Raw genomic sequence first — 72,089 nt, forward strand, 5'->3', positions numbered from 1 at the left:
ATTTTTTCTATAAACTTGGTCAAAGTTTATGAAGTTTGACTCCAGACAAACCTAATATGCAGAGTAAATAAAAATATAGGGACTACCTAGTTAGGGGTCAAAGTCTCTTCATTCAGTGGGCTAGGCCTTTTCAAAAAGAGGGGTCAAACTCTTCTGCTCCTTTAGTTGGCGGTTGCAGCTTTTATGTGCTTGCTCTGCTTTTGTGCAGTAAGACTAATAATCGCAGGGGTCATTAGAAGTATCATAGTTTACATTACTCCTATTTAGTTTGGTGGTACAAGGATATGTAGTTTCATGCATTTACCACAATATATACAAGATGTAAAATTGAGTAGTTGATTCCTCCTCTTACGGAAGCACACATTTAAACTAGGTCAAATACAGTCAGAAAAATGCAAGTTAATTATACCTCTGCAAGTAAAATGGGGCAGATCTTATAATAACTCTAGCTTAAGGCAAGGCTGTAGCCTGGAGAAGATGGAAAGCGAACATAGAGGTTGTCATGTACAAAGCGTAGATTGTGCTTCTAGTGTGAACTCTTCGGTGGGCCTTGTGAAAGACACAAAACTCCAGTAGATCAATTTGGAGACGATGGGCTTAAACTTCCCGACAATGTACTTGTTTTGTGCCTCCTACTTCTTGATAAACGCCATAAGACAAGTAAGTAGTCCTGGATGCCTCCTACTCCTAAGTGTGTTTCGTCTCCAGTTCCAGCCAATTAGATATTGTCTCCGACCATTTGGAATCCTAGCCAGATCAAACCAAATCATACCGTACTTTTCGGAGTCTTTGGGTGCTATGTTTGTGTGAGTGCTGTGAACAGAGAGGCTCTGGATCAAGGCACCTTTAAAGGCGGGGAGAGTGAAGGTTGTGTTCGTCCTCATGCACCTTTCATTTTCCACGCAACACACTGTCAGGTTTTTGTTATAGTAACGTGTCCCTACATCACCCAGTCGACATAAATACCACCTTAACACCAGTAGCCTATAAGGCTGATAAGATGACCGCGAACCAACTTTTTGGTACCCTAAAATTGATTTTGAGTTCCCTATTTTACTCCTATTGTTGGAGATTCTCTAACACTCACCCTAAAATGGACACGCTATTTATCCGTAGACTAGTCCGGACCAGTTCCTGAACACAGATGCAGGATGTCCGGATGTCCGATTTGTGGCTTCTGGTTGGCAAGACGGATTACCGGACTCATCAAAGTGCACCGGGTTTGCCGGAATTTGGTCGTCCGAACCAGTCCATCAGGGATAGCATTGGGTGGCAAAAGGTGTCCGAACTCCCGGAAGGGACAGAAGATATGGATCTGATGGTTCTAATGTTAGGTATAATCTTGAACTAGATCATTGATGGCACGCGTTACCGTGCCCGTCCATTATGATGATAGAATGCTAGAAATTTAGTGAATATATCATAGCATGAAAATGGAAATAGATGTTAGTATCAAAAGTAATCATAAATCTAGGGTTGTGTACATATTTTTCGTACCGATGAATAAATGGAGGGTTGTGCTTATGAACAATCAATGGAGTATCATGCTGGAGAATTACTGGTGCTACTGTCCTCCAATTAATTTGATTGCAAGAGTATCTAATTTAATGGAGCTACGAAAGTACACAATCAAAACAATCATATCTATCCAATTCATATCATCATTTTCTCATTCAGGTTGCACATCTTGGGATGCATTGGAAAGTTGGTGTTTTGCCCCAAAAAAGAAACAGAATTTGCTCCACTTCCTAAATTTATGAGCATCCAGACAAGTTGTAGCCTTTTTTAAACCAGTCTGAGTGTATCTTATTTCAAACTGCAGCATGCTTATAGGAGTGTATCTTATTTCATACTACAGTTTTCTTATTAGAGTGTATTCAGTAGGATATACTTGCACGCAGAAATGCTTGGCAAAACATTGCGCTATCTTAACAATAATCTCCTATATATGTCGCTCAGCGTCAAGCAAAGTGGAGTGTCGGCAGCCCTACGACATCCACCTGGGAGGGTGAGCAATGCAAGATGCTGCCATCGACGATCGCCTCTAAGAAGGAGCCGGGGTAGTTTATTTGCTGGAATGAATGACAATCCAACCACTTTGCAAGCTGGTCCACCAGTGGGTGAATCCTAGGCTAGTCCACCCTCGCCACCCTGTGTATACGCCAACCATGAGTGCTTGCAGAGGCAGGCATTGTGACACTGTCTACATGAGCTCTCCAGCGGCCAGAATTTTACTAGTTTTCCCATGCGGATGGTAGAGAGCCAGCCGATGCCATGGACACTTTTGTGACAGAGATTTTCCCAGTCCCTCCCAGTCCGAATGCATTTAGTTGGACATTGTCGTCACACGTCATCGCATTGCACAGCCACACTGAAATCCTTTACACTTCAAATGAGAAAAATGGATCATCCTAAAATGAGTCTAGCCGTTGTTTTGAGAAAGATTCTACTCCTGAGACGTGAGTGCTTTAACGTAGTTGTGTTAGTGTGTGATCTGAGTGGGAGGGACGTGGTGCGAGTGGGGTCACATTTTATAGCCTCACTCATACGGGGAATCTGCTGTTGAACAATGACATGTCATATATACACTTTAAAGCACTGACATTATAGTCCTTTTTTCAAGTATTTTTGGTTCTCTATTCGTTTTTTTTATTTTTTGTTTTGGCTCTTTCTGTGTGTTTTTACTAGCTTGTGTCAGTTTTTATTTTTATTTTTCATTTCGTTTTTTAGGTTTAGTTTTCCGCTTTTTAGAGAAATCGTAAACATATTTTCAAGCTCTTGAACATTTTCTAAATTCACAAACAAATCCTGAACAATTTTGGAAATTATTAAACAATGATTTCAAATATTTTAAAAATATGTTAGTGTCTTTATGAATCATTGAACAGTTTCTCAAAGTTGGCGATTAAAATTGCAAAAACCATTTAAATTCATTATTTTTTTCAAATCTGTTAAAATTCTTCAAATGTGTAAATATTCTACAAATTCCCGAGCATTCTTTTTATTTTCGTGAACATTTTTGTAAACACTCTTTAATTCCGGAATATTTGAATACCAAAAACGGAGGTAGCCAATTTTTTCTAAGCCAATAGTAGAGCAAGCAAGGAGGAGCGACGTGCACGACACCACGCACGGTGGCCGCACATACCCTGCATCGAGTGCGCTAGGGTTTCTCCTGTCTCCCACCGGTGTCGCCGCCGATCTACCTCATCTCCTATGGTTTTAGGACCATGCAGGCGCGGTGGATCCCGATCCTTGCCAGCGGGAGGGCTCCATTTTTAATGTTTTTTCAATTTCTGTTAGGGTTTGCGTCCTGAGATGAGAGGAGGTGGCATTTCTCTATAGTTGGAATAAGGCTCCCAGCCTAGCACCCATTCCGATGGTGTTTCTAGCATCATTAGAGGGCGTGTGGATGTTTATCTCTGGCGGGTCTCGTATGGATCTACGGGGATCCGGTGTTCGTTCCTCAGTGTATGTGTGTTTACAGGTTGGATCCTTCTGATCTACGCTTCTCTTCATCGACGGCGGTTGCTGTTCTGGTGCACTGGTAATATGGGGCCTTAGCATGACTATTTCCCAGTTGTCTACTATACTAAATGGTTTGCACGGCTTTTCCTTTTGAAAGCCGTTTCCAAGAGGCACGGGCATTCCTCTTGCGAAAGCAAATCCGTGCCTCTCGCGGAAGTAAACGGTGTCCCTTACGAAAGAAAAAAAGAAAGAGAAAACACATTTTTTTCGATTCCAAGTGACACAGCCATGCCTCTCGCAGAAGCAAAACCGTGCCTCTCACGAAACAAAAAAAACCTAGTGGAACGGTCGTGCCTCTTGCGAAAGAAAAAAAAACAAAAAATTGTTTTTTTTCGTTTCCAAGAAGCACGGCTGTGCCTCCCACGAAAGCAAAATCGTACCTCTTGTGGAGGCAAAACTGCGCCTCCAACGAAAAAAAATAGAGAACATGTTTTTTTCGTTTTCGAGAGGTACGACCGTGCCTCTCACGGAAGGAAAACCACGCCTCTCACGGGAAAAACATTTTTTTCGCGCGAAAAGAAAAATATCAAAAAAAAATGTCAAAAACTAAGAAAGACCGGTGAAAACCAAAAAGTCAAAAACCCCGAAAAAAACCATATAAAAAGCAGAAATCGTGTGCGGAAAAATAATAATAATGAACAAAATCAGGAGGGAGCGTTTAGAGCGCGGAGGTTCCTGAAAAAGCACTCCTTAACTTGTTGCTCTCTTGAAGAGCCGAACAGGACAGTCTCTCCGATCGAATGGATACATGCAACCATGCCGCCCCTCACAAAAAAGAAGAACAAAAAACCGCAACAACGCCGATGTTTCATTGGCCAGCCGCCAGCGGACACCTTCGCGCCGGCATGCGTCCTCACTGCCACACTACCGTAGAACCGAAGCACTGGCCGCCCGGCACAATGTACCTTGTGGAGGCCCTCTCGTCTGAACTCCAGGCTGGCCATAGACGTCTATGCCTCGTAACGCTTTTGTTTTGTCCAGGACAACATCCGCCACGCATCCACTCACCCGCCATGAAACAACGCAGTGGTGCATCCATCAATGGGCGGCCGGCCGGCTATTATGCTGATTTTTGAAATTTTCTTGATCTGACCCTCCCACGTCGCTCCCGTGGGAGACGAGAAGGGCGCTCCCGGTGCCGCCGCCAACACCCTCCTCTCCCTCCCTTGCTGGGCAAAGCATGGCCGGCATCAGCGGTGGCAGGACGTTTCTCCTTATCCCGCAAGGCCTCCGCCATGGGGCGGAGCAGCTGGGCAGGCACACCGCCATCACGAGGGCCACGGTGGTGCGGCGGCGTATCACCATGGAGGCGATGCACGGGACCTGCGGCGTATGGCTGGCTTTGAGGTGGCAGATCGTGCAGGTGAGGGGCTGGCGGCGGATATGGATCCGCACCCATCTAGCGTCCATCTTCAACCTGCGGCGTGGGCTGTGGTTAGCGTGGGCCGGTGTCCTCCACCGTTGCGCTGATGGCATCGGTGTGGTGGACGCAGCGGTGTGGTGGCGGTCCTAGTCCTCTTCTCTCGTCACAGCAATAATCTCTGCTTGGTCGGTCCTCTTCGATCTGGCTGTCGACTTGTTCCAAACCTGCTGCTGGACATCTTGCCCAAGGATATTTGGATTGGATAAAATCCGGTCGTGCGTGTCCATATCAGCCTACGCGGCTTCATGAGGGCACGACGTGAAGCTATATTGTTTGTTGACACCATGAGACATGTCGGTATCTTGATTTCCATGGGTAGACAGCGGTGGAGATAGTCATGGTGGCAGAGATCGGAGGATCAATAAGGCGGAGGGGGCCTTGGAGGCGATGGAGTCAGCTAGATGTTTGATAACTTTCAGAAGCAGTAGTGACAAGCAGGGACGACAACTTTGATGGATTTTATTTTTACTGGTGTCCGGTTGTCGAGTCATGACTTTCAGGAAAAAAACTTAAGGTCTGACATTCATTGATTGTGCCTGGCAATTGCCTTGATGAAGGCCACGACAGTGACGGGTCAGGGTGAAAACCAAAAATCTTGTATCGGATGGCGACGGCACTTGTGCACTGTTACTTCTTTAAGCAGTCGCTTTTGGATATCTTTTATGTCTCATGGGTATTGTATCTGGTGGTGGTTTATGTGTTGTTGCTAAGAGGAGTTGATCACTGTGGCGAGGCCTTTGTTTTTCTTTCTTATCTGTTTTCTTTTCGGGTTATGTGCATTCTGAATGTTTTTGAAACGTCTTATTGATGCAGAGGTTAGATGTAATTGGTATGTTCACGATATTAATATATTTCTTTCTTTAAAAAATGAGGGGCCGGCCGCTAGGAGATTTGGCACTAGATGACGTGAGCAGTCACTCAACGGTTGTCTCTCTCTCTACCCTTTGTCTGAACTACTTTTTTGGTTGTTCGCACGGTCCTATCAACACACTCCTTTCTCCACTGTCTAATATGTGTGCTCGTCATACACATGAACTGTTGTACATGCACTTCGGTTAGAACAAAAGAACAGAAACAGATTTTTTTTTTGTTCTTATAGATAATTGAGTTTTCAGCTTTCCAAGGAACTGGTCAGGCAGCATTTTTGTTTTCAAAGCCTAAGTTATTGGAACAAATGCATCTTATTATTTTTAAATGGGCAACTTCATTTTTCACCTGTTGTTAGGGATGCAGGGCGGAGCTCGATCCGCCCCGCTTCAAAGTCAAAAAGACTCAAGTTAGTTGTAATTCTTCGTTCAGGTTTAGCTTAATTTGTACTAACGTCATGCTTTTGCGGGTTTATGTGGGATGCCCGCTTGCATCCCTACCTGGAGTCCACTGGTTTCAGAGGGCCTTTAGTCCTGGTTCTGGAACCGGGATTAAAGGGTCGATATTAAAGCCCCCCTCCCTTTAGTCCCAGTTCTGTTATGAACCGGGACTAAAGGCCCTCCACATGGCCGATGTCTGGAACTCCACCTTTAGTTCCAGTTGGTAACATCAATCGGGACATGTTACGAAATTCTTTTTTTAATTTTTTTTTGATTTTTAAATTTTGAATTATTTTACAATTTAATCTCTAATCACTGCTCAATTTAATCTCTAATCTCTAATCACCTCTCATCATTCCAAATCATCTAACTTCCCGGCCGGTCACCCATCCTCTCACTACTCCAGCCTTAGCACGCTTAACTTCTGGGTACTATTCCCGCTCGTTTCCAAGTCTGCACTTATTGTTTTCCTAACAATAGTAAGATGTCAATCCTATTAACCATCAGGAGTTTAGCTTGAGCATGAAGTCACACATTTCACTGTTTGAATTTAAAACTATTAATCCAAAAAACAATAATTATTTAGTAACACTAATATTTCTTGAATAAGTAGTTTGACCACAGTTTGACCAAATTTAACCAAAATTCAAAAAATGAAATAATTATTTAGTAACACTAATATTATTGAATAATTATTTAGTAACACTAATACTTCTTGAATAAGTAGTTTGACCTTATTTAACCAAAATTCAGAAAAACTGAAATTTGAGCATATCTTTTTTCCTTTAAGAATTTGAGAAGTCTAAAAATTTGCAAACAGGCCGTAGGCAGTCAAAATCGGATGTGGATTTTCGTGCTGAACATTTTGATATATTATATATTTTTTTCCGACATCGTATGCAAAAGTTATAGCCGTTTTACTTTTTCATAACACTTTTTTTGAAAACATGTCCAATTTAAGTTTTTTAATTTTCCTAGCTAGTAGATGTAGTAATATAACTACATCTTGAAGGATTTTATTTTTGAAGTTTTTATCATTTTCTTTTGTTTTTTCCAAAACTAAAATGTCGATACACGGGAGAGAGGGGGGGGGGGGGGGGGCAGAGTTTGAGAAATGGGCCCTTTAGTCCCGGTTCGTGCCTCAAACCGGGACTAAAGGGCCCATTTGAACCGGGACTAATGCTTTTAGCCGCTCGAGCCAGGACTAATGCTCACATTAGTCTCGGTTCGTAATGCAACCGTTGCGCTGTGACCAAAGCCATGTTTTCTACTGGTGGACCACCTAGCAAATTGGTTTTGAACTACAACGTTTCTTTTGGTGGAGCTGGATAGCAAGCCTACGTAGGTAGCTGTTCCTTCTGCTGCCACCGGACAGGCAACTAGTGAGGTCTCACACAGGTAAATCTCACAAGCTCGGTGTTTCAGCTGGTGAGCATCCTGCAGTCCTTGCTACTTGGAGTTCCGACCCGGTAGGTCTGTAACAGGTTTGAATCACAACGTAGACGAGGATTGCTGTTTCTTCTGCTACTACCTGACTGCCATGGAAAAAGATTGCATCCGAGATTTTCCGATGCCGCTCATTCATATGTTTTTCACGCTAATAGCATATAGTGGCCGTTATGACGCGTTATCATCTTTGCGAGCCTTCATCACCACCAAAGAATAAGTAAATCGTATCAAAATGAGGTCTAGATTACGAGCCTACTCGCTAACTAGCCAGTGACATGTGAGTAACTCAACGTGGGTGTGTGACTGCAAGTGGCGAGTGGAGTGTGGAATGAATGCGGGTGACACTGATATGTGTTTTTATATGTCGCGACCAGTGCCTGTGCATACGACCTTCAATTTCTTTCTTTCTGTCAATCATTAATGGCTATCTGCAATGCGGCAGCTCAATTTTTCTTTATGAACGCTGGCATGCATGTACGTATGAAATACTTCACGTTTTGAACCAGGGGTAACTTAGTCATTACTCGTACCAAAACCTTTTACTAAATTAGTTTTTTTTTATGATAGATTAATTTACTTTGGACAAAGTACATTTGTTTGGTGACACATTCCTCTTGCCAGTTACTCAGCAGATTTGTATACACAACCTATTGGCTGGTTGTTTCCAGTTCAAGAGCGTGATACACATTACAGTGTAGGCAAGCAATAGTACACCATCAAGAAGATTCAAGTACCCACAGAAAAAATAGAACATTGTAAATAATACACAGTTTTACCAGTATATATAATCCTCCTTCATATATACTTTCTCTTTGTTTTTCCAGGTTAGTATCTGTTTTAAGAGAGAGTAAACAAAGTTTTATACCAACTTTCACACGATAAGGGCGTTTTGGAGCTCAACCACCATGGCGGCCCAAAATTTTGAAAAAAAAATCAAAATTTAAACTTTCCAGTTTCAAAAAAATCTGAAAGCAATTCTACAAGTATACAAAGAGTGATGTGTATGTGTTTAAAATTTCAGGAGGAAATACCTTGAAACGTGAGCTGTTAAAAAAACAAATTCATGGGCTTTGAGGATGAATAGCGCATGTACTAAAAAGCCGAGGATTTGTTTTTTTCTGTGGCGTCTTTCGTTCTGAAAACTTATACATTTGTGCATTATGTCCCTAAGTATATGTTTAACTTTTTCAATTTTTTTAAAGCGTACAAATATGAATTTTGATCATTTCAAATTTGGCCTCAATGGAGGCCGATGTTCTTTAAGCATTTTCGCTTTTATACCTAGTAGGTAGCTAATTAGCGCTAACCTGTAAAAAACTAGTATTTATTAGGGGAAACATGCTTCACTTTACTGATCGATGATTAAGTTGGCAGGGATTACAGAAGTGTCATTTCGATTCAGGAGCCACATGTAGTGACCCCAGGTAAGTTCAAAGCATGTTTCGCTAGGTGGTGTACCTCCATATTAGAGGAACACCCTACATGAACAATTGAGCAGGCCTCTCTTTTCGTTGATCTCCTTGATGAGGGTGTTAATAGGTCCAAGTTTGCATATATCCTATGATGACTGATGTGCAGTGATGCAATCCTCAACCGCTGAATCATCAGGTCTTCCGCAAGGGCCAAAGCTTTAAGAGGAGATAGGGCCTCCCAAGTCATCGGGTCACTCAATCCAGGGGGAACCAGAGCCGAGGAGCCCAAGTAAAACCCTGGGTCATCTTGCATATTGCGCTGATCACCCCCGTCTGCTCATTTATACTCAGCACACCACCCACCTTTATTTTAACTATGCCGTTGGGAGGTGGTATTCAAGATTGAGCCTAGGCTCTTTGACCATTCGTTGGTCCGGCTATGTTTTCAGTGGGTTGGATAACTCAATGTCTGACAGGAATCTTTTGATGAACATGTGGGTATACATAGGGCTTTGGTGCTTACCTTCATTGAAAAGATCAAGCTTTGTAAACTCCACATGAGATAATGAATCCATCATTGAAAAGATCAAGCTTCTAGTGTTGGGCTCAGCTATAGCTAGCATATTTTCAACGAGCTTCACGTCCATGAGGGTCCATACACATCATGCAATCGTGCAAAGGGATAAAAGAATACATCCACGAATCTCACAACAAGATGGTACAGACATATTTCGGTGATGCATCACGTGACACGTTGGATGTGGGCAAAGAACATTGTGCTAATCTCCAAAAAAAGACAATGGTTTTGGATGACACTTCTACTTTCCACACGCTGCTCCACACCATTTTATTTAAACAAAACCAGTATTTTGGTTTTCCAAAAATACTAATGAGCAATACTAATTAAATGTGATTACACGTACTTGGGTCTCCCCTGGCTCAAATTAAATAGAACTTTGAAAGAAGTAAAAGGCCCATTAGATAGCATAGAGTTAGAACCGAACCGGATTTTTTGTTCTTAGTCAATTCAGTTTTCTTCTTTCCAAGTAAGTAGTCAGGCAACTTTTGTTTTTTAAAACCAAAGTTTTTTTGAAACAATTGCATCCTGATTATTTTTAAACGGGCAACTTCTTTATTGACCTGTAGTGAGTCTACTGCAGGGTCTAGGGTCACCTAGCAAATTGGTTTTGAACTACAACGTCCTATTGTGGTGAAGCTGGATAGCAAGCCCACGTAGGTAGTTGTTTCTTCGTCTGCCACTGGACAGGCAACTGATGACAACTGTCACACACGCAAAGTTCACAAGCTCAGTGATTGAGCTTTTGAACATGGCGTCGTAATCATTGCTCCTTGGTGTCCCGAGCCGGGAGGTCTGTAACAGGTTTGAATCAGAATGTTCCATGTGCGTGTAGACTCTAGATAGCAGACCCAGACCAGGATTACGAGCCCTTCCTGCTACCTGTCCGCCATGGAGGAAGTTTGCATCCAAGAATTTCCTGATACCGCTCATTGCCATCCTTATCTCGATAATGCTCATATGTTGGTTGTTTATTGTGATTGTCATCTTCGCGACCTTTCATCACCACAAAAAGAATAAATAAGTTGTATGAAAATGAGGTTTTGATTGTGAGCCTAGCTACTCACTGACTAGCCAGTGACATATGAGTAGTTCCACTTAGGCGTGTGATGTGGTGCAAGTGGCGAGGGTAGTGGGATGAATGCGGGCGACTTATAGGTCACGGGCAGTAACTATGCACATGACCATAATTTTTTTCTGTCAATGATTCAAGGCAACCTGCAATATGATAATTTTTGTAAGAAGGCAAACATGCATGTACGTATGAAATACTTCACGTTTGGAATCATGGATAACACAGTCATTAATCATAGCAAAAATATAACAAAATTAGTTACTTATGAAAAATAATAATTTACTTTGAACGAAGTACATTTTTTTGGTGACACATTTCCTCTTGCCAGTTAGTCAGCAGACTTTATACGCAATCTACTAGTTTTTTTCAGAAAAAGAAGGAATCACCCCCGGCCTCTGCATCTGGGAGATACATGCGGCTATATTATTTATTATTCATAAAGACCTTACAAAGTAATACAACAGTAAGCCCGAGGCCACCATCTAGATGACACATGTCGCTACTCCTATCCTCTTGATGAAGGGGTGCCGAATGTCCGGGCCAAATACCAAACAGACATCGCACAAAAGCCTAACATCTAATGCCGGATGCCCCATCCAAGCCACATAGGCAGGACTGGGTAACACTCCGGTCCGGCGCACTCTCAGTGAGTACCACACGCACACGCTGCAAAGGGCCGTCACCTCCATCTTCCCTCGATCCATCCTCAAAGCATATACTGACGCATCAACCTTGTTAGACCTCTCTGCCATCGACGTCATCACGATGCCAGACAACGTCGACCTCCTACGCGTGTCCATCTCCACTCATCTGACGCCAAGCTTCCACTGCTCCATGCCGCCGAGAACCGCCGCCATGAATATGTAGAAATAAACACCGCTCCACCGAAGAAGCCATCCGTTGGTCCCTCGAGCCCGAGTGCATATCCGAGAATGCCACCCCCAAGGGGGTAACGACACATGAATGCTGCCATCATCCGATCAGCTGATCTAGGGTTTCCCCCAGAGATATTGGATGAGGTTGGGAGCTTTACCTCAATGATGCCTTCATGAAGGAAACGATGATAAGGGCATCGTCATCACCGGCTCCAGCCAACGACCGAAGATCAAGTTTTCACCTGGATCCGTCCCAAAAAATCCACCCAACAACCTGTGCATTGTCTCGACCGCCTTCAAAGCCCCAGATCTAGTCACCTAGATCTGGCAACCAACCGCAACAGCAGTGCCACTGTAGGAGCCCTGGCGCATCGGCCACTACCTGGATGCGCCACCACTGGAGCCTGGGAGGAGGGCTTCGACCCCACCTTGTCAAACTGGAAGAGCCGCCGAGATGGATCCCACACGCTCATCACCGTCTCTGATCTGAACCAATCCGTGGCAAACCATGAGATCGGCGATGCAGATCCGCCCTGGATACGGACAACACCATGCCATGACGCTGCGGTAAGCCTGAGCTTCACCCGCCGCCACCTTCCAGGGCCGCCGCGACCAAGGCCGCCACGACCCCGCGAGCCCATCGAACGGCCAGCGCCACCAGATCTTCCTCGAAGCCTAGCAGCTCTGCCGCCCCCGCCCAACACCACGCCACCACCTTGCGCCGTCGCCCAAGACGAACAGCCGCGCTGCCGCGACGCAGATCAGGGGAGAAAATCGCCCCGGCGCCATGGGTGACCCGCCTCACCTGATCTGGCGCGGGAGGGAAGAGAGCCTCCATCGCCGTCATCAGCCGCATGAGGCTTCGCCCGGCGACCTCCTCTAGCGGCAGCGAAGGGGAGGGGGAGGATGGATGTGCCCGACGGCGGGGGCTAGGGTTTCCACCTGAGCCGCCCTAGCGGGAGGGCGACGCGGGGGGCTTCATGCTATAAAGCACTCATACGCAACCTACTATAACATGATACAGATGGTTGTCTCCACTCGAAGAGGGTGATGCACATTTACAGAGTAGGTCTGCAGTAGTAACTAGTAACAGATCATCAAGAAGATTCATGTTCCCATAAAATTAAAATTGTTAATAACACACATTTTTTCCCAATATGTATAATCCTAATATTATTTTCTTAGTTTCTTCTTTCTAGTATAGTCTCGCAAAAGAAACGTTGTGTACCATACCAGGTCTAATAAGTGTTGTTATGTTTTGAATTATAGGTGGCCTCCTCTATTATGTTCGACCAGGGAATTTGGTATTGTGTGGAGTTTATGACGCACACAGTTGCATGATTGGAATGAGAGTGAGGAAGGAAGAACCTATTGGATCTCTTTGCAATATGCACTTGGTGTTTCCAAGGTTGCAACCACAATGTCAGAGGAACTCGAAAGACCGGCCGACAGTTCGTCTCATCATGTCTACCACCAGCAAGCACCCACAATTAGTGCAAGAGAAAGAACGCAATATTTCATGGATGCCTTTCTTGGGAAAATTCAAATGTATCAAAAGAAATTTTCTGGATTAATCAAAAGTATTATTTACTTGTGGATCTTATTAAGGATGACCTGGAGACAAAATGCCACAAAGACCAGGCACTCAAATTTATGAATAGTACACTTAAGAGTGAAAGAGTCTGGTGGCGAAGTGCCAACATCAACAGGGGGCTATTCGAGATTCTAGTGAACAATTATATGGCAAAAGATTTCTCGAACCATTAGCCAACCAAGTTGAACTCATGGGTGTGCACGGGCAAGCATCACTTAGAATGTTCAGGTAAAAGCACCAAGCCGGATATCAGTGTATCATTCTCGCTGCGTTTGTGGAAAATGCAATACCCAAGGGATTGAGTAGCCAACTGTGCGAGCAATGGTTGGGGCCAATGCTAACAAATTTGTGTTGGCTTCAAATGTGTTCGAAAGGGCTACATGTGAGAGGATAGTATGGGGTTAGCCCCCGTCTCACACGAATGATTCTAGAGGACGGCACAGAAGTGCCTTCAATGTATGGTGGATAAGATCACTTGTTAATTAGACCATCAGGAGATCAAGGTGCGCCAGTAGAGTTCTTCCCATTGTGTGCGCTTGTAGTCAGCAACCGAATACTATGCTTTTCTTTTCTTTTTGCGGGTGAACCGAATAGTATGCTACAGATTAACAAGTAGAGCTTAGCTTCGTTCCCTTTTGCCGAAGCTTGGAAGGGACATGGCGATCATTCAGTACAAATAAAGGTATGCTTTCCGCTGTAAAAAAAAAAAATCAGTTTTTTTGTAGAGTATCGCCGACACAAACATGCCCCCGCCAGGCACAAACCCTTTCAATCGTGGAAAGGCAGCTCATCACCTTGGGCCGCCGCCGCCGGTGAGCATAATACCTCCTCCTGTTTCTCTTCTTGGAATGTTCCCTCGCTTTGGATTGTATAATATCTCCTCCCATTAACTGTTCGTTTTCTGTTTTCAATCAGTTTATGCAATATGACATTAAGAAACCTCAAGTTGCAAATACCGACGCGAGCCAACAGCAGCCTACTGCTGGCGACATTGCGTCTCAGAGAGCCATGTGGAATCTCAATCTCAAGGCACAAGATCTGAGCAAGAGACTGCTGAATGAGCACCTTCGTACAATGCATAGAAACTTAAGAGATCTCAAGAATGCGGCCATGGAAAGTCCTACTGATGTTGGCTCTGGATACGCCGATTTCAGGTTTCTCCACCGCTCCTACCATCCGAATTATCTTGACTAAGCAACACGAGATCTGCCATATAGATATATCTGAATGATGGGCTAATAGATATAGAACTCTATGTAATAAGAGGTTGCATATTTATGATTGCAGTCCCAGTTGTTAGAGAGTGGTTCTTCTACACCCAATCTCAGTGCACTCACGGTGCACCCACGCAAGAAAACATATCAAAATTTCAAAAAAATCTAAAACTTCATGGAAATGATCATCAACAAATGTTATGGGGGCTTGCAAAATTTGGTGGTCAAATAACATCCGAGGAGCTCTCTACAAAAAAGACAAAATCACTGAAAATTAGTCAAAATGTACGTGCACTGTTTGAGCAGATTTTACAATTTTGTCTTTTTTGTAGAGCGCTTCTCGAATGTTATTTGACCACCAAACTTTGCAAGCCGTCATGACATTTGTTGATGATCATTTCCACGAAGTTTCAGATTTTTTTCGAAATGTTTTGATATGTTTTCCTGCGTGGGTGCACCGAGAGTGGGTGCAGCCACTACTTTCTCGTCCCAGTTATCCCTTTGGTTACTGTGCCTATATTCTCTTAAATCTGAGTTAATTGCACAGAAGTATCACAACTGGGGCATCACATGCAGATTGGTACCATGATTGCTAATTTTTGCGTGTCAATACCAACATTGGTTCAAATTTTTGCAAAAAAGGCTAAATGGCTAATTTATACGTATTGACAGTGTATCTGACCATACGGGCCCCAACGGTCAGATACACTGTCAATACGTATAAATCAGCCTTTTAGCCTTTTTTGCAAAAATTTGAACCAATGTTGATACTGACACGCAAAAATTAGCAATCGTGGTACCAATCTGCATGTGATGCCTAAATTATGGTACTTCTGTGCAATTAACTCCTTAAATCTTCAATAGCATGTGCTCTTCAGGCAGTAGCTTGTGATATTAGCTGTAGAATCATGTTTACAACTTTTCTGTAAAAGAAAAGATAATGGCAACTCGCCGCTTGGTGGTTTGGTGAAAAATAATGACAACTAATTTATTATCCAACTGTTTGTATGTGTATCTGTGAAGGCGTCCTTTAGTTGCGGTCCCTTTTACGTTGCCCCAAATGCTCCTACTGAAGTTGGCTTTGAGCATTTTGAAGCCAGGGTGTGTGGTAGAATTCAGTTTTAGTAATAATATAACCTCATCGGGTGAGGACAATGATCATCAAACCAGAGAGCAAGGAGCAACATATTTGGTCGAAGAAGGTGTCACGACCAGTTTACATGTCTTTCCGGGAGTATGGATAGAAAGTTTCCATTCCAATGGTTGGACATGGCACTATGGAACTATTTTCTAGCACATTCAGCAGCACACTATGGACTAATTTGAAGACTGGTTTGCCTAATGATGTTAAGTGCCGGAGTACATTGCTTGAAGAGCTTATGTTGTTTTTGCTGCACTGGCCTTCTGAATGGAAGTGTGCGAAAGCGGGGACGTTTAGAGCATCTTCAGTCGTGCCCCCAACAGGCCCTCTCCAAACATTTTTGTCACATCGACGCCTAAAAATCGGTCCAATCGTGCCATTAGGAGTCCGTTTTTGTCGGCTTGGGACGAAATTGGCGCCGACGGACCGAGCCAAACCCGGCGCACAGGGGCGCTTGGGGATGCCGGGGCGAGGGTTTTGGCGCGAAAGCGCGGCGGGCCCGCCGAGTTAGCGGCACATGCCTCGTCTTCCCTAGAACGCCTCGGTTTCCCGCCGGCAGCCTTGCCATTGATTCCTCACGGGCAGCGCGTCACGGGCTGGCTGGCGCGGCGACGCCTCCCCTTCCGCCACGCGTTCACATGTCCTGGGCTATAAAACCAGAGGCTTCCCCTCGCCGCTGGCCACACCAGCCCGAGGCCGCCGAGCCCAAACCAGCCACCGTCCCTCTCGTCTGCCGTCGAGCTCTGGTGCTCTCCCCTTCCCCTTCCCCTCTCCATGGCCGAACGCTTCCCCGGCGACTCCGCGGCGGCCAACGGCTTCGGCCACCGCTCGCACCAGGAGGGCGAGGCATGGCTTCTCTTCGAGGCCAACATCCCGGCGCCGCCGGACATGCGCGCCGAACCGACAGGGTGGAGGCTCAGCAACGGCGGCGGCCCCGTCCCCCCGGTGCCCGACGTCGACGCGCGCCCCGGCCTCTTTGCCGCCGAGGTCGACCGCGTGCGGTCGTCCCTGACGGAGGAGCAGCGCGCCCTCCCCCAGTACGCCACCGACAACCACGCGGCATGGGCGGACTATTTCCAGCGGCGGCAGGCACAGCGGCTGGCGTCCACGAACGGGGCACCGGTGGTCAGCGGCCTCAAGAACAGCGACGGCCGCCGCGTCTGGTGGGGCGTCCCCGGCCGCATGCTCCACGAGGTACTGTCGTACCTTGAGGGCGGCAATGACCCGCCGCTGGCATAACCTGCCGCGGCGGCCGCCCCGACCCCCCGCCGAAGCGCCGGGCCGTGGGTGCCCAGGAGGTTCGCCGCTTCCTCCTCCTCCCGCCTCTCCTCCCACTCTTCCGGCTCGTCGGCGCTCCTCGGCGTCAAGGCCGAGCCCGCCGCGGAGACGCCGCTCGGCCGGCGCACCCGCAGCGCCGACATCTTCATCAATGAGGGCCGCCGGCGCGCCTCCTCCTCGGCTCCTCCGCGCTTCGTCAAGCCAAAGACGGAGTCGGGGCTCGCCGCCGTCATGCCGGAGTTAGGGCTCCCCGTCGTGAAGACAGAGCCCGGGCTCGCCGGCGGCGTCAAGGAGGAGGAGCTCGACGACGAAGTGGCCCTCAAATGGACGCGCGACGACTAGCCGCACACGGAGATGGAGCGCCAGTGCGCCGCCTTCGCGCGGTTTGAAGCTCGTCGTCGTGGCCGGGACGAGGGAGGCATCGTCGTCCTCGACGACAGCGACGACGACGACGCGCTGCCGCCGCCGGTCCGCCATGCAGACATCGGGCAGGGGTCCAGCAGGGGCGGCCACGCCATCAAGAGGGAGAAGGCCGCCGCCGCCGACGAGGACGGTGGCAACGTCGGCGACTTCTGTGCTCATCGACTTCTTCGCCCCATAGATGTTTTTCTTAAATAATTTATGTAAACGCCGAACATGTTGAATATCAATGTTAAGTTTGTTGAATTTTAGTCGAACTTTGCCGAATTCAGATTTTTTAAACTAAAAAAAGCGCGTCTGGGCGACCCTGGGGCGAGCGGCCCCCGCGCCGATTTTAGCGCCAGCTGGCCCCCAGGGGCGCGTAAAATCGCCGCCTTAGGGGCCAACGGCTGGAGATGCTCTTACCTCCCAGGGAACCATTTGAAGTAAAAGGTAACTACGATCTTTATTGCTATTGTCTTCTCTTGATTTTATTTTGAAAAGTTCCATCCAAAAAGTTTTTTTGTCAATTATTGTATACTCGTTGTTAATCTTAAACAGTGTTTTCGATGCAGGCAAAAGCTTCTAGCTTGTGCCAGCAACTGCTGGATGATGATGGTAAATAATTTCCTTTTTTTGTAAAAGAAAAATGGTGTTGATTAATCTTTGACTCTTTGATTTTGTGTAAAGAGCACCTGATAGCGAATGAGTTAGTGCTGATGCAGAGCAAGTGTGTGCTAGAGTTGCTAGTCTGCAAGGCAGTGTTAGTAAGTGTTGAACTTATATTTGTGTCCTTTGATGTCAGCCTGTCACAGGGTTATCCGTGCGTAGTTGTCCAATAGGCTTGTAAGACTATGTCTGCAAGGAGTATTTTTTAATTTTTAACTTATAATCATGATGTTTCAGTGCTTTATCATGATGTCTACATACTAGTTGTGAACTGTCATGATGTTCTATTTTTGTGGGTGGTAGCTGATGTGTAAACCGCAACTACATCGCGTACCTGTGGAATGAAAGGGAAAGTGGTTTCCAGAAAAAATTTCTTCTCCTCTCTCCTGACCTTTCTCTTGAAACAGGCTTTCATCCTGCTTTATATATAAGGCAACATTTAAAGAAGAACACGATCGAATGATACAAGATGATGAGGTAGCCCTCTTAGGCCCTGTTTGTTTGGACTTCGGCTTCAACCGAATCCGCTGTAGATTCACTGTGGCGGCAGAAGACAGAGGGGAGGCGGTAGACGACCAAAGTTGGGGTGAGATGACAGGCGACTGGGGTTGGGGCGAGGCAGCAAGCGACCAGAGTTGGGGTGAGGCGGCGAGGGGTGGATCCGGTGAGGCGACCCGTGTTGGGACGGTGGCGGCAAGGGGTGGCGGCGATAAGTTGCGCGGCGGTGGCGCTTGATGTAGCTAACCCTAGCCTTGGTCATTTTCAGGAATTGGTGATCAAACGGGATGGGTTATGTCGATGGCTGGCTGTAGTGGCATTCTTGTCGTAGTTCACCATGAAGTGCCTGCGGTAGGTGGGCGCGGGAACCAGCTCCACTGGTGAAGTACACCGATGGATGCTTCAGCCAATTGTACTGCGAATCGCCCAAAATTGGCTCTTCGCTCCGATTCCACAGCTGGTATAATTTAGCCATTTGCTTTAGCTTCATATTAATCATACCAGAATCAGCCTTATAAATCTGAAACAAACAGGGCCTTACAAAACCGATCCTGAGATAACCAACACATGTAGAACGCACGCGACTCCGCTACCAACAACAAGCACAGGAAGACGTAAAGACCCCCACACTATGACCTAGCACACCTAAGCTCCACGATAATGCCCCCAAGAGGTGGAATGACACATAGCGTCGCCGTTGTCGTGTCCACACCGAACAAAGGTCTTCACTTGGAGCCCTGACACGGAGAGAAGAACTCACAACGATGTCTTCAAGAAGAATGCGGCAGCCACATGTGTCACTCTCATTGGCGCCAAGGCACAGAGCTTTCGCTCGGCAACTCAACCATGCCACCACGAGGCATCCAGGAGGAGCGCCACCCCTTCAAGATAGAGAACACGCCCGAGCTACCCGCTACACCACCTCCCGATGCCCATGCAACCCAGGAGGAGCGCCACCACCACAAAATGATGCCTGCCGAAGAGCAACCATGCGTACCTCCATCCGGGGCCGCCGCCACGGCATCCCTATTGCAAGACATCGTACGCTGCTCACATCACAACGCACTCAACCACAGTAGGAAGAGCGGGACACTCGATCTACTCTTAGCCCAGCATCAGTCCCCAAGCTTGGTAGGCACCCACACCTGTGTCCCGAACCAATGGCCGGTGAACTTGGGGGAGGGGGGCACCACTCCGAAACTGTCAACCGCCGTCGACGAGCCAGCCCCAAGCCCTTGGCCAGGCGGGCTCACACGACGCCATGTTCGTGGTCACCGGCACCAATTCGCGCATCGAAGCAACGCTAACATGACCACCACCACCTAATACCATACCTGCGAGGGGGGCATGAGAACCACTCGCGAGCACGTCCCAACCGAGTCCTGACCTCTCCTACCCGGAGCACAAGCTTCGATCCGCCCCGGGCACCCAATTGACCTGCCCAAGCACGAACCCTAGATCTAAACCCATTGGTCCAAATCCCGGAGAAGGAGGCCACCACCACCACGCCGAACCACATGCAACAGACATTGTGAGATGCACAACACACACCGTCGCAGACCACCCACTAGGGAGCCCAGATGGACCCACTCCACCACCCTGTGCCACTAGAAAGCCTCCTAGTGACAGATCTGGCCGAACCCTAGCCAGCAACCACGTCGTTCGCTCCACCAGCAAAAGGCCATGGTGGAGCCTGCCGGCTGTAGCACCTCAACCCGCAGCCCACACACCACAGGACACCCACGGGCACAAGATCTGGTCGGATGTGGCCTGGCCATCTTGCATGCAACCACCGGACGAAGGGGAGGCCTTTAGATCCGCCGCACCACTGCAGGTCACCAGGACGCTGCTACACCGCCGCCAAGCGAAGCCGTTGTTGTCCTGCATGCCTACGGTTGCACCGCCGAGCCCCATGGCAGCCCGACACACCTGCCCGCATGGCCATCCCATGCCAGCCACCACATCGAGCGAGGAAGGAGCAGGGCCCCGCCGCCACCTACGCCAGCCGGGCTTTGCTCGGCGACGCCTGGCGACGGTGGGGAGGAGAGCCGGGAGGGAAGGGAGAGGAGGCGACGGCTCTAGGGATACCCCTGGTTGCTCGCGGATGCAGCTCGTGGGTCGGGGGTGTTTTTTTCCCTTCTACCTTCTCCCTTCTGACCTTGCTCTCACCTGACCACCACCCAAATTGACTATAGTAGTTCAACGTGAAAGCTTGGTATTAATGTTTTCCTAATCCGTCTCTCAAACCTTCTCTTAACTACACAACGAACAATCCGTATTGTCTAGCATACAAATTCATCAATTTTCTTACATATTCATATTTTTTAATTTGGTTTTGCTCCATCTTCATTTGTAACTAGCCTTCAGCTTTAGAACCTTTTTGGGCTCAATGTCTAGCTGTTTTGTACTAATATATTATTTCAGTGCAAATTGTTGTATTAGTCTACAGGATTATTGTTTATTTCAGTTGAACATATTTTTCTCTTTTGCGTTACTGGGTGTTAATTAGTTGACAAATTACTCTAACACACGCAAAGTTCAGAAGCTCAGTGATTGACACAGCCCATTGGCACATCTGCCCGTTATGCTTGCCCCTCCGCATCTTGCCAAGCTGGTACGGTGGTGACGGGTTCCTAACACAACGTCCCCTCTGCATGCAGGCACTGGATAGCAACAGAACACGGCCAACAGGCACTGTATAGCAACGTTCCTTGACAGACCAGGATGGCCATTTCTTCTACTGTTACCCCGCCGGCAAAGGAAATATTCGCATCCGGAAATTTTCTGATGCCGCTCATTCATATCTTTTATCACGCCAATAACGTACATAGGTATTTAGGATGCAGTGTCACCACGCGAGCCTTCATCTCTACACAAGAATAAAATGAAGCGCATCAAAATGTGGCAGGGCTGTGTGCCTACTTGCTAGCTAGCTAATGACTGTGGGTAAGTCAAGTAGGCATGTGACTGTGATGCGAGTGGCGAGGGAAGTGGGTGTTTTTTTATAGGTTGTGAGCAGTGCCTTTGCTTAAACTATGTACTCCTCCTATGCTACCGCCCCCACTTGCCGCTGCCGCTGCTATGAGTAACAAAACACCAAGCAAAATCCTCATTGCCTGGACAACTCGATCGGCCATTACTAGGCCTCTGACCTCAGCCACCAAGAAGTACTCCATCATTGTATTTGGCATGAAAATTGCAATACTGACATGTCCCGTAATGTCACAAACAACGAAGCTTCGCGTCACGCCCTCTTAAAGCCGCACGGGCTGAAATAGGGGCATGCACGACAGAATTCCATCCGATCCAACAATCTACAGGCGTCAAGCGCCATTGGAGATCTCTAGCGGAGCATTCCGAAACTCGTCAACGGGTAGATCAATGAGGGTTGGCAGCAAGCAGAACACCGTCTTGGCACTAGAAGAACCCTAGGACCACTTCCATTAACCAAACAAACCAGAAGGCTCCCACGCCGCCAGTCAGAACAACATGGGAGAAGGCAACCATGGCGCCGCCTGCACAGACATGCACTCGCCCCTGCCTCGCCGCTTCGGCTCGCGCCAGTTCACGCCCCCATACCACCTGCAGGAGCCAGCAGCTAGCACCCGCCAAAGCCACCGGTCGACCCCAGCTCGTGCCCCATCCAACATCGATCGGACCTAGGAACGGAGCCCCGGATCCACCCCTGCCCCATACCAGTATGCACCTGAGCGAGCGAGCCGCTGCACAAGGGAAGGTGGAACTGGCCGGCAAGGACACCGGGACGATGCTGACGGGCGCCGCCGGGTGCTGGGCAGGGAGTAGCGTAGAGAGATCCAAGGGGCTGGGCCAGACGAGTGGGATCTGACGCCCCAAGCCGTCGAGACGGCACGCAGTAGAGGCCCTAGCGCCGCCGTGTGCCGGCAGGGAGCAGCGTAGAGAGATCCAAGGGGCTGGGCGAGATGAGTGGGATATGACGCCCCAAGCCATCGAGACGCCATGCAGCAGAGGCCCCGGCGCCGCCGCGTGCCGGGCAGCGGGTAGCATAGACAGATCCAAGGGGCTGGGCAAGACGAGTGGGATCCGACGCCCCCAAGCCGTCGAGACACCACGCAACAGAGGCCCCGTCGCCGCCGTGTGCTGGGCAGGGAGCAGCGTAGAGAGATCCAAGGGGCTAGGCAAGACGAGTGGGATCCGACGCCCCAAGCCGTCGACATGCCACGCAGAAGAGGCCCCGACACTGCCGTTAGCCGCGCGTTCTTTGCCCACCGGCGTCCCTCCGGCAACGGTGCGGGAAAGGGAGCGCGGAGGATGTGGCAGCGGGGCAAGCAGGGTCGCCCCCGAGTCACCTGGGCATGGCCACGGGCCTAACCTTCAGTTACATATCTGCAGGTGCAGTTGGGTCACTGACATGTTGGCCAGATGCCTGTTGGGCCCACATGTCAGTGACCCAACTGCACCTGTGCAATTACGTCACTCTGTTCCACATGTCAGTGACCCAACTGTACCTACAGTTACATCACTGAAGCAGCGTCGGGTTGGATATGCATTAATGAGTTGTTACAATCGTGGCTTACAAGCAAAGATAGGAGGTTAAAGAAAAATTCAAATATACAGTGGAAATTTGTATTTTGAAAACCTCAGCCGTGGAGGTTAACTACCACTAGCATTTTTTGTGCCAAAGCCATCCTTCTAGATCCTTTTCCAGACCTACGAGCCATCTCAATGCACGGAAAATTGAGAGGCAACTAAGAAATCGAATAATTAAAAAACCCATTCAAGCACGCTAGCTCCTTCATTTGTCAATAGCGAATTGCACTGCAGACATCACATATACTTGGGTTATCTTCTCCTTGGAATCAATGGGTGCGCGCGAATCCTCACAGTGGAGAGGACTTGACAAGTTTATCATCTCAAGCTTAATTACCGAAAAAGGCTTTCGTCCCACTTTATAAATAAAGCAAATCGCCAAGAGCACATACAAAGACTATTTCAAAACACACACCCAAGTCTCACAATAAAGATCCAGAGGTAAGGGCACAGCTCAACAAGCCCAAAACACACACGAAATAAGAAACAAGGCTCAGCCGGGGCCAAGGCCGGAGCCGGAGCCGGAGCCAAAGAGCAACAGACGACTAATCAGGCTCAGGAGGAGGCGGCGGAGGGGGCAGCGACAGGCGGACGGCCATCGAGCGGAGGTCGGCAATGAAGGCGGAGATGGCGTCCCAATCCCGAGGGCGGCTAAGCGGCCGCTAGAGCTGCAAGTAACCAGACAGTTTGAAAAGGATGTCAGTAGAACGTTGAAGAGAGGAGCGTTGAATCACAAGTTTATTGCGAATCGTCCAGAGCGTCCATGTGAGGACCCTCTCAAGCTTAATTGCGAGACCACTTTGAAGTTGTATATGGTTCTCCCGACGCATACAGGTCTTCACGGATGCCTCCTAATCCGAGAATGTTTGCTTACTCGGCCTCCAGTTCCAGCCAACTGATCCTCATTCTGTTCTGATGGTGAAAGTGGAGCCTGCATGTTTTTTGTGCACGAGTGACACGAACTGTGGGAGGCTTAGGAACGGAGCGTCTTTTCAAAGGCGTCGGTTGAATTCGAACGTAAGGGTTGTGCACAAGGAAGCAATTAATCTGAGCGCTCATTGCATGCTGTCCTGGCATATGCCATGTGCCATGCATCGAACGGTCTTCAAGTGACAATAAGGTTTCGTATGTACTCCATCTGTTACAAAATAGATAAGTCAACTTTATACTAACTTTAATATAAAATTGGTTTATCTATTTTAGAACGAAGGGAGTATCGAGTACCGTTGTAACGAGCTGTCAGTGCATTCGGAGCCAACATGACAGTAACGTGGGGACGTGGTATTGGCAAGCCATTTTTTATCCATATAAGGACAGTTCCGTGTTTGACGTACATGGATGCACGAGTTCTAATATACTCTCTCTGTTTTTTTAGTTCGCATATAAGGTTTGGTCAAAATCAAGTTTTGTAGATTTTGACTAACTTTATATTAAATGGTATAAACATTCACAATATGAAATCAATATTATCAGATGTTCATATTATATAATTTTAGTATTGTAAATGTTCATATTTTTTTATATAAATTTGGTCAAACTTTGTGCAGTTTGACTTTGATCAAATCTTATATGCGAAGTAAAAAGAAACAGAGGGAGTATGTTGACCAGTAGAGAACAAAAACTCAAAGCTAGAATATTTAGCACACGAACGACTACAATTATAGATTTATCGTTCTTAATTGTTGACAAATACAAATCCTATATCTTTTATATCTAAATAGTCTGCCCCAATTATTATATTTCCGCGGTCCTTCACGCCACCTTAATTATTGATAGCCATCCAATCAATTGTGACATCAACAAGTTATGCATGTATTATTAAGTTACCTTTTGCGTTAATCCATTCATGCATAACAATGCCACATCATCAAAAATCATGCATTTTATATTTTTTTCCCATGAATCTATCCATGTGAACACCGCTACCTCATCAAGTCATGCACGTAAATCACAAGTTCATTTTTTTTGTGTTATTTTCTGTTGGTCATGAATGGTACTCCCTCCGTTTCAGTTTACAAGTCCTACACGTATACCTAGGTTGTCAATTTTATTATCCTAATATAAACTATATAACACAAAAATTATATTGTTTGAATATAGAACATCTGAAGTTTATATTGGTATATTTTTTGCAATATATGACTTGTATTAGGTTGGTCAAATTGACGACCTAGAAGTACGCGCATGCCCTGTAAACTGAGAGAGAGGAGTATATGTAAACTGAGTATACTCATATATTATTTTTTTGAAATGTAAACCGAGAATAGTCTTACATTTGTTCTTCTATTTCTTTAGTAAGGATTACTTCTATAATAATTAGCATCTTACACGTTTTTCTCATAATATAATACATTTTTATTTCATTATCTGCTTCTCATGATAATTGGTTAGTGATTCAGCATACCAAGTATTTTATTTTAAGATAGAGACCAACTAATAATATTGCAAAACTAACATGGAGATTAACTACAGTAGCATAATCATGTTGAAAATCTTAAAATGTTGCAAACCCCCTCGTAAAATAAATAAATGTGCTAAGTTAAAAGTTCTTAACTGTTTTCCCATCAAAAGTTTTTGCAGTTAAAATTTATCTATGATGCCCCAGCTTTCTTAGTTCTTAGAACTGTTTATTGGACTCCGACTATGAGCTTTTGAGTGGACTCTTATCTTCTTTGAGGTGCCCGACTCCCTTCTAAAATTTTCTTGACCACTCCAATCCCCCCAAAAAATTATCAGCACATTCTGCGAAAGAATTAACTCAAATCATACCCAAATCGATTAAAAGACTTGAACATACAATAAATAAAATAGTTCAATGACTATAAGTCTGGTCCAGATAGAGAAGTAATTACTTGTTGTTGCAATAGAGCCCGTTGATGATGCCGGTCTCATGGGAATTTGCCTCCCAATTGACATGTGCATAGACGTTGGGTTGTTGGCTCGAAGTGGACAACAGTCCACACCACTCCGGTATCTTTTCTTACTAGAACGGCATTGCGCGCTTTGATGCGCCACTTATGTTCTTGTTGTTGTACATGTTTTATTTTTACATGGTAAGTTTTCTAAGTTGTGAAAATTATTTACGTGCTAAATGGTTATCCTTGTGGGGCGAAATAGGGGGGGGGGGGGGGTGTTCTTTTTAGTAGAGATGCTACATCTAGAGCAAACCTTACAAAATCATGGTTACAGATGGATATGTCAATTTATGGTTGGAGACTAGGGGAAGATTAGCCCAACGATGAGAATCAGGGAAGTGAGTGGTGGGATGATATTTGATATGACTTATCTATAGCGAATCGTCCGTGAGTGCATCATTGTTTCTTTTTGTGGTGTTTGGGTGGGTATTTTTGACCTTATGATTGGAGGGTGGCTTTTAATTAATACGAATACATGAGAAAGTTACGTATGTTGTTGGTTGCATGTGTTATGCTGGTGCTAAATGTGTCGTAGGTGGCACTTCCTTTTTGTCAACGAAGGCCCACACGACACATGCACTTAATGAGGGACCCATTCATCGAGAGATCCTATCATGAAGACCTATCAATCGTGTATACAATCCAAATTGAAGACCTCAATTGAATCATAGGCTTTAAAATTAGTGAGCTTAATGAAGTTAGAGATTTTATTGACACAACCAAGGATTGATCGAGTCAAAATGAAGGCATTAAAATTTATACCTCAATCAAATGGGAGAGCTCCAAAATTAGGATGCATAGTGTATTAAAAAATTGAATAAGAGAGCTCCTTGTGAAATTTTAGACCCGATTAAAATCAGGTGATCCAATTCGAATTGGAGACCTCAATTGAATGTGGGCTCTATTAAAGTAGGGAAGATAGTGTTATAGATGCCAAATTTAGGGAGCATAATGTATTAAAAAATTGAATGACAAAGCTCCTTGTGAAATTCTTGACCTGGTCAAAATCGGGTGACCAATTTCAATTGGCTACCTCAATTGAATGTGGGCTCTTTTAAACTAGGGAGCTTAGTTTTTATAGAGGTTGGCCATGTGCACGTGATATACATGACATGTTTATTTTAACTTTCTACTTGCCTTTCCACATTTCCTTAAGGAATTTCATAGGAATAGAAAAATCATAGGAAGTGAGATGACATGTATCTCAATTATTGTAGACAAAGATGTGTCATTTGATCCATATGGAAGAAATTTTCCATTGAGTCTAGGCTGATGTTTTTTCTTTTGAATTTTTTCCACCTCAGCTTGCAGAGTGGGCGTGTCGCTAGCTGTTGGCCTGATGTGCGCCCTGCCTCCGTCCTGGTCATGCACCACTCCCACCTGTGTCCATGTCTCACCGCCTTCTGCCTCCCTAACACGAAAACTAGGGATGTGTAGACCGACCATGATTTGAACGCCTAACGTTTGTTACTTCAGTAAGAGAATGTCCAACAGATGATACAAAAATTGGTTCCCCAAATGGTTCTATGGCAGAAGAGAGAAAGGTTTTGGGCATCACAGAATTTTCTACCCTGAAATTCGAAAAGCAATATAAACTTGAGATCCAATGGTGGGGAGTTTGGGTGGAGGAAATGATGGTCGTCGGGATCCGAGCTTGATTTTGGATGGCCGCCGTGGCCGAGATGGTCACCGGGGACAGTAGTCGGGACGGACCAGGTGGCAGAGGGGAGTTGTGGTTGTAGCCACTCCCACGGTGGCGCGCCGTCCATGCTCCGTGAAATCCAAACGAGGCCGGTGGCTCTCCGGTAGTCATGCCGGTCAATTAGACGTCACCCGGCCTCTAATCAACCTGGGTGATCGATGGTGTTGTGGCGGCAACCATCTTGGGTAGTAGGGGAGCGGGGAAAACACTGGAATCAGTTGGAATTGGCGGTGACCTTATAAGCTTACGATGGCAGCTGTGGGGGCCGTGATGATCGTCTCAACCGGAAGGAATGAGTAGTAGTACTATGGGCGATCGCCAATGTGACAACTGCGAGAATCGGCTGAAATCAGGATGGCGGTTGGGTTCCCAACGCAACTAAGGATGGAGGCCGCGTTCATGGCTTCCATGCAATAGATATGCACAATGATTTTACAAAACTTGCCCGCAAATTAAAGGATCTTATATAAAGCGTAATTGGACAGAACCTACTAGGTGTAGTTTCTGTGATCGGGATGAGACAATCAAACACCTCTTCTTTGATTGCCCGTTGGCCAAAGTACTTTGGCAGACGGTCCACATTACTTTTAATATCAATCCACCGAATTCTGTTAACGCGTTATTTGGGACATGGCTTAATGGGATTGAGCCTAACTTAGCGAGACACATTCGGGTTGGAATTTGTGCTTTGATGTGGACTATCTGGACTTGCAGAAATGATTTGGTTTTTAACAGAATATCATGTATCCATTTTTTGCAGGTTTTATTCCGAACTACGGCTCTGATCCGTACCTGGTCGCTACTCACCCAGACGGAGGCCAGGGAGCATTTGGTTACTGGATCTTTCCGATGGGAGATGGTAGCTCGGGATATTTTCAACCGGTTTGGATGGCAGTCATGTAATAGGATAGGCATGTAGTTTACCTACCTAGTTTTAGCCAGCCGGTTGTGGCGTCTTCTCTTGGCTAGTGGATGTTTCTAGCCCTTTTTGGCTCTGTGTGAGCTTTCTTTGCTTTTTATTACTTTTGAAGACCTTGGAACCATGTTTCGCACTGCTTTTTTGGTTAATAAGATGGCCGTATGCATCTTTCTGATGCAGAGGCCGGGGAATTCCCCATTTCCGAAAATAAAATAAAATAAACGAAGAGCACATGAGTCATCAACGTTGTCCAGATTTTATAGAGTTGAGGTCGTTATTGCAGAAGTCATGTTTTATATCCGACTTTATAGGGTGGTTTTCATAAAATATACGTTGAAGTTGCTTGATCTCTCTCTGCTTGAATCAGGAGAGCAACTAGTTAACGAGCGCTCCTTTGAGAGCCTCGCAACGATCAGCGACACTTGGCGCGCTCTCAGCCATTCGCAACGTGTCGCGTTATGGACGCTCCCTTTGGATTTTGTTTTTTTGTTTTTCCGCACCGTTTTTGGCTTTTTAAACGGTTTTTTTCGGGTTTTTTCGACGTTTTGATTTTCCCCGGTCTTTCTTAGCTTTTCGGGAAAAAAAATTGCGCAAAAAAGACGAGTTTTCTTTTATTTTCCTTTCGCTAAAGTCACAGTTTTTTCTTCCGCGAGAGGCACGGTTGTGCTTTAGCAAGAGTCACTGTTGTGCCTTTCGGAAACGAAAAAAACACGTTTTCTATTTTTTCGCAAGAGTCACGGTTTTGCTTCCGCGAGAGATATGGTTGTGCTTTTGCGAGAGTCACGGCCGTGCCTCTCGGAAAAAGGAAAACCAAAATGTGTTTTCTGTTTTTTTTCTTTCGTGAGAGTCACGATTTTGCTTCCGCGAGAGGCACGGTTGTGCTTTCGCGAAAGTCACGACCGTGCCTCTAGAAAAGGGAAAAACAAAACACGTTCTCTGTTTTTTTTCTTTCGTGAGAGTCACGGTTTTGCTTCCACGAGAGGCACGGTTCTGCTTTCGCGAGAGTCATGGCCGTGCCTCTAGGAAAGGAAAAAAAATACGCATTTTCTATTTTTTTTTCTTTCGTGAGAGTCACGGTTTTACTTTCGCGCGAGTCACGGCCGTGTCTCTCGGAAACGAAAAAAATGTGTTTTCTGTTTTTGTTCCTTCCACGAAAGTCACGGTTTTGCTTTCACGAGAGGCACGGTTGTGATTTCGCGAGAGGCACAGGCGTGCCTCTTTCGAAAAGGGAAAAAACCGTGCTCCCGGTTCGGTTTTTTCGCCCAGTTTTTTTCATCTGGTTTTCGTGAAAAAAAAGTTCGTCAAAACCAATTAACATGGGATCTAGTTTTGAAGATCTCGACACGAGGAACCCAATGGTGAAAACATTTCGAGATTTGGACGCACGGTTAAAGAGATAAAATGTTTTGAATAAACGGATCTACGAAAAAAGGGAAAACTTCCAGGTTGCGACAAGTGGCACGCTGCATGGGCGCTACTCGTCGCGACCTGGGAAAGTGGAGTGTTCTTTGCAACGAGTACTCCTTAATTAATGATTTCGTTGAATCAGTAACAGCCGTGTGCGGTCGGACACTTTAGAATTGTTTTTCTATTTCGATTTTTGCACCTTAGGCCCAGATTCTACTACAGGCAATTGACCGGCAACTTTGTGACAACTCTCGTACACGTAAAGTTGAGAAGGTAAGGCCAACTCCACCGTGCGACCCTATTCTGTCCGCCCCCATACGTTTGGGGTAAAACGGACGAATAGCGCGGCCCAGCGCACGGCCTCAAACGGATAAATGTCCGGATTTCATCTGTTTTTGACCCATCCCCGGCCCAAACTTGCGCTCGGTTTGGGGTGAAGCGGACGCGCGCAGACGGCCTGGACGCACGCCCTTGTCCCCCCCCCTCCCCACCCCCCGTGGCCCGCCTGTCGGGGACACTAACAGTCCCTCCGCTCCCAACGCTTCCACCCTCTCTCTCCCGCCTCGCCCCGCCGCCGGCACCGCCGCTATTCTCCGGCCGCCTCCTCACCGCGCAGCCCCCGGCCGTCCCTACCAAACCACGTCTCGACATGGCCGCCACCACGCCCGCGCCTTGGCCGTAGTTTTGGTCGTCGATCGGAGGTTTGGCCGACGCCGTCTTTGCCGGTCGCGGAGGGGACATGACCGCCGGCGACGCACCACGGCGTCCTCGGCAGCTTCCGATGAGAGCTCCACAACGGCCAGTAGCCGGCCGGCAACCACCCCTGCTGCGTCGAGGTGATCATCGCGGCCTCTTCGCCACCACACCCGCAATGTGTTCGGCATTTTTCCCACAAAGGTATGGACAGTGGAGACGAGTTTTTCTTCCATCACTTCCTTTGTTCATCGGACGATTCATCGTCGGATGATGAAGATATTGTGGTGGCTGCACTGGTCGTTCATGACCACATTCAATGGCAGCTTCCTCGGTACAGGGGGTCACTCCCTGGCCGTGCTCCCAACCTGAATCGCAACAGGGAGAGAGGCCACGCCCTGCTCTATGTTGATTACTTTGCCAACACCCCTCTCTTCAAGCCGGATAAATTCCGTCCCCCAAATGCAAGAGATTGTTAGAAAGGATGTGGAATGTGCTTTTGGTGTGCTTCAATCCCGGTGGGGTATCGTTCGAAACCCTGCACTGTCATGGGATGAAAGGAAGCTTTGGGAGGTGATGACTGCTTGTGTGATCATGCACAACATGATCGTCGAGGACGAGCGTGATGAGAGTATTTTCGACCAAGGATTTGACTATCAAGGTGAAAATATTGAGCTCCTGCACCAAGACCAGGCCACATTTGAACAGTTTGCCCAATTCCACCGTGAGATGCATGATTGGTACACTCATTTGAATCTTCAAAATGACTTGGTTGAGCACGTGTGGGATCACACTGGCAATCAATAGATGTATTGGTCCATTTTATGTTTAGTCAAGACAATTTTGATTTGGTTGTAAAACTATTTTATTAAAGACAATTTCAATTGGGTTATAAAACTATTTTAATTTTCAGACAAATATTTGGGTTGAAAACTAGTTCTGATGAAAATTTGGGCATTTTTGGCTCTGACGGACAGGATGGGGCAAAAGGATGCGTCCGCGCGCTGGGCGCACGGCCACCGCATCCCATAACACGCCCGGACACGTCCTCAAATCTCTAACCAAACCAACAGAATCCGGATAAAATAGACGTCCGTTTGAGGTTGCGCGATGGAGTTGGCCTTAGTGATTGAGCCCAGCCCATTGCCACATGGGCCTGCAAATTTTGCTCCTTGGTCCGGGAACCTCGTACTGCGGTCACATTACTGACGGGCTTGAATTGCGACGATCCCTCCTGTGCGTGCACGCACTGGATAGCGGCGGAGCATCGCCACCGGCATGCTAGGCCAACATACAGTGGATAGCAACGTTCCTGGTAGACCCTGTTCTTTTCTTTGCGGGGTATTATTTCTTCTCCTGTTACCCCACCGGCACACCATGTGTTTGCATCCAAGACTTTTCCGATGCCGCTCATTCATATCTTTACCATGCTACTGGTAGCATATATAGGACGTTATGATGCATTGTCATCATCGACAGCCTTCATCGCTACACAAGAATAAAATAAAACCGTATCCAAATGAGGCATTGATTGTGAGCCTACTCGCTGGCTAGCTAGTGAGTGTGAGTAATTCAGGTGCGTGACTGATGCGAGTGGCGAGGGAAAGTGGATGTCTTTTATAGGTAGCGAGTTGTGCTTGTGCACATGGCCATAAAAGTTTTGTCTGTCAGTGATTCGTGGCTGCCTGCAACGTCGCATTTCTTTCGTTAAGAACGCAAGCATGCTGTACGTAGAAAATAATTCACATTTTTGAACCAGGGATAACTTAGTCATTACTGGTAGCAAAAACAAAATAAAAAGAACATGTTTTCTACTTTGGACAAAGTACATTTGTTTGGTGACACATTTCTTCTTGTCAGTTACTCAGGAGTCCTTTTATACACAACTTATTGTAACATGATACCCCCCTAAAAAAAGAAACATGATATGGTTGGTTGTACCCAATTGAAGAGGGTAATGCACATTACAAAGTAAGTCTGCAATAGTACCACAACATCAAGAATATTCAGGTTCCCACAAAATAATAGAACATTGTTTATAATACACTTGTTTTTACCAATATATGTAATCCTACTGTACTTTTTTTAGTTTCTTCTTCCTGGAATCGTCTCACAAAAGAAACGTTTTGTTTCATAATGGGACTGATAAGTCTTGTTACATTTTGAATTACAGGTGATCTCCTCTATTATGCTTGACAAAGGAAACTGGTTTGGTTTGGAGTATACTGACGCACACAGTTCCACAGTTCCTACTTCTTTTTGAAACAAGGGCAAAAGACTTGCCTCATTCATTTATAAAGGAGGAGGTTTTAGAGTACATAAAAGTGGCTCCAGAACACAGCTCGTCCATCAACAAAAGGAGAAGAACTTAACCTTGGGAGGTCCCAAACCTTCCAAATAGTCATGTTCATGGTTGTTGTCGTGGAGTCCAAGAATTGGATCCCATAAACAGAGGCCGCCGAATACTCTCCGCTTGCCTTGGATTTCCAGGATATGTCGTCATCAATGTTGGGTGAAAGCAGAAACTTCTCCAAACTGACCCAAAGGTCCACAGACTCCACAATGTGGTTGATCGACATGTTGATTGAAGAGTTGATCTTGCGCACCCCATCATTGTCTCGCATAGCTTCCCTCACCACCAATGGTTCCTACTGAATCTCTTTGCTATATGCACTTGGTATTTGAAAGATTACAACGACAATGTCAGAGCAACTCAAAAGACCAGCTGAAGGTTCGGCTCGTCCAGTCTATCACCCATATCCACCAAAAGAGCGTGCAACAAATGGAAATACAATCTTTGATCAACACAGTAGAAAATAGGGATTTGGACCAAGCTCAATCTACACATTAGTCCCGATTTGCTTACGAACCGGGACTAATGTGAGCATTAGTCCCGGTTCGAGCAGCGCAGGCATCAGTCCCGGTTCGAATGGGAACTTTAGTCCCAGTTGGTGACACCAACCAGGACTAAAGGGTTTGCGACCGGCTTCGAATGGAGATACCAACCGGGACTATCTGTAGTCCTGGTTGGAGGTACCAACCGGGACTGATAAAAATTCAAATTTTTTTTTCAATTTTTTTTCAAATTCCATTTTTTTCTGCCAGCTCTTTAGTCACGGTTGGTGTCTTTAACCGGGACTAAAGGTCTATCTTCTGTCCCTGTTGGAAACACCAACCGGGACTAAAGCGTTTTAGCACATTAAACTTGGAAAAATCATAACTAGATCATCCTAATTCAGAAAAATACAAATAATATATCAAAAATTGCAGAACAAAAAGATTGATCCAAGTTTTCCATTTTGACAATTTTTTTTAAATCACAAAATTCCGAAGGGAAAATAGATTTTTTGGACGTTTTTAGTGTTTAGGGCTAGGGTTTAGATTTCAGAGTTTAGGGTTAGGTTCTATGGTTTGAACCTTTAGTGTTTACTGTTTAGAAGAGAGTTTTGGACATTTTAAGTCCCGGGTTTAGGGTTTCGGACAATTTTTAAAAATCACAAAATTCCAAAGGGAAAATAAAGTTTTTGGACGTTTTAGACGTTTTTAGGGTTTAGGGCTAGGGCTAGATTTCAGAGTTTAGGGTTAGGTTTTATGGTTCGAACATTTAGTGTTTACTATTTAGAAGAGAGTTTCGGATGTTTTAAGTCCCGGGTTTAGGGTTTAGGACAATATTTTAAAATCACAAAATTCCAAAGGGAAAATAGAGTTTTTGGACGTTTTAGACGTTTTTAGGGTTTAGATTTCAGAGTTTAGGGTTAGGTTTTATGGTTTGAACCTTTAGTGTTTACTGTTTAGAAGAGAGTTTCAGATGTTTTATGTCCCGGGTTTAGGGTTTAGGTCAATTTTTTTAAAATCGCAAAATTCCAAAGGGAAAGTAGAGTTTTTGGACGTTGTAGGGTTTAGGGCTAGGGTTTAGATTTCCATGTTTAGGGTTAAGATTTAGGGTCCTTTAGTGTCTAATGTTTAGAAGAGAGTTTCAGACATTTTAAGTTTCGGGTTTAGGGTTTTCAGAGTTCATTTGTAGTGCTTTTCAATTGCATGCTAATTTAGCTCAAAGAATCATTAAATGCATGAAAAAATAGCAAATGAAGTAAAAAAGGGTTGAAATTTAAGGATGTGGCTTTGAATGGTTCATATTGAACACACACAAATTCTTTAGTTAATATAAGTTTAAAAATGAAATGTGGCCAAACTCTGGTCAAAAAGTGGTCAAAATATGGTCAAACTACTTATTCAATAAATATTAGTGTTACTAAATAATTATTGTTTTTTAGAATAATAATTTCAAACTCAAACGGTGTAGCGTGTGACATCATGGTCACATTTTTCTGATAATAATGGATGTATTATTTGTCAAATTTCGATTTACAGATTTAAAGATATTAAATGAATAAATGGCACAATAATAATAATAATAATATTACTTATTTTATTTTCATTGGAATTCAATATTATTAATACTTATTTTATTTTGAACTTTTTGTATTATTTTGGATTTTTTTTGTTTTTTGAGAATTTGTTTTTGTAATTTTTTTCCTTTTTGGAAGTATTTTTTAGTTTTTAAGTTAATCATTGTTGTTTGTTTTAATAATTTTTGGAATTCAAAAAATTAAATAATGTGACATGAAGACCTAAGGGTTAACTAGATTGATTGCTTACTGTTGTCGGGAAAACAACAAGTGCAGACTTACAAACTAGGGGACTAAAGGTTCTCCAGCACACGCACATAGAGCGGCCACGTGGAGGGCCTTTAGTGCCGGTTCGTAACACAACCGGGACTAAGGCCAGGGGGTGGGGGGGGGGGGGGGGGGCTTTAGTTCCGATCCTTTTGTCTCGATTCCAGAACCGGGACTGAAGGCCCTCTGGAACTGGGAGTAAAGGCCCGTTTTCTACTAGTGCAATGGCCTTGTTAGCAAAATCTCAATGTATTCACCATATCTGATGTTCTTTTCCAAAATTATTGGAGGAACTTATTAAGGATGACTCTGTGCCAAAATTCCACACAAACCAGGCACTAGAAGTTATGAATAGTAAGTGTTAAACCGAAGGAGTCTAGTAGCAAAGTGAGAACCTGAACTGGCCATTCGAGATTCTTGTAAATAATAATATGGCAGCAGATTTCTCGAGCTATCCGCCAACCAAGTTGAACGAATGGGTGTGCATGATCAAGTGTCACTTATAATGTTCAGGTACGGGTTATGCCCGGTATCAGCAGGGGCTGGGTATCAGCGTAGCATGTTCATTGTGTTTGTGGAAAATGCAGTGCCCAAGGTATTGAGGAGTCAACTTTTCGAGGGATGCTTGGGGCCAATGTTAACATATTTATTGTTATGCCACTGCATGGGGGTTGACTGCTTGCATAAGCAGGCATTGTGAGACTTCACATGGCCTATTGAGACAATATGAAATTTATATGTTTTCCCATGCGGATGATAGAGAGCAAGCTGCACACTCCTAGTTCTTATATACTCACGCACTCATGGATTCCATGCAATAAATATGTGTAATGATATTATAAAACTTTCCCTTAAAATAGGATTTTACAAAACTAGGAGGACACGAGGAATCAATGTTACCCTGATTTGAGAGAGACCAGGTTGGTATCACAAAAGTAGTAGTATTCTATATCTAACATTCATAGATACCCAAGGGACGTGAACTAGGAGCACACGGCGACACACTCCTCTGGAATCAAAGCCACTCATCGTTCATTGGGGATTAGTGCAGGTTTTCATTTAATTGATAGCAAGGTCGCAATACTGCATGCTTGCGTATATGCCAACAGTAAAAAGCTGCCCATACTCATTCAATTCGAGATAGTGTGTCTGACAACATATCACAGATTTCAACTAAGCATTAAATGACAAAGACTTGGGTACACATCCATTTAATAACAATGACCAGGATGAAGCACTGTAAAAATATATAGCAATTTCATTTGTGTGTGTGACTGCGTACATTAGATTTGACTGTGTGATTAATTATACATTTCTTGGAATTTTTATTATTAAATTATCAGATATTTAGAAGAGAATAATTCCTGAGATTTTTAAAAATATCCTGAGATTATTATGAATAAGTTTATAGAACTATTACCACGACGTTCTCAGTTTTCCACTTGTGCTTATATAATGGCTATGCGTTTTGGACGACATTGATGCCCGCGTTTTGGACGACAAGGATTTGAACACAGGTCTAGATCATGGGACCCACGCATAGGGATGCAGCTCCTGTCAGCTGTTCATCGGGATACATTGGGCAAGAAAGTCACTCCCCGTACATGAATTGGAGAGCCAAAGTAATTGTCTACGGTTTTAAATATATTACCTCACCACTGAACAAGTAAAAATTGATATATTACACTGACTTCGTATATGTGGCAATGTACTGTGTGGTAAAACAAATAGTGCTAGAGAAAGAGCTCATCTCTCATAAATGAAGCAAGAAATCAACTGGCAAGTCGGTTGTAACAGTGGCCAATATACATAGGAAGCAGACAAAGATACAGAGCAATAAATGAACGCAGTACAGAGAGGCTAATATAGTGGGTGTTGATCTCGAGACAACTGGATGGGCATGATTGCAGTGGGCTGCGTTGCCAAGCGTTCCTATGCAATTTTGGATACCCAAGCCCCTATTTCCGGGGGCATTTTCGCTCTAAGGTTTACTCACTTGTATGGAAAATGATCCCTTGGTAAATTTGTAGATGGCACGTGTATTTTTTTGGTAAATGGCTGTGTACGAATGCGTGGTGTGTTTAGGGTTTCATTTCAAATTTTTTGAACGTGCGTGGCAGTTGCATTGGTTGCTTTAGCATTTTTTGTTGTGTGTGCGGCAGGTTGTATGGTGGAGTTTGTGCCCTGGCGCATTCGTTCTGCCTCGATGCTTTCGCTTGATTTCTATTCGTCACCGGGTCCTGCATGTGTCGTTGTCGGCCAGTCGTTGTCTAATGTTCTGGTCATTCCGCTGTTGGCCCAATTGTTGTGTCGCTTTCTGTTGTCCATTGGGTTGCGTGCGTGCTGCTGTTGGCCCAGTTGTTGTTGCTTCGGTTGGCAGTGGCGTCTTCCTTTCTAATAGAGCGGTGCTGCCTTACCGCTCTCGGTCGTTCGATCTAGATGGTGCTGACTGCGCAAGTCTCTTTACTGGGTTATATGTTTTGTCCTCTGTTGGGCTAATCGGTGCCGTTCCTGCTGCGAGAAGAGAAACAGCGGTGCCGCCTCGATCGTCTTATCTAGTTGTTGCTGTTTTTTTCGGTAATGATAACTCTCCAACCCAAATGGTTTTAGATAGGAAGTTTAGTTTGCGTGAGATTAGGGAAACATGGCAATTTTCTGACAAAAAATTGAAAAAGGATAAAGTTGCCATCCCCTATCAACTAAAGTTGCCATGTAAAAACGTTCGGGACGAAATGCTCAAAATCTGAATGTTCGGGAGTTATTGGATTCCTTTTTTTTCATTGCTGCCGCTTTTACCATCTATTCCAGAGCCTGTTGTTTCTTTCTTATCGGTGCAGCTATCGTCATTTCATCTACAGTCGAAGGCGCGTCGCGAAGAATCCCATCCAATGTTCTACCACCGCTCTACCGCCGTTTTCGGCTATAAAAGCTCCTCCCTTCGGCCTGCGTCTCCCGATCATGGTGGTTCCCACGTCCGCCCTCGGTGCTACCCTTCTCGGCGCCCTCTCGTCCGGGGTCCCGCTCCAACCTTCTCTCCATGCGACTACGGCGATGGCACACAGAGATCGTCAGAAACGGCGTGCATGCAGGAAGCAAGATTAAGGCGGCGACAACATGCCATTCCCGTCACTGTTGTTCATGTTCTCGCTGTCGTCGCCTCTCCACCTCTTCCGATCTCATTATGTTTTTCTTTTCCTGCTACAGTTCATGGTGCCCTAATACTGCGGAGAGCCATGGAAAGATGGGAAGCTGCCAGGGACATCGAGGGTAGCCCGCTGGGCGTGCAGTCAATGGAGCCACACAAGGCACCAGGGATCCCCCGGGGTGCAGCCACAAAGGGGGTTCTGTCGCCGCCAACAGGGGCCTGTATCGGGCAAGGAGCTGCGTCGAGTCGATGCCGATGTTGCTCTGAGGAGCGAGAACCAGCATCGCCATCCCTGGTGGGTCTGCCTCTCGCCGTCCGAGCGGGAGTGCCGTCAGCGCCACCCTCGGGCATCTTCGTCTAAGGAGGAGCAGCCACCACCATGGGGGAGCCAGCTGCGTCGTTCTAGCTGCTTTACCGAGAAAAGCCGAGGAGCTGCTGGCATCTTGCACAACGGCATCGCCTGCGGGCCGGCCAATTTCTTCTCGGCGCTCTACAACATCGACTGTTGGGGCGTGCGACCGCTACCTATGCCCCCGCATGAGCCGCCAGTACCCCACGCGCCGCCGCATCCCCACCGCAGCTGCGTGCTTTCTTGCCTCTCTCAACGGCCTGAGGGAACAGGCGCGGAGGTGCCGCCCAAGCGTCGGCGTTCCTCTCGCACGCGGCCATGCCGCTTCAGGGTGGACGCGGTCCGGTCTGGTCCGGTCCGTGCTTTGACCGAGCCAGCCTTTGGACCGGCCATGACCGGTCTGGTCCGGACCGGACCGAGGTGGCCAGCGAGCCTATTTTCCAGGACCGGACCGAGAGGAGCAAAGCTGGGTCAGCCCGATTGGACCGAATGGGACCGATGGCTGGGACTCTGTTTAGGCTGTTTTCCAGCTTGGGAGTGCTTTGTTGGCCATTGTTTAAATAAATTTGGTCGTATTTAGACAGTAGCTGTCCCTGGGAGTGCTCTATTAAGCGTTTTGGCCATTATTTAGCCTGTAGCTTCTCCTGGGAGTGCCTTGTTGCGCTTTTGGGCCACAATTTAGGTTGTCCAAATTTAGTGAGTGCTTTGTTTTTGTATATTGACTAATATGGCATAAGTAAATTTGGACATCATTTTATTTGTATTTTGGACATCAAAACAACTGATTCTAAGAAGAACAATAGCACAAAAATCACATGCACAAACATAAGGTCTTATCATCATTGAACGACATGATTACAAACTTGCAATGACAATTTTGAGTTCATGTCAATTGACAAGTTCAACATAACACAAATGAGAGGTTCATCTCAAAACTTGCAATAACAATTCATAGTTCATGACTTGACAAATTCCAACATAACACAAATTCAAAAGTAGCCTTCACATGAGAATACCACTTTGACATCCATCTCCAGAATAGCAAGATCAACATCCACATGATGAACGTCTACAAGCAAGATAAGCAACATTGGGTAACTTGATGGTCTCAACATCCATCTTCACAAGACAAGCAAGATATGAAACATGTAGGAAGAATAGTTACCAATCGTTGATCTCCTCCACCACAATGGGTAACTTGATGGTCTCAACATCATCCTCTTCATTCTCATCCCTCGGCTACAAGTGCGGAAGTTAGACAAATACTCTCATCACATACAAGACCAAAAAAGAAAGAGAAAAAAGCTAAGGAAAAGATGGCAAACATACCACCAGATTCAAGTCAACGTGAGCACCCTTGATATAACTTGCACCACAAACTAATGCCTCCACCATAACCGGTTTTAACGAACTCCTATAGTCATCTAATACAACACAAGTTGACAAACTAGTTTGAGGATGAGAAGTTGACAAGTTTAGATCCAAAGTTCAATAGTATGAGTTGACATACCTAAAATTCTTCCGGTCGTGCTGAAGATAGATTCCGAAGACACGGAGGTAGCCGGGATAGTAAGGAACCTCCTGGCTATCTTGGCCATAATTGGGTACCTAGGAGCATTGTATTTCCACCAACCAAGAAGATCAAGAGCCTTGTTGAGAGGAGCAACCTCATCCTCTAAGTAGTTACTCAACTCACACTTTGATATTCTTGTTTAACGGGATGATAAGAAGGACCCGTACCCAGCTTGAACCGGGATACTAGGAATGTTTGTAGAGGAAGATGAACTTCATCCATTTCCAGCTCGCTTATCTTGAGCAACACATTTGTCATACAAGGCCGCCAACTCTTTCTCCACAATTTTGATCTCAGTCCTAAACCTCGTACTTCCTTCTCCATATAGTTCTCCAAAGGCCCACTCTATGTAACCCATCTTGTACTTAGGATCAAAGATGACAGCATTGGAGTGAATTAGAAAGCATACGAGTAAAAACAACAAGCATGTGAGTAAAAACAGCAACCATTGGAGTAAAAACAGCAAGCATGTGTATCGTGGATCAAAGATGGTTACAATCACCATGGCATTGTTCTTTTCTTCCCAATATTTGTCAAACTTCTCCAACATTGCTTCACCCATTCCCTTGTAGTGGTCACTATCACTAGTCATTGCATGTTTGATTGCAAGCTTGATGCCAACAATGTATGGGTAGAAGATGTTCGAAGTGGGATATAAACTTCCTGAAAATGCCTTTGTCACCTCAGCCAAACTCTTGAGTAATGGAGAGATAAGGTCATACATGTCCCACTCTGCGTTTGTCGGCGCCCAAGCATAGTTGGCATTCGAACCAGCATGAGAAGTCAAGGCTTCCTTATATCCACGGGCAGTGCTAATCATCTTAAAGGTTGAACTCTACCTTTTTTACAATCCAGGTGTAAATGATTACCAACTTCGAGAACCAAGCTTTTGCAAGTGGCAACAAAAGCATGGAGACGAGAAGGTGACCTCTTGAAGTACTTCACCGTCTCTCTCAAGCTGTTTATCAAATTATCTAAGACCGTTGTCCCATCTTGCACGACCAAGTTGAGGATTTGTGCACAACAACGGATATGAAAATATTGGCCTTCCGAGTCCTTACCTACAAAAGACAACTTCTATATGAGCAAAAATAGCAAGCATGTGAGCAAAAACAGCAAGCATATGAGCATAAATAGCTTCTATATTAGCATATACAACAAGCATATGAGCATAAATAGCTTCTATATTAGCAAAAACAGCAAGCATATGAGCATAAATAGCTTCTATATTAGCATATAGAGCAAGCATATGAGCATAAATAGCTTCTATATTAGCAAAAACAGCAAGCATATGAGCATAAATAGCTTGTATATTAGCATATACAGCAAGCATATGAGCATAAATAGTTTCTATATTAGCATATACAACAAGCATATGAGCATAAATAGCTTCTATATTAGCATATACAGCAAGCATATGAGCACAAACACAGCAAGCATGTGAGAAAAAAACAGGATACAATCATACCTCTCCGAAACAAGAACTTGGCCTTCAAAGCATCGATCGCACCATCATTGTTTGAAGCATTGTCAAGTGTGACGGACATAATTTTGGTCTCAATATTCCATTCTGTCACACACGCATAGAGAGCATCCGCAATGACATTTCTAGAGTGAGGAGGATCCAACTCTATGAAAGCAAGCACACGGGTTTGTAAGTTCCAATTCGCATATATATAGTGTGCAACCACACACATGTAAGATAAGGTTTGGTTGCTTGTCCACAATTCTGTAGTTAGACATATGGAGCTCACACCCTTTAGGACAGATTTAATCAGCTCTTTTTCATTCTTGTAAACCCTCATGCACTCGGCTCGTATTGCCTTCCTTCCAATGGGTTTATAATTTGGATTCATGCACTTCATTAGAATGTTGAACCACTCATGTTCAACCATTCTAAATGAATACTCATGCACACATATCATCTTAGCAATAAGCTCCTTGACGATTCCTTGGTTATACTCAATAGAGGGGTGCATTGTTGGACCACTTGTTGGACCATTGATTCTGCGCAGTTCAAGAGTTGTTTGGATGGCATTCCTAGCCATCTTGTCCCTTAAACCTTCGCATTTTAAAATATGCCTTCCAATAGTTGAGGTGTTGCCACCTTGCGTATATGCATACTTCTTTTTGGGACAATAATTACAAACAACCTTCAACACCATCTCTCCGGGATGCTCCGTTGATGGCTCTTTAACCTTGTGAAAATGGGCCCAAACATCCGATGACATCCTAACAGGAGCATTGGCTCTTGGCCTCTTGTTCTTTTTCTTTTTCCTTTCTCTTGCCTCCTCCTCACTAGAGATAACATGCACAAGTTATTCCTCGGACATAGTGTCACCTTATAGTTCATCAGTTGATTCCTTATACCCTTCTGATGTATCATCATCCGACATATCAGCACTCACTTTTGGCGGGACTATAAACAGATTTTGCTCCTCATATTCCTCATCGTCCTTGTCCTTGTCCTCATCCATGTCCACGTCCTTGTCCTCGTCCTCCTCCTCGTCTTCTACCACCTAACACACATGAGCACACAAATAAGCAAACAACACCTACATGCTTATATGCAAATATGGCTACATCAAGCATCAAGTAAAGCAATCTTACAATAGTAGATGCATGAGGCAGCTCGGAGCAGGTTGCGGAGCCGGAGGCAGCGGCTTCCGCGGCACGCACGCCGGCACCGGTGTGGTCGGGGAGACGTGGAGGAGGCGGAGGGTGTTTTTTTAACCTACAAATCAACCCTCCTGTTGGGGCATTGGGAAACTCTTTCGCCTTCCTAATCTGACCTTAGGCTTCCTCTTCTTCCTCGGAACTGGCGGAGGCAACACCGAATCTTGCCTAATTAGGTAATTCACGCTCTTCTCCTTTGCCTTCGCCTTCGCATTCTCCTTACCATCACCCTTTCCCTTCTCATTCCCCTTCTCCTTCACCATTATCTACAAAAAACAACACATAATATTTGCAGTCAGTACATCAATCAAGTGCAACTAATTCATCTTCTTCTTTTTGTAGCATAGAAAATCATCTAGTACTAGTGCAAATAAAATAATTATCTCCTGACCATTATCTACAAAAAACAGCACATAATCCCCTTCTCATTCCCCTTCTCCTTCACTACATCTCCTGAAACTCTTGAGTCTTGACTGAAGTGGGACAAAAGTTTGTTGTTCAAAAACTACATCTCCAGATCTCCTATCTAAGTCTCTAGCACTGAATCATCTCGGTTCCGCGAGGGTTACAGGTTAGAGAAAGATTACCTCTTCCTCTTCGTGTGGCGCTCGGTGAGGAACCAGGGAAGGACGGACCGACGACGTGCTGGCCTTACTGCCTCCCTGATGTACACGTGCTCCTCCATCTCGGACTCGGATGAGATGGTGCCGTCGGTGAAGGGAGAAGCCACGGGCAATGGCGCCGTCGCCTTAGGGTTAGCAATAGAAGTAGAACAGAGGAGGAGGCGCTGCCTCTGTTTGTGAGGAGAGCCAAATCGAGCGAGGAGGGGAATGGAACGAGAGATGGAACGAGGGGATGGGGGTTGCTCGGCTCGGGGGCTCGGGGCCTTGATGTATTGGACAGTTCATCGGCCTTGCGCCATCGGTCCGCTTGGTCGGCCCGGTTAAAGACCGGACCGGACCGAATTTTTTTCAGTCTCTTTTGCTGGGCTCGGATCGACATATTTTTCTATCGGGCCTGGACCGTATGGGCCAGTCCTAAACGGGCCACGAGCCGGCCGCAAAGCCCGCTCGTGCCGTCTAGGCTGAATGCTACTACTGTCTTTGTTTCACAGGTACGTGGGTAGTAAGCGTTCGTCTACTTACTTCCATTCCTGTCTCCTTTTATTTTTCTGTGCCTGCGTGTCTGTTTATGGATATTTCATGTTTATATTGTATAGACCATGGAACATGGAACCACAGATCAATTAAGCAGCGACTTTTGTCTGAACACGTCCTTGGCCATCATGGGTGACGACTCTGATCTGGGATGGTCGTATGTCATCTCTGTTCTGTTCAATTTCAGGTTTGGTCGTGTCCTATATATTTATTATTACCGATTTGCTATTTTACACTCGACTGTTATTCAATTCGCAAACATTCAAATCGTTGGCCGTCCACTGTTGCATGGAGATTCATGCTTGGCTGTCTCGTTTTTGGGCTTGTTTTCCTCTGTCGGGTGCGGTTCTTCTGTCCAGCCCGTTACCGCCCCGCCGGGTCGTCCCTCCCCCTCTCCCGGTTTTTGTCCTTTTTGAATTTTCGGCATCGTTTTTCTCTCTCATTTGTGCGGCACTATAGAGATAAGGGAGTGAGGAGATAGCGAGGCAGAGAGAGGAAGAGGCGCTCGGGGCAGCGGAGCGATTCCTTGCTGTTCATGTCGATTCCGAGATCCAGCACCAGTGGAGCTTGATTTCTCTCTCCTTCCTCTTCGATTCCCCCCTCCTGCTGTTGGTTGGTCTCTCAATTTCCCTCTCGATCCCATGTTGTTTTGTTCATTTCTCGGTGCATAGCTTCTAGATCTAGGGTCAGTTGCTGGTGTGATTTTTGTTAGGGTTCGTGCTAGGTGTGTGCTGTGATTCCGGGCCATGTTGTTGTAGATTCGTGGTAGGTGATTTGTAGTTTTAGTGGTTGGTTCTGCTTCGCGTTGTCCGCCGTGGTTCCTCGTCTGCTTCGTGGTGTCCGCCATTTTTGTTGTTCCTCGTCTGCTCGTGGTAGGCTCATGTGTGTTTAGTTTTGTGATTCAGATAGATGTATGGATCAGTTATAGGTTTTGAGTTGGGGGTTTTTGTGGTTCGGGATTTGTGATTTGCGTTGGTAGATGGTCTGTTTACTGGTAGATGGGTGTTCCTCCTTTGGTGTGTTGGTTCTTTAGGTGTGGTTAGGTTCCTCATTTGGGCTGTGCTAGATGCAATGCGCATGTCCTCTTTGGCCTGTGAGTGGAGATTCTCCTGTGAGTGTCTGTATGTGCTTTTAAGGCCTGGGTGATTGAACTACAGGTTTAGTGTTACTATATATCCCCCTAGTTTCAGTGTTATGCACTGTAGAATTACTGCATTTTTTGCCCCAGACTCACTGTAGTCCCCAGAGTTTTGAATGTCATATACTATGAATTTTCATTAGTCACTGTGTAATCCAGCCCATAGTTTCAATGTAACTCACTCTATATTTACTGTGTATTTTGCCTCATTTTCAGTGCAATTCACAGTATTATTTCTGTGTAAGTTGCACCATTTTATGTTCATGTAGTTTTAGTGCTTCTATTTTCTTTTACCCCATTTTTGGTGTAATTCACTCTAGTTTTACTGTGGTTTTTGCCCCAGATTCAGTGTATCAGTGAAATCACTAGTATTTGCCCCATTTCACTCTAGATTTACTGTTGTAGTTTCAGTGTAATTCGCTAGGTCAAATCTCTAGTACTTTTTGCCCAATAATTACTGTGTCCTGTTTTCCAGTGTAATTCAATCTACAGATACTGTGTAATGTAACCCCGTAGTTTGAGCTCTAGAATTATTGTATAATTTATCCCGTAGTTTTGAGCTCTAGAATTACTGTGTAATTTGACCTAGAGTTACTGTGTATTTTTTCTCGAAATTTCAGTGTAATCTACAAGTACCGTTGATTCCAGGGTCCTGTTTCCAGTGTAATCTGCAAGAATTACGATTATTTTACACTGGTAGCTGAGCTGTGTCTGAATGTGTTAAAGTAATCTCACTGAATTTGATTCTTCTATTACAATGGTTTTACCCCCACCCCCCAGACTGGTGTTTTCCACCGATATTTCCAGTCGAATTTCAGTTTCCTTTCACCGTATTATTAGTGTATTTTGTAGTCTAATGCCAGTGTACTTACCTTGTAAGTTGCAATGTTATACGAGTGTCCGTGTACTAACTATATAAGTATACTGTAATATCAATGTATTTACAGTCTAATATAAGTGCATTTACTTTGTTACTTGCACTGTAATATCAATGTACTAACTATGTAATCACACTGTAGTATCAGTGTACTTACACTGTAAATAATAGTGTAATTTCAGTAATTTTACTTCACAATCCTAGTAATTTCAACAATGCATTTTTAGTCGTGCAAGTGGATCTCTTTGTATTTGTAGCTCAAAATTATTCTGGATCTTACCCCCGATAATTTCAGTGTAACTACTGTCCCTGCTTTTACAGTGTAATTCTCCCATATGTTTTTTGTAATTACCATGTAATTCTCATGCTCATGTTTTACAACTGTGTAATTTACAGTGCTATACTTCCATATTATAGTGTAATTCTCATGTCCACGTTTGTAATTACTGTGTAATCTGTCCTAGTAGTACTGTGTAATTTACAGTGTAATACTTCCAAATACTCCAGAATTGATGTGTAATTTATCATCCAATTACAGTGTAATTTGTCGTAACAGTACTGTGTAATTTCCCCCTAATTCCAGTGTAAATCTTATGATTTACAATGTCATGAGATATGCAAGATTTTTCAGTGTATTATGCCATGGAATCACCATGTAATTTGTCCTAGCATTTACACAGTAATTTTAGCCCAACTACTCATGTATTTTACGGTGTATATGCCCAGATTTTACAGTGTATTATGCACTAGAATCACTATCTAGTATGTCATGATTACACAGTAATTCTGGGAGGAAAGTTACCCCTTTTTTCAGTGTAGTTTTAATGTAGTTTTTCCCTTTCTTGATTCAGTTACGTAATTCTTGAATTTATGGCAAAAAGGTCTGCATGCCAGGGGTTTTGTTCTGTTGCACTTTCTTCGGTTGGTGTAGTTTCAGTTTCCATTTCGTCGAATGTCTGCATAACAGTACTGAAGCTGTAAGTAGCTCTCTTATGTTTTTGTTAGATCATGACAGTTTATCCAAAATTTTGTCACTTACTGTCGAATGGACTGATGTGTTGTCGCTGTTATGAGTTCTGTTACTCGATGCACCTCCATTTGCTGAATGTACATGTAAGAAACATGTTCATAAAATATAGTTCTTGATGTAATATCACAACAAATGAAACCCATCTCTTCTCCAAGAAGCTGTAAAAGTAGTACTGTTTTTGTAAGAATTTTTTTCATACCTTGTATATAATGTCTGATTGTAGGAGCGCAGTAAAAGAAAATGATTCCTGCAGTGTTTTTGTGTGTCAGATTTTGTTTTTGATGTACTCAGCATTCTCTTATAAGTTTTTGACATTTATTGGTACTTACATTTAGGATGAGATCTTCCTGTGACATTGACAGTAGTTCGTCCTGTTATTGTCCTTGTCATGCTCCCCATCTGCATTTTTTTGGAAAAGATATGTCAGTGTTAGTACAACAAACATATGTATAGTCCAAAGGAATTACAGTATAATTCCTGTAATCTCTAGAACAGTCCAAAGGATTTGCACTGTAATTACTGTAATCTCTAGGGCGATTTCCCCATCTGCCCATGAATTACAGTATAATTCGGAAAGTTTATGCTAGTGTAAAAGTTTTGTTACATTCCATTTCCCCATTTCCCTCTGCAATTCATTGGCAGCTTTACATTGTATTTCATTTTGTATTTTTACCCTGTACACTTTAGCACTGCGAATTACTATAATTGCTATGGGATTTACACTGTAATTATTGTTGTATTGCAGTGTATTCCGTAGGTAGTTTCAGTGTAAGTTGACAAATTTCACTGTAATTCATTGGAGTTACACTGTCCAGCGAGGGTTTGATGGGGCTGGTTTACTAGAAACCAACCAGGTCAGGGTTTTGCCTGACCCATTTTTTGCTGAAATACAGAAAATAAAGTGGCTGGTGGGAGGGTTTTTGGGACATACATGTGTCATCTGTTCATTTGCTACGAAATTTGAATGTTGTCAAATTGAAAAATATCGAATGTCAAATAGACCGTCCCTATTATTAGCACATGCTTTACATGTCTTGATCCAATGTAGACTTATTTAGATTATACTCAATGATGAGGATGGAATTAGTGGATGCTTTCTGTCAATGTGGATGTATAATCGGTATAATTGGATTCTGGATTGATGTGCATTAGACTGATGACCTAATGTGCCTATTTGAACAAATCCAGTGTTTGACATGAAATGCATATATACACGGATACACCAACATGCATGGTCTTTGAACTAATTTCTTTCTTTCTTCACGTACTACTAACTTCTCTATTTCCCCTAGGGATTCCCATTTCTCTTTTTTTATTTAAGATATTCTTGGATTTACCAGCCAATTTTATGGGCTTCCCATTTGAATTCCAGGGTACTTGAGTGGTATTCTCCTTGGATGGACATAGCAATTTATTCTGGGATTTGTTTTGTTTGCTCAAACTACCTTTTGCTTTGCGGCATGGGATTGGTTAGTTTTCCGGTTTGGCAGCTGATAGGTGAGTGCACCGACAGGGCACAAATTTCGGGGGATGTGATTACCTGCATGGCAATGGATGTGACTACGTGCATGTGATTAGCTTAGGCGTTTTTTAATTATTATTATTTTCTTCTGATTGAGATATTTTTCCTTCATGTGATTAGCCATGTCCTCTAGCAGTACGGCCTGTTCTCCACCAACCTCTGCCCCGTCGGCCTAATATCGAATGAAGCATGTCCTTCTCTCCCAATGATGGTTTCGCTTTGATCTTTAAACACGTCATTGGATAGCGGCCCCATTGCTCCTGGCCATGCTTCTTCCCGCCTCCGATTGTGAGTGGTTCAAGGTTGTGCTCACTATAGCATCACCTGATTATCAATGATCATAACTATCACACATTTGAAGTCACAAAGAGAAACCTGTTTCCAATGCAAAAGGAGGCACACACCAACCAATGACAGTTCAACATGTAACCGCCTAGCAAAATAAATTCACAAGACAGACTAAGATCCTAGCAAAATAAATTCACAAGACAGATTAAGATCCTGGCAAAGATATGCACCAATTTGCAAAAGTTCTATACATGTTCATCACAGGCAGGAAGCCGCGCTGTCATAAATAAATGAAATGTGTTTAGTCTTATTAAGAAAGTGTCGATGTGTATTTTGGACTTTCTAAGATGTAGCACTCATGCTAATAATTAGTGTATCGTCCTTAATTTGCTTTTATCATGTCTTGCCTTTTTTTTCATTACAAACTTATGAATTTGCTTTTATGCATGTTTTGCCTTTTTCATACTAACATATGGACCTAGATTTGCATTTTAAGTTTAAGTTTATAAAACAAGACAAAAGCAACATATATACAAAACTTAACATTAATACATATGCACGGTGATGATAAATGTGTCATTTCTAGCTTCTTCTTTTATGATTGTAACATCAACTATCTAGCTCTCTTGCTTTAAATTGAGTTTAACTGTAAAAATAAAAGTAACATATATAAACACAACGTATCGACGGGGCGCGGCGTGCCGCCGCCCGGGTACATGCTAGTACATTTAAAGTTGCTTGAGATCCCTGTGCTTGACTCTATACCCATCTATGTTTGATCCGATGGTCTAGGATTGTTTTCTTTTGTCATTTTCGCACTTAGGCCAAGGTTCTATTGTAGTTGCTCCCAGGCTGCAGCAAGTCACTTTGTGACAACTCTCACACATGTAAATTTCACAAGATCAGTGATTGAGACAGCGCATTGGCACATCGGCCCGTTATGCTTGCCCCTCAGCATCTTCCAAGCTGCTACGATGGTAACGGGTTCCAAATACAATGTTCCCTATCCGTGCAGGTACTAGATAGCACTTGAGCATGGCCAATAGGCACTGTATAACAACGTTCCTTGACAGGTCAGGATAGCCATTTCTTCTACTATTACCCCGCCAGAAAAGGAAATATTCGTAACCGAAATATTTCTGATGTAGCTCATTCATATCTTCTATCACGCCAATAGCGTACATAGGTCTTTATGATGCATTGTCATCACGAGAGCCTTTATCTCTACACAAGAATAAAATGAAACGCATCAAAATGAGGCATGACTGTGTGCCTACTCACCAACTAGCTAATCATTGTCGGTAAGTCAAGTAGGCGTGTGACAGTGATGCGAGTGGTGAGGGATGTGGGTGATTTTTATAGCTTGCGAGCAGTGCCTGTGCACGCCACCATAATAAATTTTTTTGTCTGTAAGTGATTCATTGCTTTCCTGCAACGAGGCATTTCTCTTTAAGAACGCAAGCACGATGTACGTACAAAATTCTACACGTTTTGAACAAGGGATAATTAGTCCTACTGGTAGCAAAAAAGAAATGAAAAAAAGGTTTTCTACTTTGGACAAAGTACATTTGTTTGGTGACACATTTCTTCTTGTTAGTTACTCAGGAGACTTTTAATACACAGCCTATTGTAACATGATATGATTTGTTGTCTCCAGTTCAAGAGGGTGATGCACATTATAAAGTAGGTCCGCAATAGTACCACAACATCAAGAAGATTCATCTTCCGACAAAATAATAGAACGTTGTTTATAATACACCTTTTTTATCAATATATGTAATCCTACTATACTTTTTCTTAGTTTCTTCTTCCTAGTATCATCTCACAAAAGAAACGTTCTGTTTCATGACGGGTCTGATAAGTCTTGTTACGTTTTGAATTACAGGTGGTCTCCCCTGTTATATGCTTGACAAAGGAAACTGATTTGGTTTGGAGTATATTGACTCACACAGTTCCTACTGATGAGTCTCTTTGCTATATGCACTTGGTATTTGAAAGATTACAACCACAATGCGAGAGCAATTCAAAAGACCAGCTGTAGGTTTGGCTCATCCAATCTATCACCCATAACCACAAAAAAAATGGTGCGACATGTAGAAATGCAATCTTTGATCAATGGCCTTGTTAGCAAAATATCAATGTATCAAAAGGAGTTTTCTGGATTAAGCAAAAGAAGTGTTTACCATATCTGATGTTCTTTTTTATACTTATTGGAGGAACTTATTAAGGGCTACTCTAACTGATCCCCTAAAAATAGTGAAGGATCTGGTGGAGTAAATCCTTAGTGTAGTATATTTACTCTAGTAAGTTTCACCGAACCTAACCAATCCCCTATATATAATGGAGTAAAAACCAAATTTGTGTAAAGTTCAACATATATTCGATTTAAAGAACCAAAATTTTGGAAATTGGCTATGGCGCCTAGGTGCATATGCACCCATTATCTAAATACACATTCTGAAGAGTTGAAACTCTATAAAACTCGGGCCATTCACCCGCTTATCTTGTCACTCACACCACACAGTCACATGCATATCCGTGAATCACTCATGAGTCAAGCATATTCAGAAAGTAGACTCATAATCTTGGCTTCATTGACATGGTTTAGTGTATTCTGTTGGGGTCATGAAAGTTCTCAAGGATCACAACACATCATAAAGACATATGCAATTAGTGTGATGAAGATATGAGTGGGAGGCATCGGAAAACAACCGGATGCGCCTAGTTCTTTAGAGGCAAGGCGGAACTGAGTTGTGAGGTGATTTTTCGTGTGGAGAACTAGGTGACGGACCGCAAGATCACTCGGAGAATGCTTCGTGACCACAAGGAACTTGTCATTCTTTTTTTTTGTGAATACGCATTGTTGCGTATCATTGCACTGATAGGGGTAGAGAGGTAACAGGGCGCAACTTGAGGGGGCATACACGAAACGGCATCCCAATGAGCATAAAAGAGGTTTCTCAACCTCAATAGAAGTATTAGGTTACGGGAATAACTAAAGCAATCCCTTTGGCTCCGTCACGTGCCCACAAGCGAGCCTCATCCTTGATTATGCGAGCAAGCTCGTTGTTCGACGGTCGGAGGTTGTCGAGTACAACATCGTTATGGTGTTTCCAGAGGGACCATGCGACAAGAGCGATGATGGTGTTAGTTCCTTTGCGTAGGCTGGTCAGGGCGGTGTTGTTGGCAGTAGACCACCAGTTGAAGAAGTTGTCCGCTGCGCTGAGTGGAGGGATTGGGAGGCGACACCAAGAGAGGATTTCATGACAAGTGATCATGGAGAAGGCACACTGGACAAGCAGGTGGTCCAAGGTCTCGGGGTCCTGACTCGAGAAACAGGGTCTTATCGGCAGAACTTGTCATGTAGACCCCATTGTTGGTCCACTTCAGATCAATTATGCCCGGCTCGGCTCTGAGTTGCACCAGTTGGATCCGCCGCCAAAGATCAATATACCAAATTACAACAGCAGGGCTCAGGGCTCCGTGGATGTCTCTGATCCATAGGCAATCATGGAGCTCATCGCAGACAAGCCGCTGGGGGAGCCGCCACCGCAGGACAAGGAGGATCAGGGCGGAAGCGATCTCAGCAATGGATGCGACCTCGATCCAATGGTCGCACCATAAGTGGCATGTCTTGCCATCGCTGATTGTCTAGGTTGTAGATACGCGGAAGAACTGGCGCGTCTCTTCATCGCTCGGGAGCTGGAGCCGCGTTTTGATTTTCGGCCAAAAATAATGAATTTCGGCCGAATTTTGGCCATTTCGCTAGGGCCCGATATATGGGCCTATCGGCCGAATAATTTGGCCCAGTTTGATTTTTTTTTTTGCCCGGCGCACAGGACAGCGAGTGCTTCCACCCCATCTCCTCGCCCTCCTCCACTTCTCCGGCCAAGGCGCTCACATCTCCGGCCCTCCTCTCGACCTCACGAGTCCTCACCAAATCTGAAGCTCGTAGGCAGCAGGGCTCCCTAAATAATCCCCGTCTTCCTCCCCCTCTTGGCAGAACTTTCTTCCATGATTTGTTTTGGGTCGCTATTGCATATGCTCTAGCTTCTAAACTTGCAAGCTGCTGGTACTGATTACTTTTCATTGTCGTAGATCTCTGTTCATAGTATTTTTTTATCCATGTTGTCAAGCGCGTCAGTAGGTCGAGTAGCGGTGGGCAAGGTGGATTTATCAGTAGCCATATACTCCCTTCTCTTATGTCTGTGTGGACAATATTGTCGGAATTTACCAAGATTTATCGTCTCACATATTTATCCTAATGAACTGTATCTATGTCGGTGGGCAAGGCATGAATAATATGTAGTATGTATCTAGGTGTGGATGAGTGTCAGAGTGTGGGTGTGGTTTGAGCCATTAAGCTGTTCGATGTAACTGTAAACGATGGAGGGTTTCTTGTACCCTTTCTCTTTCTATATAGATGATAGCATGCTATGCGTATTTGAGAAAAAAAAACTGTATCTATGAAATTCTACTTTCGGAGAAACCTCTCAAAGTTTTACATGGGGGCATAAGAGTGTTTCCCGTCCTTTGCTTATCCAAGACTGCAGCATGGTGCTCGGCGGCTGCGGCAACGGAGCTGATGGAGCGCGATCCGACCAGTTCAACGGAGGCAGTAGCATGGGGCAGCGGCAGCAGCATGGAGGGCGTCCGCTTGACTGGGAAGGTACAGATGTAGAGATGATGCTTGTGTGCAACATTAAAGTTTTTTCTCCAGAACAGATTAATTTCAACAGAAAAGTAGATGTTGACTGATGATTAATTTCAATGGTCAGTGGTACCATTAAGTGGTGGTTCTAGAAGTAAGCATCATTGTATCTTTCTCAAGAACAGATTATAGTTTGTGACTTGTCTGTTTGTCAAACTAGAGCATCGAGTTGTATATAAATTACTTATTCCTTGGTATCTGAACTAGAGCATTGGGCTGTACTGTTTTTTGTTTATTATTAATATGAGGACACCCAAGTAAGCGAGGGTTGCTTCCTTAGTTACCTACTCTTCATAACTGACCAATGTCCTTTTGTCACTTGATTTTCAGGTGATGGAACTGCAAATAGGAGTGGCAGCGGCAACCATGATGCAGGTGCAAGTGGTTCCCAAAGCTCTTGAAAAGGTAACATACTAACATGATATGAGCTGTGAGATTGCATGGGGTTCTTATAGAGCTCTAACTTGGTTCAAATAAAAAAAGATGGCATAGAGATCTCACTTAATTCAGTACTTCCATGAAACTATTTGGTATTTGTTTGTAAATTGTACGTAACAGTACACTGCGCTGTCCATGTAGTGAGATGAGGATGATCACAGTTTAGAGTATTTGGATCTCTCTTTCATATTTCTATATAGTAAGGCATATATCTTGATCTTATTGGTGCACATTTCTAGAGTATTTGCTTGGTATGTTGCCGGATTACTATGCTTTGCTTGTTCACACGATGCAAATGGAATATTGTTAGGTTCAATTAAAGTGATGTTGTTTGTAACTTTGCAATGTAGGAATTAAAGATAATAACTTATATGATCCTTGGAACCATACATGGCCGTATTCTGGGGTTTTCATTGTATGTACTGTGGCCTAAAGTACAAAGGTGGAGATGCAACCCATGCCAAGGAGCACCTTGGTTGGATTGTAGGTAACGTGAGGAGCTGCCCAAATGTGCCAAGAAATGCGAGAGATGCAATGAGAGAGTGCCAGGATGAATCGAAGAGGAAGAAAAGAGAGAAACAAAATAGCAGGCTGAGAATTGAAAGAAATATTATGGAAGGGCTGTATCAACAAGGAGGGGTGATTAACATAATACATGATGATGAAGAAGAAATTCAGATGAATATTAGAGAGGCATTGCGTGACCCGAATGTCTCCCGCAGAGTTGATAGGAGGATTGGCAAGGGGAGTGTGGGTGATGTGCGAGTTGCTGTTGGCAAAAAGAGTATCACCGCATATTTTGACAAGCAATTATGCAGCAACAAAGTATCTATGCAGCCCAAGATCAGTAGTTCTTTGGATCCTAATTCGAGAGATGCGCTTGGCCTAGCTTGGTCCAAGTTTTTTCATGCCAATGATATTGCTGGACATAAAGCTGACTGTCCATACTTCCGAGCTGCTTTGAAGATCACTCAACAATTAGGACCTACTCCTATACCAACCGCGAAGGAGATTGATGGAAAATATTTGGATGCAAACTATGATGAAGCAACTTCGTTTCTTCAGAAATTCAAACAAGATTGGAAAAACTTCGGTGTGACTCTTATGTGTGACTCTTGGACTGGTCCAACAGGAATGAGTCTCATAAACTTTATGGTGTATTGCAATACATGAATGTTCTTCCTCAATACTATTAATGCATCCAGTCAGACTCAGAATTCAGGTTACTTCCTCCTCTTCTTCGCGCTTTACTTTCTTCTTGAATACTTGGATTTGTCCTAGAATTGTCTTATGTTCATGAAAATATTTGCTTTGTTCTAGTTAGGTATATACATATGTTCTTACAATACTTTTCTTGAATACTTGGATCTGTCCTAGAATTGTTTTATGTTCCTAATGCTTTGTTCTATGTAGGTATATATGCATTTTACATATGTTCTTACAGTACATGCTTCTTGAATACTTGGATCTGTCCTAGAATTGTTTTATGTTCTTAAAATACTTGCTTTGTTCTAACTAGGTATATGCATGTTACATAATTTTGCAGACTTTATCTATAGAGAGATTGAGAAGGTTGTAGAAGAGATAGGCCATGAACATATAGTTCAAATCGTAACCGATAATGGGTCCAATTATAAGAAAGCTTGCAAAACCCTTATAGAAGAACCAAAGTACTCTCATATTGTTTGGCAGCCGTGTGCTGCTCACACCGTCAATCTTATGTTAAAAGATATAGCCAAGTTTCCTGAGGTTGATGTGATAGTCAAGAGTGCCAAGAAAATCTGTAGGTTCTTGCATAAGCACAATAATCTACATGATAACATGAAGAAGAACATAGGTGGTGAACTAATTAGACCAAATGCCACCCGGTTTGGGACTGTCTTCATGTTCCTTGAGAGTTACCATTTGAAGAAAGATAAATTTAGGGAGTGGATGGTTTCTCAGGATTGCAAGGAGTGTCAGTGGAGCTATGAGCCTGGATACGTGTTTTCTGAAGAATGGTTGTCTAGTAATGTTTGGTGGAATGCACTAGAGTGGGTACTAGGTTCGTTAAGGCCACTTTATAAGGCCATGAGGTATGCTGATACGCAGAAACAATGCACTCTTTCTGGCTTCAAAAAAAGTATGATGCTCGCTATACAACGGATGGAAGCACATCTAGGCCCTACATCAAGGTTGTACCTTAGTTTCATGCGCAAGGTGGGCAAGAGGATAGATGCAATGGAAGAAGATACGTTTATGGTTGTAGCTGCCGTCCTTGATCCATATACACATTACATCCTCAACCTTTGCAACCATAAAAATTATGCTACTACACTAACAGATGCGATAGCGAAGATATTAGATCCAAAGAGTGCTCTTTTAGCCATTTATGAAGTTAGTATGTTTAGGGCCAAGGAAGGTTTAGGACCAGATTAGCACAAGAAGCTGCGACGAGAATGGAGCCAAGTAAGTCGTGGTCTTTTGGTTTTAGAATTTCCATTTCCTTTTGTTTTGTAATTCTGAAAATTTCATTGGTGATATCTTGCAGCCCAATGGTGGTTTCAATTTGGAGGGGATGTTCCTGCATTGCAAAAGTGTGCAATGAGAATTTGCTCACAATGTGTCTCATCTAGTGGGTGTGAGAGGAACTGGAGCGCCTTTGCTTTGGTGCACACAAAGCCAAGAAATCGCCTTTTATATGACAAGCTCCACAAGCTAGTTTCTGTCCGCTACAACCTAAAGGTATAAACCAACTCAAATTTACTTTGTACCTTGTATTGTTCTTGCATGTCATATAATTTACTTGGTTTACTATCCAAACCTTGAAGATACGAGCTGAAGAAGATCAAGAGAAAGAGAGAGATATACATAAAGAGGTTGATCCAAGTGCACTGCTGATAGATACAACAATGTTCGATGAGACAAATCCAATAATGGAGTGGCTGAATGAGGATGAAGAGGATCCAATTTTGGATGGAGCCGATGCGGCCAGTGCTATTTTTGAGAAAATAAGGCGCCTCAACTCAAGCAGGAAGGATTCTTATGTTGGTACAAAGGCTAATAAGAAGAAAAGAAAGAGGAATCATGATGAGGAGAATGAGTATGTCGAAACTGACAGTGAGGATGATGGCAACAAGAATGAATATGTTGATAATGAGAGTGAGGATGATGATGGGGTGAGTGAGGATGATGAGGATGATCAACAAGATCAGCAAGAAACACAAATGCAAGTGGAAGAAGAGACACAAGTACAAGTTGAAAAGGAGACACAAGCAAGCATTGGAAATTTGGAGACTCGTAGATCTGGACGACTAGTTAGGGAGAAGACCAAGGAAGTCAACAGCCTCTATTCGTAGATTTGGTAAGTCTCTTCTTTTCGGTGTTTCTTCTTCATGATGATTACTTTGAAAATCTAGCTTGATGCATATGTTTGAAGCGGTTGATCTTTAAATAGCTTGATGTACATTGCTTTCTTATTCTGGTGCTCTAATGTGTATGCTCACTGTGTAATGATCAATACTGTTGTTCTAATTGCTACTTGTCAATTATCGTGTAGTACTTTGTAATTTCTACTTATCTTCTTGTATGGCTGTTGTAAGTGCTACTTATCACCTACTAGTGCTGTTCCAATTGCTACCACTCACCTACTAGTGCTGTTCTAATTGCTACTTATCTCTTAGTAGTGCTATTCTAGTTGCTACTTATGATGTAGTAGTGTTGTTCTAAATGCTACTTATCACTTGTATTTGTCTTTTAAATGGTACCTAGCTGGAGCTTGGAGCTAGCTGGAGCTTTTTCAATGGAACAAGACCTCCCCGTCCATGCTTTCATGGATTTCTTTTGGAGTTGTTGTTCGTTGTGATGCTTTGATGGTTGTCTTTTGCTATTCGGTGTGATGCTTTGATGGCTGTCTTTTGGAGCTGTTTCTATGTGAAATCCTTTAAATTCCTAGAGTTGGTTGTACTGAAGTATTTAAACTTTGAACTATGATGTGATGGTTGTGGACTGTAAGTTTAGAACTAATGTGTGTGAGGGTTATATTGGACTGACACTCTTATTTTAATCCCTAGAGTTAATTTGCTAAACATTATATGATTACTCCTGATGGTTGTTGGGCTGCTATGCTTTTGCTTTGCTTGATTTCAAATTTCTGTGAATGTTTGGTCAAATTTCAGCCGAATTTCGGCCAAATTTTTTCTGAAAATTCAAAATTTTATTTTAAAATTTCATTCGAAATTTTGCCGAAATTTTTGAAATGACCGAAATTCGGCCATTTCGTTCAGGGCCGAAAAAATGGCAACCCAAAAATCAAAACGTAGAGCTGGAGATGGCCCCAAGGACGCTCGGGGTCGGTTGATTGAAGCCAGAGCCAGCGAACACGAAGGGTGATGCTCGAATGGTGGAGATCACGCACCGCAAGGCCCCCGGTTCAAGCGACCATGAGAGCTTGGGCCAACTAACAAAAAAACAGCCGGTCTTGGTATCCTTCTGGCTCTGCCAAAGGAAGTCACGCACCATTGTGGTGATTTTCTTGAGGATTGTAGGGTTTACGGCCATGACGAGGAGAATGTGAACCGGCATGGTGGTCAGCACGTGGCGCACCAATGCAAGCGCTCGGCGTGCAGGAGTAGGGAGGCCTTCCAGGTGGCAAGCCTCTTGATGAGCAGATCGGCCGAAGGTGCCACCCAACAGCGTGCGGCCACCCAAAGGAAGCTGAATTAGAAGCATGTAAGGCATTACCTAGCCATCAAGTGGACTCAACTACTAGACATTGTGGAGGCTGAACACTGAAGTCGCTCATTGGCAGAGATGCAATTGTCTCAAGGGAAGCATTGCAAATTGGCCGACTGATCTTGTCATGTGGCAAGCGCACGCACACGCCCACACCGACCAAGGGATGGGTGAGACATCGCTTACTCATGGCACCATGTTGATGTTGGGGAACGTTGCAGAAAACAAAAAATTTCCTACTCGTTTCACCAAGATCCATCTAGGAGTTCATCTAGCAACGAGTGATTAGATGCATCTACGTACCTTGTAGATCGCGAGCGGAAGCGTTCAAAGAACGGGGATGATGTAGTCGAACACGACGTGATTCAAATCACCGATGATCAAGCACCGAACGGACGGTGCCTCCGCGTTCAACACACGTACGGAACGGATGACGTCTCCTCCTTTCTTGATCCAGCAAGGGGGGAAGAGAGGTTGATGAAGATCCAGCAGCACGACGGCGTGGTGGTGGATGCAGGGCGTCACAGTAGCAGGGCTTCGCCTATACTACGAGAGAGAGACGTAACGGGGAGAGAGAAAGCACCAAAGGCTGAGGTATGAAGTCCTCCCTCTCCTCAACTATATATAGGAGGGCCAAGGGGGGGTGGTGCGCAGCCTAGGAGATCCAATCTCCTAGGTGCGGCTGCCAAGGGGAGGTTTCCCTCCCCCCCAAGGCACCTAGGGGTGCCTTCCACCACTTGGACTCTTCCTTGGTGAAACCCTAGGCGCATGGGCCTATAGGGGGTGGCGCCCCAGCCCACTATGGGCTGGGTTCCCTCCTATTTCAGCCCGTGGAGCCCTCCGGGATAGGTGGCCCCACCCGATGGGCCCCCGGGACCCCTCCGGTGGTCCCGGTACAATACCGATAACCCCGAAACTTGTCCCGATGGCCGAAACAGCACTTCCTATATATAATTCTTTACCTCCGGACCATTCCGGAACTCCTCGTGACGTCCGGGATCTCATCCGGGACTCCGAACAACATTCGGGTTACTGCATACACATATCTTCATAACCCTAGCGTCACCGAACCTTAAGTGTGTAGACCCTACGGGTTCGGGAGACAAGCAGACATGACCGAGACGACTCTCCGGTCAATAACCAACAGCGGGATCTGGATACCCATGATGGCTCCCACATGCTCCACGATGATCTCATCGGATGAACCACGATGTCGAGGATTAATCAACCCCGTATACAATTCCCTTTGTCAATCGGTATGTTACTTGCCCGAGACTCGATCGTCGATATCCCAATACCTTGTTCAGTCTCGTTACCAGCAAGTCACTTTACTCGTACCATAATGCATGATCCCGTGATCAACCACTTGGTCACCTTGAGCTCATAATGATGATGCATTACCGAGTGGGCCCAGTGATACCTCTCTGTTATCCAGAGTGACAAATCCCAGTCTCGATCCGTGTCAACCCAACAGACACTTTCGGAGATACCTGTAATGCACCTTTATAGTCACCCAGTTACGTTGTGACGTTTGATACACCCAAAGCACTCCTACGGTATCCGGGAGTTACACGATCTCATGGTCAAAGGAAAAGATACTTGACATTGGAAAAGCTCTAGCAAACAAACTACACGATCTTTGTACTATGCTTAGGATTGGGTCTTGTCCATCACATCATTCTCCTAATGATGTGATCCCGTTATCAATGACATCCAATGTCCATAGCCAGGAAACCATGACTATCTGTTGATCAACGAGCTAGTCAACTAGAGGCTTACTAGGGACATATTATGGTCTATGTATTCACACGTGTATTACGATTTCCGGATAATACAGTTATAGCATGAATAAAGACAATTATCATGATCACAGAAATATAATAATAATACTTTTATTATTGCCTCTAGGGCATATTTCCAACAGTTGATGCATGTTGCAAATACACAGCCGTATGAGCGTGGGCTAACTTTTCTTGTGGTGTGTGTATTGTAGATGTAAATCTTAGGAAGGGCTGCTGAACTTGGAACACTTCTACTGCATCAGTGCAAACATGTGATCTTACGATCTGTTTTGAATACAAATGATGTAAATAACAAAATTTCCAGTGTATACGTATTTATAAGGGTTCCTATCCTCCCAGTAGCAAATGGTTGTTGATAGTTTTAATTCAAACAAAGCTGAGACCAGTAGGCCCCTGAACGATGCTATTCTGAAATGATCACATGCAACATATGCTCCGTTTTTATTGCCTATTAATGATGAAAATTATTTAGTCCAGCATCTCGCCACCACAATCCTTTAGTTAAAATGACATCGAGGTTCTGATTGTGTGTTGCCACAGTAAAAAGGACACAAGGTTTTGACTGTACTGCTGCAGTTCCATTAAATTGGTTGTTGTAGCACTCACATAAAGATGATACCTACGCAGATTCTCCAATTCAATACTACATTGATCATTGTACTTATGTTGGTATATATTTGAATCCCTTTAAAAGACCCCAGTGCCTCTCCATTCTTATCACATGCACATGCACTAGCAGTTTGACACTTGCAAAAACAAGTATTGCTTATACGACAGACGAGGGGTGGTAAACATACCAACTACATATACAAAATTTGGAGTTGGAGGCATCAGGATATTCTTAGGCGTTCTATTTTAAACGGAATCCAGTTGCTGACCTGTTAGATGTGTGTTGAAGACAGTGAAATCCACCCTCCGGTATGCTGCAGTGAGAAGATCATATCGACCACGCACTTAATGCTTAGCTTCCGCAGGCCCCTGTTCCAAGATATTCCAGAGAGAGACATCAACTAGATCCTCCCTCCAGCTCGCACCCAGCTAGTTCTATCTGATTTGGTGAACTGATTAGAGACCAATGGTGTTAGACGTGATTAGGAGTAGGATGCATACAGGAACATTTAGAAGCATTATGGACTCTTCTCACTTGGCTCCACGCCTATAATTGTTTAGCAACTTTAGAAAATTCAAGTGCCGGGCTTGTTCCCCGAGTTTGTTTTGTTGTTTTCATCCAAGTTGTGTAAGTTCATGTTGATGCCGAGGCCATGAGCATGATGTATGATGTGGTCGCATCTCCTAGGAATAAATAAAATGCTTCATTTTTCAAAAAGAAATGTCTGGTGTGGACGCTAGAGTTGAGAGCTGCGAACATATGTAAAGTGTTCAAAGTTTTACCTGTAGCTCACTCCTTTAACTAGTTAGTTCACGTATGCTTTAAAAGATTTCAGACAAGAATTTCCACTATTGAAAAACGTAAACAATTCAGAAAGTAAACATGTATATTTGCACTGTGTGCTAGGAATAAAAAAACAAATTTGGGCCAAGTTCTGTTTGTCGTCTATTAATTCCTTCTCACACAAGACAAGAATAGTTGTTCGGAAAGAACAAAAGACAAGAACAGTTGCACAAATATTTGTGGCTCAGATTATTACTCAACAATATAGTTGTTTACTTACTCAATAATATTGTTTATATTTGTTTACTCTCTCTCTCTCTCTCTCTCTCTCTCTCTCTCCTTTCTAGAGTTGGACACGCTACGTACATGGTAACCGGTGAGAGTTGGAGAAGAGCTTCAATTTAGTTGCTTTACTAATGCTGTTGTTAATTGTGAGAGATGACAGTGTCATATTTAAGCATGATGCAAATTCAATATTAGTTTCTATTTTTTTTGCAACCTTGTGACGTCCACATCATGGATTTCAAGCATGGAGTCTGTATGCCAGAAACTGGCTTTGAACTGCATCTGGAGCAATCACAGTTTCGACCCGGTGTAGGTAGAATTTACCACAAGCACACACCGCACGAGCAGCGTATCTCTTTCACTCCTTGGGCCAATCCAGCATGCGTATCGCCATGAGTCCATTCTCTTCTCCCCCTTCCTACTCTGGCCAAGAGCACCTAGAGACCTGCACATGCATACACAACCGATGCCCTCCCGCCGGTGCACCTTCTCATCTCAGTGCCACTATTGTGCATGCACCTTCTCATCTCCTCATGTACAAATTGTTGTTTACAATTTATTACGTGCAGACCTAGCGAAAAAAGGTAGCTCAGTTCTTCTGTGTGGTACCTAATTTCTAGCAACCATGCGATCTAGAGAATCCAATGTCAGACCACCTGGAGAAAGATTTCAGCCATCCACCAACATTTGAATGTTTAACAAATCTCTCAACACGTTTGCAAGACCTACACTCCTCCTGGAAAGTATCTCTCACATGGCCAGAAATAGATGTAGCAAATGATCTTCTCGCCTCCTACCTTGCTTTTGTTTCCTATCCTCCAATTGATTCCTTGAAATCTTTGCCAGATGAAAAAATAAATTAAAGTCATGTGCCCAAGGACTACCCGCGAGGTCGCGACCAATAAAAGTCACCCCGGTTCACCGGACTTCCCTCGCCACTCACACCACATAGTAAAAACCCACGCTCGGTCACTCCCAATGAACTCAAGAACTAGACTTTAAAAAGTTCATTATAAACAATATATTTTCTACTCCATCCCATAATATAAATCATGTTTCAAGTTTATTAGCTTGAAAAATGATCTTATATTATGGGATGGAGGGAGTACTATTTTGTGGGAACTTGAATCTTCTTGATGTTGTGGTACTATTGGAGACCTACTTCGTAAAGTGAACCACCCTCTCCAACTGGAGACAACCAAATTTATCATGTTACAATAGGTTGTGTAAAAAGGTCTCCTGAGTAACTGACAAGAAGAAATGTGTCACCAAACAAATGTACTTTGTCCGAAGTAAATTAATTTGTCATAGAAAACATTTTTTTTCCTTTCTGCTACCAGTAATGACTAAGTTATCCCTGGTTCAATACGTGAAGTATTTTGTATGTACATCATGCTAGCGTTCTTAAAGAAAAAATGCCACGTTGAAAGCAAGCCACGGATCACTGGTCATGTGCACAAGTACCACTCGCAACTTATAAAATGGGCAAATTTTAACATGCTCTCTCTTACCCCTTCTTTTTACATGTGAGGTAAGAAGGTAAGAGTTAATCAAAACACTAATTGATAAGATCAACGGCTCAGATCTATTATATATTCTTACCTCTCATGTGAAAAGAGGGGGTAAGAGCGAGCATGCTAAAACTGCTCTATAAAATAACCCACCTCCCTTGCCACTCGCATCACAGTCACACACTCACGTTGAATTACCCAGAGTCATTAGGTACCTAGCGAGCAGGCTCGTAGTTGTGGCCTCATTTTGATGCCCTTTATTTTATTCTTGTGTAGATATGAAGGCCATCGATGATGACAATGCATCATACCGACATATGTACGCTATTGGCGAGAGAAAAGATATGAATGAGCAGCATCAGAAAATTTTCAGACACAAGTATTTCCTTTGTCGATGGGGTAGCAGCAGAAGAAATGGCCATCCTGGTCTACCAGGGAACGTTTTCCAGTGCCTGTTGGCCTAGCATGCCGGTGGCCTTGCTCTGCTGCTATCCAGTACCTGCAGGCATAGGGAAAATTGTAATTTGAACCCGTCACCGCAGTACAAGTTTGGCAAGATGCCAAGGGGCATGCATAACGGGCCGATGTGCCAATGGGCTGGTCGCAATCACTGAGCTTGTGAATTTTACATGTGTGACCGTTCTCACAATTTGCTTGTTGCAACATAGGAGGAACTACAACAGAATTTCGGCCTAAGTACAAAAATGAGGGGAAAAAAAATCCTAGACTGTCGATCAAACATGGCTGGTACAGAGTGAAGCGGAGGGATCTCAAGAAACTTAAATGTATGTATAAAAGTTAGATAAAGAACACTACTTTTGTGACAACAAGCTCAGCTCTCTCAAATCAGAACAACATTGATGCCCCATTTCCTCCTAGTTATATAAAATCTTATTTTTAACGTAAATTTTTTAAATCGAATATAGGTTGAACTTTATGCAAATTTGGTTTTTACTCCGTCATATATAGGGGATTGGTTTAGGTCCAGCGAATTACTCCACCAGATCCTTCACTATTTTTAGGGGATCGGTTAGCGTTGCCCTTAATAACTTCCTCCAATAAGTATAAAAAAGAACATCCGATATGGTATTCCCGCAAAAAAAAAAGAACATCAGATATAGTAAACACTTTCTTTTGCATGATCCAGAAAACTCATTTTGAAACATTGCTATTTTGCTAACAAGGCCATTGATCAAAGATTGTGTTTCTATTTGTTGCACCATTTTTTGGTGGTTATGGGTGCTAGATTGGATGAGCCGAACCTTCAGCTGGTATTTTGAGTTGCTCCGACATTTTGGTTGTAATCTTTCAAATACCAAGTGCATATAGCAAAGAGATTCAGTAGGAACTGCGGAACTGTGTGCGTCAATATACTCCAAATCAAATAGTTTCCTTTGTCAAGCATATAATAGAGGAGACCACCTGTAATTCAAAACATAACAAGACTTACCAGACCCGTTATGAAGCAGAACGTTTCTTTTGTGAGACGATACCAGGAAGAAAGAAACTAAGAAAACTATAGTAGGATAATATATATTGGGTAGAAAAATTGTATTATAAACAATGTTCTACTCCCTCCGACCCATAATGTAAGACGTTTTTCGAAGTGTCAAAAAATGTCTTACGTTATTGGACGGAGGGAGTATTATTTTGTGGGACTTGAATATTCTTGATGTTGTGTTACTATTGCAGACCTACTTCGTAAAGTGCATCACCTACTTCAACCGGAGACAACCAACCTTATCATGTTACAATAGGTTGTGTATAAAAGGTCTCCTGAGGAATTGACATGAAGAAATATGTCACCAAATAACTGTACTTTGTCCAAAGTAAATTAATCTGTCATAGAAATCCCTTTTTTTCCCTTTTTGCTACCAGTAATGACTAAGTTATCGCTGGTTCAAGCGTGAAATGTTTTGTACGTACATCACGCTAGCGTTCTTAAAGAAAAAATGCCACTTTGAAGGCAAGCCACGAATCACTGGTCATGTGCACAAGTACTGCTTGCAACCTATAAAATCACCCACTTCCCTCGCCACTCGCATCACAGTCACACACTCACGTTAAATTACCAGAGTCATTAGCTACCTAGCGAGTAGGCTTGTAGTTGTGGCCTCATTTTGATGCCCTTTATTTAATTCTTGTGTAGAGATGAAGAATGTCGATGATGACAATGCATCATACCGACCTATGTACGCTATTGGCGCGAGAAAAGATATGAATGAGCGGCATCAGAAAATTTTTAGACACAAATATTTCCTTTGTTGGTGGGGTAGCAGGAGAAGAAATGGCCATCCTGGTCTACCAGGGAACGTTTTCCGGTGCCTGTTGGCCTAGCATGCCGGTGGCCTTGCTGTGCTGCTATCCGGTACCTGCACACATAGGGAATGTTGTAATTTGAACCCATGACCATAGTACCAGTTTGGCAAGATGCTGAGGGGCATGCATAACAGGCCGATGTGACAATGGGCTGGTCCCAATCACTGAGCTTGTGAACTTTACGTGTGTGAGAGTTCTCACAAGTTGCCTTTTGCGGCGTAGGAGAAACTACAACAGAATTTCAGCCTAAGTGCAAAAATGATCTCAAACTGTAAGGGAACGTAGTAATTAAAAAAAAAATCCTACGATCACGCAAGATCTATCTAGGAGAAGCATAGTAACGAGACGGGAGAATGTGTCCACGTACCCTCGTAGACCGAAAGCAGAAGCGTTTATGTAACACGGTTGAAGTAGTCAGACGTCTTCATGATCCAACCGATCCAAGTACCGAATGTGCGGCACCTCCGTGTTCAGCACACGTTCAGCACGATGACGTCCCTCCAGCTCTTGATCCAGTAGAGGGTCGAGGAAGGGTTCCGTCAGCACGACGGCGTGGTGACGGTGTTGGTGATATGATCCGCGCAGGGCTTCGCCTAAGCACTACAACAATATGACCGAGGTGGTAAACTATGGAGGGGGGCATCACACACGACTAAGACAAATCTTGGTGTGCCTTTGCAGTGCCCCCTGCCCACTTATGTAAAGGAGGGGGAGAGGCCGGCGGCCAGGAGGGGAGCGCCATGGGGGGAGTCCTACTGGACTCCTACTCCAAGTAGGATTCGCCCCCCCCCCCCCTTTCCTTCTTCCATCTGAGGGAATAGGAAGGAGAGGGAGAGGGAAAGGGAAGGGGGCGCCGCCCCCTCCTCCTTGTCCTATTCGGACTCCCAAGGAGGGGGGGGCGCGGCTACCCCCCGCGGGCTTTCCTCTCTCTCTCTCCCTTAGGCCCATGTTGGTCCAACACTTCCCCGGGGGTTTCGGTAACCCCTCGGTACTCTGAAAAAAAACCCGAATCACTCGGAACCATTCCGATGTCCGAATACAACCTTTCAATATATGAATCTTTACCTCTCGACCATTTTGAGACTCCTCGTCATGTCCGTGAACTCATCCGGGACTCTGAAAAAACTTCGGTCACCAAAACACATAACTCATAATACAAATCGTCATCGAACATTAAGCGTGCGGACCCTACGGGTTCGAGAACTCTGTAGACATGACCGAGACACATCTCCGGTAAATTAACAATAGTGGAACCTGGATGCTCATATTGGTTCCTACATATTCTACGAAGATCTTTATCGGTCAAACCGCATAATAAGATACATTATTCCCTTTGTCATCAGTATATTACTTGCCCGAGAGATTTGATCGTCGGTATCATCATACCTAGTTCAATCTCGTTACTAGCAAGTCTCTTTACTCGTTCCGTAGTGCATCATCCCGCAACTAACTCATTAGTCACATTGCTTGCAAGGCTTATAGTGATGTGCATTGCCGGGAGGGCCCAAAGATACCTCTCCGAAACACGGAGTGACAAATCCTAATCTTAATCTTTGCAAACTCAACAAACACCTTCGGAGACACCTATAGAGTATCTTTATAATCACCCAGATACGTCGTGAAGTTTTATAATATCATTACACATACTTGTTGCATGGAATCCATGAGTGCGTGAGAATACAACAATTAAGAGTCACAATGCCTGCCTATGACAAGCACTCAACTCACGTGCACTAGCATAACCATAAATATGTTAGCATTGGCCCAAACATCCCTCGAACAATTGGCTCCTCAATCCCTTGGGCACTGCATTTTCCACAAACGCAATGAACATGCTACGGTGATACCCGACTTAGCCCGTACCTGAACATTATAAGTGACTAGTAGAATGCCCGTGCGTTGCCACGGGCTTTTTAAAATTTATAATTAGTCCTTTCATTTACCATCCCCTAAGCTTAGGTGAATCTGTGATGCTTTGATTAGGAACACAACAGTACAAATTTTATCAAATGTGATAATCTACATAAACCAACAATAACAAAGAACATGATATCTTGACCTACTTGGTCCGTCATACACTTCTGAATAAAAGCCGCTCATCCTTTTAGAATCAACCCGCGGTCCAATCAAATCATACATCCCTAAAAAAATTGTAAGTCAAACTACTCTGCCTGCACACGAAAAAAATACATCACTAAAGTGGGGAGCCAGCCGCGGCCAACAAGAACTCCTATCCTATTTCAACTACGTGCTCATGACTTTCTTCACCGCAACCTCGAGCAACCGTCAACATCCATCCCCGCATCCACCACTACGTCCTGCTGCCACCTGCATTGTTCTTGCTCATCAGGGAAGGACCATAATCTCCTCTACGATAGCCACGAATAAACCCATGAGGAGGCCACCATCTTCCAGGGGCACTCAACCAAGCACGCCACCCTCCATGTTCATCTAATCCCAGCCCTAACAGCATCAAGACCCTCCATCGATCCACGAATCAGGCTCATTGCATCCAGGTTCGCCGCGACGAGTTCGTAGTCGACATCTTGACTTTGGCTATCCCCACGGCAGCACCATCACATCTACTTTTATCTTCACTTCACCTCTCCACAAGGCAGCAACACTACCCAGCCAATCACAACCACCGTTGCCTAGATAAAATCATGAACAATCCCCATGACAGTGATGTAGGAATTAGGATCACCTCGGCGACCTTGACAGTGATCGCCTGGTCTAAAATCTAAGCGAGCTAATCTCTATAGAAACCAGTAGAAGTAGGGGGCATGGCTCAGATATGTTCATTCTTCGGCGCATGCGCCTATCTGAAGACAAAGAGGAGAAGCGGCGTGCTTGCACTGCTGCCCACCAGCTCCTGCTCAACAGCTCACCTAGCTAAATACCCGTGCTTTGCCAAAACTAAAATGGTTAACAATCAATTGCATGTGGACTCTTTTAAACTAGGGAACATAATGTTATAGAAGCCAAAATTAGGGAGCATAGTGTATTACAAAAATTGAATGACAAAGCTCCTTGTAAAATTCTTGACCTGGTCAAAATCGGGTGCCCAATTTCAATTGGCGACCTCAATTGAATGTGGGCTCTTTTAACCTAGGGAGCTTAGTTTTTATAGAGGTTGGCCATGTGCACGCGACATACATGACATGTTTATTTTAACTTTCTACTTGCCTTTCCACATTGCCTTAAGGGATTTCAGAGGAATAGAAAAATCATAGGAAGCGAGATGACATGTATCTCAATTATTATAGAGAAAGATGTGTCATTTGATCCATATGATAGAAATTTTCCACTGAGTCTACGCTAATGTTTTTCCTTTGAAAATTTTCCGCCTCAGCTTCCATTGTGCGTGTGTCGCTAGTTGTTGGCCTGCCGTGCGCCCTGCCTCCGTCCTGTTCATGCACCACTCCCACATGTGTACATGTCTCGCCGCCTTCTGCCTCCCTAAAACGATGGTTCAAGACTAGGGGTGTGTAGACCAACCGTGATTTAAACGCCTAAGGTTTGTTACTTCAGTAAGAGAATGTCCAACAGATGATACAAAAATTGGTTCCTCAAATGGTTCTAGGGAAGAAGAGAGAAAGGTTTTGGGCATCACATAATTTTCTACCCTGAAATTCGAAAAGCAATATATACTTGAGATCCAATGGTGGGGAGTTTGGGAGGAGGAAATGATAGTCGTCGGGATCCGAGCTCGATTTTGGACGGCGGAGGCCGCGCCGTGGCCGTGATGGTCACCGGGGACAATAGTCGGGAGGGACGAGTTGGCAGAGGGAAGTTGTGGTTGTAGCCACTCCCATAGTGGCCCGCCATCCGTGCTCCGTGAAATCCGAACGAGGCCGGCAGCTCACCGGTGGTCATGCCGGTCAATTAGACGACACCCGGCCTCTAATCAACCTCGGCGATCGATGGTGTTGTGGAGGCAACCATCTCGGGTAGTAGGGGAGCGGGGGAAACACTGGAATCGGTCGGAATTGGCGGTGACCTTATGAGCTTCCGCGGCAGCTGTGGGGGCCGTGATGATCATCTCAACCGGAAGGAATGAGCAGCAGTGCTATGGGCGATCGCCAATGTGGCGGCTGCGAGAATCGGCTGAAATCAGGCGACACTGAAGTTTCAGCATGGTGGTTGTGTTCCCAACGCAACTAGGATGGAGGTCGCGATCATGGCTTCCATGCAATAGATATGCACAATGATTTTACAAAACTTGCCCGCAAATTAAAGGATCTTATATACATGAAGAGCACATGAGTCATCAACGTTGTCCAGATTTTAGAGAGTTGAGGTCGTTATTGCAGAAGTCATGTTTTATATCTGACTTTACAGGGTAGTTTTCATAAAATATACATTGAAGTTGCTTGATCTCTCTATGCTTGAATCAGTACCAGCCCTGTTTCGATTTCGATTTTTGCACCTTAGAATATACATTGAGGTCGGACACTTTAGAATTGTTTTTCTATTTCGATTTTTGCACCTTAGGCCCAGATTCTACTGCAGGCAACTGACCGGCAACTTGTGACAACTCTCGCACACGTAAAGTTCAGAAGCTTAGTGATTGAGTCCAGCCCATTGCCACATGGGCCTGCAAATTTTGCTCCTTGGTCCGGGAACCTCATACTACACAAAAATAAATTTTGCAAATGTTACTGACGGGCTTGAATTGCGACGTTCTGTCCTGTGCGTGCAGGCACTGGATAACGGCAGAGCATGGCCACCGGCATGCTAGGCCAACAGACAGTGCATAGCAACGTTACCCTGTTCTTTTCTATGTGGGGGTACTATTTCTTCTCCTGTTACCCCACCGGCACACCACATGTTTGCATCCAAGACTTTTCCAATGCCGCTCATTCATATCTTTACCATGCTACTGGTAGCATATACAGGCCGTTATGATGCATTGTCATCATCGACAGCCTTCATCACTACACAAGAATAAAATAAAACCGTATCCAAATGAGGCATTGATTGTGAGCCTACTCGCTGGCTAGCTAGTGACTGTGAGTAATTCAGGTGCGTGACTGATGCGAGTGGCGAGGGAAAGTGGATGTCTTTTATAGGTAGCGAGTCGTGCTTGTGCACATGGCCATAAATTTTTTGTCTGTCAGTGATTCGTGGCTGCGTGCAACGTTGCATTTCTTTCTTTAAGAACGCAAGCATGCTGTAGGTAGAAAATGCTTCACGTTTTTGAACCAGGGATAACTTAGTCATTACTGGTAGCAAAAAAGAAATTAAAAAAATTTCTACTTTGGACAAAGTACATTTGTTTGGTGACACATTTCCCCTTGTGAGTTACTCAGGAGACCCTTTTATACACAACCTATTGTAACATGATATAGTTGGTTGTATCCGGTTGAAGAGGGTGATGCACACTACAAAATAGGTCTGCAATAGTACCACAACATCAAGAATATTCAAGTTCCCACAAAATAATAGAAAATGGTTTATAATACACCATTTTTTTACCAATATATGTCTTCCTAATATACTTTTTCTTAGTTTCTTCTTCCTGGCATCGTCTCACAAAAGAAATGTTCTGTTTCATAACGGGACTGATAAGTCTTGTTACGTTTTGAATTACAGGTGGTCTCCTCTATTATGCTTGACAAAGGAAACTGATTTGGTTTGGAGAATATTGACGTGCACAGTTCCACTATTCCTACTTTTTTTAAACAGCGGCAAAAGGCTTGCCTCATTCTTTAATAAAGGAGGAGAGTTTTAGAGTACATAAAAGTAGCTCCACAGCACAGCCCATCCGTCAACAAAAGGAATGCAACTACTCTCACAGCATGATGATGCTCAGGTGCCTAGCTCCTGCCATGAACCAAAG

The 72,089-nt window shown here is 44.3% G+C and overlaps 3 protein-coding genes and 1 pseudogene across 3 annotated transcripts; 3 read left to right on the plus strand and 1 right to left on the minus strand.

Annotated features, from left to right (window-relative positions):
* Positions 1–13,759: 13,759 nt before the first annotated feature.
* On the plus strand, positions 13,760–14,467 carry LOC147972610 (uncharacterized). Its single transcript, XM_087523376.1, has 2 exons — positions 13,760–14,073; positions 14,156–14,467. Exons 1-2 carry the CDS (start codon positions 13,984–13,986, stop codon positions 14,432–14,434), a joined length of 369 nt encoding a protein of 122 aa, XP_087379502.1. The 5' UTR covers positions 13,760–13,983; the 3' UTR covers positions 14,435–14,467.
* A 25,134-nt stretch (positions 14,468–39,601) lies between these two features.
* LOC125556580 (zinc finger BED domain-containing protein RICESLEEPER 2-like) lies at positions 39,602–40,538 on the minus strand. Its single transcript, XM_087523378.1, has 4 exons — positions 40,325–40,538; positions 40,144–40,238; positions 39,980–40,053; positions 39,602–39,883 (listed from the first exon to the last, which is right to left on the minus strand). Coding segments are annotated over exons 1-4 (258 nt in total). The 5' UTR covers positions 40,413–40,538; the 3' UTR covers positions 39,602–39,882.
* A 13,091-nt stretch (positions 40,539–53,629) lies between these two features.
* LOC125556578 (uncharacterized) lies at positions 53,630–55,428 on the plus strand (annotated as a pseudogene).
* A 1,234-nt stretch (positions 55,429–56,662) lies between these two features.
* On the plus strand, positions 56,663–57,562 carry LOC147972611 (uncharacterized). The gene is made up of 3 exons (XM_087523380.1): positions 56,663–56,672; positions 56,755–56,948; positions 57,035–57,562. Exons 1-3 carry the CDS (start codon positions 56,663–56,665, stop codon positions 57,560–57,562), a joined length of 732 nt encoding a protein of 243 aa, XP_087379506.1.
* Positions 57,563–72,089: the final 14,527 nt, after the last annotated feature.

The sequence above is a fragment of the Triticum urartu genome, chromosome 5A, assembly GCF_056163025.1.
Source record: "Triticum urartu cultivar PI428250 chromosome 5A, HENAU_Tu73, whole genome shotgun sequence".
Lineage (NCBI taxonomy): Eukaryota > Viridiplantae > Streptophyta > Magnoliopsida > Poales > Poaceae > Triticum > Triticum urartu.

Bases quoted from the DNA above. Each gene is read 5' to 3' on its own strand.
- LOC147972610 (XM_087523376.1), top strand. From the start codon at position 13,984: ATGCCCCCGCCAGGCACAAACCCTTTCAATCGTGGAAAGGCAGCTCAT. The intron at 14,074-14,155 runs GTTTCTCTTCTT...GTTTTCAATCAG, and splicing joins TGAGCATAATACCTCCTCCT to TTTATGCAATATGACATTAA.
- LOC125556580 (XM_087523378.1), bottom strand. From the start codon at position 40,412: ATGGCCAAGATAGCCAGGAGGTTCCTTACTATCCCGGCTACCTCCGTG. The intron at 40,239-40,324 runs GTATGTCAACTC...GTGTTGTATTAG, and splicing joins CACGACCGGAAGAATTTTAG to ATGACTATAGGAGTTCGTTA. The intron at 40,054-40,143 runs GTATGTTTGCCA...CCGCACTTGTAG, and splicing joins ACGTTGACTTGAATCTGGTG to CCGAGGGATGAGAATGAAGA.
- LOC147972611 (XM_087523380.1), top strand. The intron at 56,949-57,034 runs GTATAAACCAAC...CAAACCTTGAAG, and splicing joins CTGTCCGCTACAACCTAAAG to ATACGAGCTGAAGAAGATCA.